Raw genomic sequence first — 72,089 nt, forward strand, 5'->3', positions numbered from 1 at the left:
ACACCACTAACCTAGCCTGGGATATCAATATGCTACTTAATCTATGGATGGCTCTAAGAGTCTGAGAGCTAGCCTCTATAATGATATCAGGATGCTGCAGTCAAGGAGGGGGGCAGACATTAGTAGGGACAAAAGTGCCAACTTTCTTCCACTGGAAAAAGGGTCTACCCTAAGGAGCCCCTCCTCCTACACCCATGTTTGGCTTCATGCTCCAATAGTTCACCTTGAGGCCCAACACAAATTTAGCATCAATTTTCTAAAGAAATAAAATGACACCTCTAAATTGTTGTGTGGAGGGATGTCAAAAACCATCCACTAATGATTCCAAAAGTTTGCATGCATAGCTTCGTTTGTGCACCATTTAATTGATAGATTGGACTTTGTGCATTCTACTTGTTTACTAGTTTATGGGTCCACAAGAAGGCTAACCATACCATCTTTAGTTATATTTAGGGCCGCAACCTCATCATAGTCCAACCCATCATCACACATGACATTCATTTGGTCACACCAATGAAGAGCAAAATTTTGTTCATTCATAAGTGTTTCAATATTATGCACTATGGTGTTCAATGTGGATAACATGGGAGCCAATACGAGTATAGTGTTATATGTGGTTCACAGAATCCTCAGTTCGATGAGATTTACAAATATCAAATCTTCAATTTGAGGAGGGTTTTGAGGGGGTAGGGGATCGTTTGTTGGATGGTTTTGAGGGGGTACTGGATCATTTGGTGGAGGGTTATGAGGAACATTGTTTCTTTCCTTAGTATCATCATTTGGGTCAGCCATACCTATTAATTTGCAAAACATAATTTCTATTAAAAACAACCTAAATTTCAACAATTTCTATTTACAAAAACCTAATTTTTAACAAATTCAATTAAAAATAATTAATTTATAATAATATTCATTCAAAGCATTAAAACAAAACAAAACAAAACAAAACTTACCCATATCGTATACTCGTTCCAAAATCCAATACTCGAATGGAGGTCAACACTCAAACCAAAAAAAAATGCAATGTGAAAAGAGCTCGTTTTTAAAAAAATCTATATTACAAGTTTTAGGTATCTGATATGAAATTGGATACCCAATTACCGATTGGATACCTGAAAAGGCTTAGTCCTAACTTTTTAGCTTTGGTATCAGGATGGGTGGAAAAAAGTTAGAGTAGATTTTGAAATGCTTTTAGACATTTTCAAACTTTCTTTTTTTCACATCACCACTTTTTGGCACACCATGATCCTGCACATACCCACATCCTTAATGCCATATTCTTCATTACTATTGCAAGTCTTGAAGCTACTTTTATAATTTTATTTCCCTTTTTTTCATCCTATGACATGAATGCATTTATTTCATTCTCATCTCTACTGTTGGTCCTTTCAGATTAACTTTCTTCATTAAATGTGTCATTGTCAATGGTGTAAAAACTGTCCTCAAAAAGAAAACCTCAACTGCACCTACTTATTCCTCTTATACAATCAACACCTTCCCAATTCCTATAGTTTGTTTAGTTCTAGAAATTGGAGCTATTCATTTTTTCATCATTTTGGATATTAAGCATAAAGTCTTGAAGGCTTGTAATCAAAACTGCTAGGAAACATACAATTTTCTAATGTTTCTCAACAAATTTGATTAGAAGTCTTCAAGTATTTGAGTTGTGACAGTTCAAGGAGGGGCAATGATTGTTTGTATCAAAGGCATGCCTTTGATATAGAGACAGTTGACGTTAAAGATAAAGGCATGCTCATATTCTCTTATTGTTGATGATGTGGAAAATGAGGCTAGCAATTGTAGCAATTAAGAAACAAAGGTGCATAAAGAGAAAAGGTATTCATCCTTGATATTGTTGACTATCCTCATTTCTATATTTCTATATAGTATTCATACTATCCATTGTGAATGACATTAAAACATTTTTTTTCTTTTCCATCAAACATGTGTTCCTTTGGTCCAAAAGATATTCTTGTAAGAATTTATAGTTAAAACCATGCATGAGATTAAAAGTGACATGTGTTGCACTTGTCAATGCAATTGATCAAAATGTTGCACTTGTTAAAGAATCAAATGCATCAACCAACCATGAAATTTTTTCTAGTTGTCAAGAATGAGAATATTTGTTCAATGTATGCTTTGCATATTTTATCATTTTGGTTTCTATTATTTGGTGTGCTAGCTCTTCTAGTAGTATTAATATGAAAACATATTAATTATTTAATTCGTAGATGTTAACATAGCTCTAATAGGGTTGTAGATATCTATCACCTAATTATGTTAATGCCATGACAGAATCACATTTGTTTGTGGAATCATATCTACTTCTTATTCATCTCTAAATGAGAATAATCATATTAGTTTGTGGAATGAGTTCCATCATCCTATACTTTATCTTCCCAATGCCTCTCTTGGTATAGCAATAGAAAACTTGACAGAGGAGCAGATTACTAAGTTCAATGGTGCTTTCAATCTCTTTGATAGAGATGATGATGGTAAATATTATCTAATTTTATGTCATTAAACTATCATAATTCATGATATTAATATTCGATGAAAGGAGATTTCTATCATGAAATCTATAGTTTAGTTTATGGGATGAGATTGTGTATAATTTTTTAGCATCAGTGTCTTAGATCATATTCTATGAGGCATCATTAGAATGAGAGTGAAAGAGTGCAAACTAGTATAATTTGTTTATGAGTTTATTTGTGTATTTTGTTTGGGTATCATGGTTATGCAATTGATTATTTCATTTATTCTTGTTTTATAACATTCCTATGATGCATTATAGAATTTGATTTGAAATGTTAATGTTTAAAAGGCATACACAATCAAATTTTAAAACAAGTAATCATATATTTTATGCACAATGTATGCAAAAGTTTTCTTGTCTTAAGAGTTTTTTTGATTATTGTATGTCATTGGGTTTGTTGGGTATTGATTTTTTTGTAGTAGGTTGTATTACCACAAAGGATCAACTTGCAACAATTATCAAGTCTTTGGGGAAGAATCTCACTGAAGCATAATTGAGTGACATGATTAATGAAGTGGATGTTGATGGCAATGGAAAATGAAGGTATGTTAGCAGGGAAATGTGATTTTATGATTGTGGTATTCTAGGAAAATGAAATGAGATTTTAGTGTTGGTTAATGTTCTTTTTATATGAGATTTTTTAGAGATTGATACAAATGAGGAATTAAGAGAAGCATTCAAAAGTGTTTGATAAGGACCAAAATGGGTTCATTTCATCTTTTGAGATCAATCTCATTACATTTTATTTGGCCCCTTTGTTAATGTTTCTTTATAAGTACCATAACATCTGTCTATTTAGTATATGTTTATCTATGTTCAACTATATTTCAATTTATGTTTGAGTACCATGAAGTAAGTCTAATTATTATTTACTTATTTATGTTTAAATACCACTGTAATCTCCATTGTTAGATTCCTTTGTAATATTGGGACAATTTTCTCATGACTTCAATGTGTAAATGCATTTTTCTTATAAATATCCTTCCTCTCAATAAGTATCTTGATACTCTACACAATTGCATTGTTGTACACTAAGGGGTATTTAAAGAGGTAAGGAAAACTTGTTAGCTATAGTTATTTTATTTATAGTTTAGTCTTTTATGCTTGATAGTTAATTAGAATAATAGGGTTAATGATTAGGTACCACAATTTTGGAATAACATCAATCATATGTAAATCAACTATGCCTTATAATGATTCATCATAGATGTATTCTTAATGAAGGATGAACTGCACATCCTAAGAAAAACCAATAACAAGAGGATATTGAGAGGAATTATGTACAACACAATTTGTCTTTACGCTTATCCCTTACCTTGTTTGTCTTGGCCATAAGTTCATTATTTTTAGATAGGAACAAGATTATCTACCTAACGATACTGAGCATTGACACATGCTCTTGGATATAAAATATATCATCCATCTTTATTTGAATGGTTCTAGCAGAATGTTGAATGCTTTTAGTAAGGCCCCTTTCTAATGCTATAGTGGCAAATGTGAGTGAGTGTCTAGTCTATTCATATTATAATTAAATATTTTTTGGTATAATAGTGAGAGGATTCATGATTTGTTTTTCTTGATAAACTGTTAATGGTGCTAAATGGTTATGTTTAGTGTCACACTTCAAAATGACTAATACTAATAGTTGAAATATAATGTATAATTTAAACTTTACAAATGTGAAAAGTTAGCTATAACCAATTATTTAACACATTTGTCCAATAGAAACTTTAAAAAAATTACATTAATTGTGCGACTTCCAAGGAAATAGAATGCTACTTAGGCTAACTTAATTAAACAAGTGAAAGTTTCCTTCACAAATGGTGTTCGCAAACTTTAGTTTCGATGCAACTACACATACAAAGTTTGGTCCATAAATTATGTTCATAGAATTCTGTTTTGATGTTCTCATACATACATTTTGCTGTGAGAGAGAAATTAAACTTGATCTTAAAATTATTCCAGACATTTTTATTTTAGGAAAATCTAATCGATAGATGATACATATTTTGCTCATAATTCCGTGCAACATCTGATGGATTCCACGAAATTTTCTCTTTAGATCTTCATAGAATTACTGTAGACAGACAGGCAATACGGCCATTAAGTTCAGATCCCGGCAATGACCATCACAAAATGGGATCTTTTGCTTATAAACATCCGAAGATTAAATGGATGATACCGTACAACGCGTAAACCCTAATAAGCCTACTCCCTTGCGCAACATCTTCACGGAAACTGAGACGAATGTTCGTTCGGCCGCGTCTATTGCTTCCATTAAAAGGTCATATCGAAAAAGCATTGGAAAGCGAAGAAATATAGAAATAAACTCTGCCCTATCAAGTTTCTAATTGCAGAAAAGGATTTGTTATTTTTAGAAACCCCAGCAAATAACCACAAATCATTTAATGGACAGTACTGAAATGGAGGAGGGTTGTACAGATATTGTTCAAGGGAAATTTCAATTTTATGGACGATTGAAGAAATGTACCGGGCATCTCAATGGATGTTTTGTACAGCTCAAGATGGCAGTTGTTGGGTTGAAGGGGATGGGGGGTGCAGGCAAAACCGTTCTGCTGCTGATTCTCCGCAATGATCATCACATCAAAGGTATAATCCTTATCCTTACAAAGGTGATCATTATAGTGCCCTGTTTTGGTTTGTTTACAACTTTTAAAGCATGCTCAGGTTCTCACGTGTTTTTCCATTGATATCAGGATCCCTCGACAACAATTCGATCTTCATCACACTTTCGCAGATCTCGGACCTACAGAGAATTCCAGAGACTGTATGGGTGAGGATTGATGGAAAGAAGATGCAAAAAGTTCAGAGCTTGGAGGATTGGCACATGCTGCAGACGATTTTGATGCAACCCTACGAAACTCTCGTGATTTTGGACGATGTTTGGTCGAGAACAAATTTGGAATATTTATTATTTGAAGGACCAGGACACCAAACTTCTAAAACAAGCAGAGAAAGTTGCACTATTCTCAGAAGCGTGTCTAATCAACTGTATCCATTGTCATTCTTTTGCCGAAAGGATGCGCTGTCACTTTTCTGCTTCTGGGCTTTTCGACAGGCATCAATTCTAACCTTCGAAGATGCAAATCTATTGAAAGAGGTATTTTTTGCCCTCTTTAAGTGATTTCGTTTAGTGGCTATTATATCATAATTTGCTTTTGATTGTTCAATCGATTCTGATCCCTTTTTAAGATATATAGTAATTATTTTGGAATATATAGTGAAAACAATTTTGAGTTGGAATGGGAGAAACATGTATTAACAGGGTGAAGAGGTCATGATTGCCAAACACGTAAAATGATATGAAACTTACTTTCTCATGTGTAATTTAAAAAATATAAATATAAATGTATTTTAATAAAAATAGTAATATATTATTGTCAATATTAAGGATGAAAGTAATTGCTATGGTCAATATTAAGGATGAAATTTTTTATTCATCATTTTATTATTTTCTAAATTTTTAATAGTAAGTTTTTATATTAGTAATAAATAATGTTGTTTGGAAAAGAGATCTAAGAATATTTTCATTATTTTATAATATTAGGAAAAATATTTCAGACAACATTTAAACAACAATACAACAATAATCTAATGTCGTCTCACAAAAGGAATAGGGAAGAACAAACATGGCTAAGGTCTCATTAAATACGTAAGATCTATTTTCATAGATCTATAGGTCCGGTGAAACAAAAATAATCTTGTTACAAGATTATTTATTTAGAATCTGTTTTTAAAAAATAATTGTCTTTAATTTTCAGAATGACATATTGGGACTATAAATTTCCCAACCAGATTGGTCATTTGGTTAGCCATTTGTCAATTAGCTAATATTCTATGTGAGATCAATTCTTTTTTTTTTTATTAATATGACGTTCCTTCTTAAGATAAGAGTTGGGAGCTTAATCAAGTTTTCGAAGTATCATCTTTTAATCTGAACTGCACTACTAAATTCATGAAACCATCGGTTTAATATAATAACACCCATTGAATATATTTTTTTGGAAAACACCATGCATAATATCTTGACCTGATTGACTTGGAACGATAATATATCTGTTAATTTTAATTTTATGTAACTCGAAGCTGAATCTCTTTGGAAAATTCTATATGCTTTACCAACGAGACTCGGTTAAAACATGATATGTTTGGCAGGGTTCCCTTTATGTGTCAATAGGTTAACTTTCTAAGAATAGGATTCTTGTACATTTAGAATCTTATCAACCTAAGGATAGAATTCTATTTGATTATGAAAATTGGAAGTATGGTTGCCAACTAATATTGTGTGGAGCTCTGTACTACATCTAATAATTCTACTTGCCCTCTAACTGATCTTCTGATAAATTTTCATTATATTTATTGGATTAAAGGGGCACACAGAATATGATGTGTTGTCACTTATTCTAAATCTGAGGAGAAGCTCTTTAAATGAGGAACGTAATGTGGTACGGGAGAGGGCAAAAACCAAGATTTCAAAGGAAGAATCTCTATCAAATTTTCAGAGAAAAAACGGTTTGTTCAAGGATACATGGGGAAGTATCCCCTGTCCCCAGAACCCGTCCCTGTCATTTCCCTGCTTCGGAAAGAGGGGGACATAAAGGGAATGACCACCAACTATTTCCGTTTGTCACAAATTTTGGAAATGCAAGGAAATATCCCTAGACATGCCATCCTCAAAATGGCCAGGGGATGCTGAAATGTCCCCCCATTCATTCCTAGGACGGCTTGCTGTCTGTTACTCCTCGGGACAATTTTGGGCTTTAAAAAAGTTAAAAAAAAAAAAAAAAACACTTGCCTTTTTCATTCTCTTCCCAAATCATCAATATGGGAGCTCCACAATCACATGCATTTGTTGTAACACTAAAAAGAGATCAAAATAAAAATGTATCTCTTCTTACCTTTATGACTGATGCAATTTTTAAAGACCAGTACAACACCTTTTATTACTGATGTAACCTTCTAGAATGCTGGAACAACACCTTAAATGATTGGATGACCTTCTAATGACTGGAACAACACCTAATATAGCTAATTTAACCTTCCCAAATGCTGGAACAACACCTTGTATAACTGATATAACCTTCTGATGACTGGAAAAATGACATTTTTATACAACTGCTGTAACTTGTGATTTATTTACATATTATCTTGTTGTTATTAACTTATTGATATCCATCTCTCTTTCCCTCTTTTAAACTATTATCTTCTTGTTATTAACTTATTGACATCCATCTATCTTATTACATTCTGACAAATTCACTCACACACATACATGCATCCACACACATATACACTGCTGGCCTCTGATATCCCCTATTATTTGGCCCTTTAGGAAACGTCCTGGAGTCGCATCCCCTGTTGTCACCACTTCCCTGTCCCCAAAGCAACATGGAACATAGAGTAAGCTAGATATATAGATTTCAAAATTGATTTCTTAGACCATATTGTCAAAGGATGCACCCTAGACGTAGGCTTCTTAGTAAAGGATAGGGAAATCTGTGTGAATGCACTATTAGACATTTGGGTTTATGGTTGGAAGCAGAAGAACAATCCATTTGCCATCTTGTCAGAACTTGTAAGCAATATCCTATTAAACTTGACTATCAATCCAGGGCAGTCACACCTTTCATATATTGATATTCTTGCTATCAGTTTTAAAACATAAAGTTGATGTTGTAGCACACTAGCACGTACCAGGACCAGAGAAGAAATCTCACATGGAAATGTCTCAGAGCTATACTCTTGTCAGCCTAATGTCTTGCAAAAAATGCCCGTATCCACAATACCATGACACTGCAGTTCCAAAAGAGCATGTTTCTGATGCCCAGGAAAAGGGGTGCTTTGCCAGGAAAATGAAAGTTGCTTAATCAGAGCATTTGATACTCAATTTCTTTCAATTCACATCGACCTAGATTATTCCAAAAATCACATCAAAATATAATTCCACCCATTTTACCAAATTATCTTAGCTATAATTTTCAATTTCTGCATCATTGTTCTTGGCAACTTGGTTTCCATATATATAAAATTATTTCTAATTTACATGAAAACCTAGGAACATCCGAATATGGTGTTGATAGTCTAGTCACTTGTTTAGGGGGTAGGCTTAAAAATCTATGTTTACTATTCATAATTTTGTGAAAAATTGGATGCTCTTGTCCTACTATCTAATCAGGAGGATTATACAACAATACTGCCCTTAATCAAAATCTGTTTTTAATAATGTAACCTTGAGCACACTTGTCCGCTTGCATTTTTCCATTTTATTCATTCAATTTTAATATGATAAGAATTCAACCCAAATAATTAGCATTCAAAATCTAACATGCACGATGATCTCATTCGAATTCCTTTCTGAATTGTTCATGCAGGCCTCATGGAGGAAAAATGCTTGCTGAGATAAAAAATCATGGGGCATAGGCTCTGTTGTTCCTCTTATTGGACAGAACACTTCTTCCACCATTTCTGAACTTAATGAAGAATCTAATACTTCTCGTGATATTCAGTTATGGTACGAGAAGGGAAACAATAAAAGGTCTAGATGTCTTATCTTCACTCAATCAACTCAAGAGGGTCCGCTTAACTTAATGAAGAATCTAGTACTTCTCGTGATATTCAGTTATGGTACGAGAAGGGAAACAATAAAAGGTCTAGATGTCTTATCTTCACTCAATCAACTCAAGAGGGCCCGCTTACAGAGTTTGATTGCATCTTCTGTTCAAAATCAAAGCACAGCAAAGCAGAACTCAAGGAATGCAATTTTCATGCCTTCCCAGAAGGCCTCAATGTACATCCACATTGAACAACACGTTTTGAGATTTCAAACTGTATCACTGCAGCAAATGGGAGGAGGTACTCCTTAGTATCTATTATATGCCCTTTATTCAGATGTGGTCCATTGAGCTTGGGGATCCGGGTTCCCTAAGATTGTTAAGATTATTGACATTTTGGGTGATTGCAATTCCTGGACATTTCATTATATGCAGGGTTGAGAAACTTCAAGAGGAAATAGGTCAATTAAAGGAACTGAGAAATTTTCATACGAGAGAATGCTGAGAAGGTTGCCTGGAGCTATTTTTGGACTAAGCTCCCTTAAGTTTGTTATATGTGATCAGAGAATTGGGAGGCAATTGTTGCATGCCAGAAAGAATTCAATTTTCATGCCTACGCGAAAGGCTTCAACGTACATCCACATTGAATAACATCAAGTTTTGAGATGTTAAACTGTATCACTCCAGCAATTGGGAGGAGGTGCTCCTTAGTATCTGCTATATGCCCTCTATTCAGATGTGGTCTATTACAAACAACCACCTCATTCAGAAGTTGTCTTATGACCTTGGGAACCCGGTTTTCCTAATATTGTTAAGATTATTGGCATTTTGGGCAATTGCAATGCCTAGACATTTAGAGGAAATAGGGGAATTAAAGCAACTGAGAAAGTTTCATATGGGAGAATAATGAGAAGGTTACCTAGAGCTATTTGTGGACTGAGTTCCCTTAAGTTTTTTATCTTTGATTAGAGAATTGGGATGCAATTTTGCGGGCCAAAAACAGTTCTTCTGTGGAGCTTGGATTTGACATTGACTTATTTTGTTACCGCTCAACCTAGAGCTCATGTTACAATCAACTTGTCAAGAAAAAGTGCATACAAGTTACACTACTATTTCAGCCTATAATTAGGCAGTTAACATACTTTACTAGTATCTTATCTTCCATCCGAATCCAGCTTTTCTTTTATAAAATGGCTACAAAGTAGGTATCTATAAATGTGTTTCCGGTGTCTGGACTTGAATTATATTTGACTCCGTTGAATAGACTGTCGGCATTTCAAATAAGATTATAGTGGTAAACAAAACTTCTCAATTTTCAAATTTTTAATATAATAGGCTCGGTAGATACAAATTTGCTATGCATTGCATTTTTCCAGAAGAAGAGCGAGAAATTGTGATTAGAACCATTTAATCTATAACAAAGAAAGTGAAACGGACCCCTTTTTCCATGAATAATTGTATAATATTATTTGTTAAACAATAATATTACACATTTAAAAAAAATATAGATGCATATTACACCCAACTGTCTGCATGGGTGAAATCTGAACTGTTTAAAAGGACACAGCCTTTAAGTGGTGAAATTATACCGCTAGAAGATGACGGATATCGAGAAGTCGCTGTTATTTAGTTTGCTTGATATAGCAGGGTCCGAGTTATCGGAAACATGCCAGGAAGTATTGGTCACTCTATTTTCTTCTATTGACAAGCTGAGAGTCATGAGTAGGTGTGATAGCCAAAGCAATTCGAAGAAATTTGCTGGAATCAAAACTACTATAAAGTAAGAAATGAATATCAATAGAACAAGTAGTTACCTAGTTAGAATTACAATTAGTAGAAGCATCATCCCATGGTTGTGACGTTACATTTCTTATCTCTAAGAAATATAATGGCTAGAAATATCGTACTGGATGCAGACACCTCAACTATGCTAATAAGTTGTGAACTCCTCTATGTAACTGAAAACTCTTCTTTGGCTGCAAGGAAAGTTCATGCAGTGCTGGAAATGTTGAGAGAAACAGATCTAAGATTAGAAGCCACACTCAGGTTGGCCTTGGCTTTTGTTTGGTGCAACCCCGACTCATCCTCGTTATGATAAGTTGTGGTTTTCAACAATAGGGTTCAATCTCAGTCTCATTTGGTGATCACCTTAGGAGTGTAATGTTGAACTTATCCAAACTGGATCAAACATCATGTGGATCAAGCATCTCCTCTTTAGAAGATGTTGTAATTGTCACTCAATGGTATTTTCATCATGGCAACTATTTGATCTTCTTCTTCAATGCATTGAAGTTCTATCTACTCAACTTTGGATTTCGACTCTTTGGTGAAATCTACCATAGGGTTTATCCCTGGCATGCCCAATATTATGTTGAACTCTCCTATGACATAGAAGTTGCTGAATTTAATGCATACATCTACTATATTTTTCAAGTTGTTGTGCTCAATTGTTTATGTTGAACTCTCCTATGACATAGAAGTTGCTGAATTCAACGTATCCATCTACTATATTTTTCAGGTTGTTGTGCTCAATTGTTCTTATATGATGAGTGATTCCAACCACTTATTTGAGCTTCGTGACTATATTCTCGAGCCCCAATAAGACCCATAATGTTACCGTGGGCTAATCTTTTCAAAGTATAATATAAATCAATTGGACAATATATCATAAAATCCATGAATCACTCAGAATCTCATCAAAGATGGTGTTAGGATGGCTAAAAACTCTCCACTCTCATCAATCGACCGCCGTTTATGACTAGAAACATCAAATACAGCACAGGGTCATAATGTAAGAGCTGCAAGTATGACAGACTCCTGCAAACATTGACCATGTGATCGAAGTAGAACTGGTTGGCCACCATACATGGACACAAAACTCTCCATTAGAAGTTACATACATTTTCTTATGTCATAGAATCTTGAAAAGCCACTTGTGTGACTACTATTCTTACCAAATTTGATTCATTAAACAATGGTAGTCTTAGAAACAATCATCTTCGTAAAATTCATTAGAAAACAATCATTCATCCAGCTATTTCATAATAATTAAAACTGAACTCTTGCATCTTTAAACGTGCTACATAAGCTTCAACACTTAAAGCTAATAAATTCGATTGAATCAGTTCAGTACAGTTCGTTGGATGACAGGCATACCCGATTATGCATCAAAAATAAAATACCAAATCCTTGTGCAATTCAGATGCAGCTGTAGATATCTGTTTGCAAGACTTTATTAGATGTGTTGAAGATTGTTACCTGCAACAACTTATTCATGACTGGTACAGTGGATTTACAGTCATTCAAACCCTTCTACGTTTCTTTCCAAGGTCAAAGTAGACTTTCCCAGCGCTTGAAATCACCTTCCACCTATGGTGATGCCTTCAGAATAGAATAGACAATTGTAATAGGCCTGGTTTTGCATCCAGAACCTTCCACGACAGGGTTTTTGCCCTGAAAGTAGATTGCAGCAACAAAACAAGTTGATAAATAAAAACATGCCTCTTCCTTTCCTGCGATCATCCTATATCCTTTTTCCAGTGATCCAAAAAGACAGCCAGTTCTCATTCTAAAATGGACTTAGAATTAAAAAAGAGAACGTTTTAATTTTTTTCTCAAGTGTATCTTATCTTTGGCAACTGGATGCAATGCTGGAGAATCAATTCAATCTTTAATCAAAGTGACTGCCTTAAGTTGGGGCTACTTACAATGACCGAAATAAAGCAGTCAGTTAAGTGATTAAAGTAAACCCAGCCCCACTCACTCGTCTCCATTTATTTCATAAAATTGACCAAGAAGGGGAGACAAATCTAAAACAGACTTAGCAAAGTGATTATTGCAGTTTGGCGCTTAAATTGAGAGGGGACCTTACAATAATGTGGTTACTGATAAAGTTGATGGCATTAGTGTTAGGGCTATAAATTAGGTCCATAGCTGTTATGGGAATGTTGTTGCTATCATGAGGATGATGTTGAATAATTGTTTTCATCGATGTCAAAGGAGTGATGGTAAAAGGAGTGTCAAGACATTGTATCTAAAAGAGGATATATCACTTATCGTGTCATTTCAGATTTACATTTTGAGTTCACTATGGATTGCAGTCTTCATGGATTGAGTTGGGATGTGTCTATTACAGCATGTTGCATCCATTCATGTTTATGGAAGTGATCCGGAAGCCTACACTGGAATATTTAAGTATCCAAGCAGTTTGTATTCTCCACTTTTTATAATGTTTGGGGATAATGTCTTGCAGTTTGAAGAGAGAGTATGACTACACATTTCATAATCATCGAATGTTTCCACATGCTATGTCTAACATTCAGCAAGTTTGAATTATTACAGGAATCATGCGGCCAGTGAACTTATCTGTTTGTTGTTCCGGCTTGATACGACAATAGCTTGTGGTGTGTGCCTTCTACAGATTTCACTTGGATAACAGTTATGACCAGTTAAGATTACATTGGGATCTGTTTTTGTGTTCGATCTTCTGGCAAGACATGTGGGCTATTGGACCTAGCTTCCTACACATTTGATTTAGGGCATATGTTGGTGGCCGACTAACAGATGTAATAATCTTTATTGTGGGCTGATGATTGAATGTAACTATAACTGAAATGCATATGCATGAAACTTTAGAATTTTTCCTGGAATGTTGGAATGTAATGAATGTGTGCTTCATAGGGAATCATCCGATTAGCCAAGAAGTGCAAAGCTGTGAGTTACATTCTCTGTCATTGTAAAGGTTTATTAGGAGATTATTTTCTATGTAGGAGAGTTTACTGAAGGTTGATTAGTTCAAGTTAATGTGAAAGGCCTCAATTCATATCATACTTAATACTGAGATTGAAGTCCTGGTTACTAACTTGTTCCTCATATCTTGGCAGAAGAAATTTGATGTAATCAGTGGGTTGGTTCGCACATATACCATGTTGATGTGTCTGGTAGGTTGGCACCTATTAAATGATTGCAAGTTTTTCATTATTTTGTGAGGTTTGATTTGGGCAGTAGATCCAAAAAGCTATTCTCACCGTGGTTTTTCTCTATGTATATCTGGTGTTCATGTGTGTTTATGCAAGTTTTAGGTATTGTTTAACTATCACTTCTTGTGAGGTTTGCTAGAGCTGCATTAAGGTCCAACGGCTCATGGAGAAAGTTATTAATGTTAAGAAAAGTTGCATAACACCTCATCATCGCTCAACCTCCTTATGTTTTGTTACGATCTTCCACAAAACATCCAAATTTGAGATCATTCAATCATGCTTATGTCGTACCACTCTAACATTCATGTGATTATCTCTTTGGAATCTTCTTGTGTTTCCCCCACTCTTCCAATAGGGACATCATATCCCCTCAAATCATGATGATAATCTCTTCTCAATGGTAGTCTTACAAATGAAGTACAAGGTAATGCGGCTCTAGATGAGTCACCTTTGTACAACAACTATAATCAACAAACGATGAGTCACCTTTGGATGAGATTCTAGTCACTGCAAATTGATATTCCATTCCCCTTCCCATCACAAATCTTGGTGTTTTCTCTATGATACCTTGAAGTACAACCTTTTTGCTTTTGGTTTCCATTTTATAGCAAACCTTCCCATAGAATGCACCTAATGGGTGTTCCAGTGTTAACCATTTGTGACATGTACTTATCCCTTTAGGATTTGTGATATGCAAGTCTTTGCATATTCTTTGCTCACCTATAGTGGTAACCATTTGTTTTTCTCCCATGATGCCATAAATTTGTAGTGTCTCGTTCTTCACGAGTCCTCCAACTTGTTTGTAGCTTGATACCCAAAACGTCATACCAGACTTAGTGACAAAATCTTGAACATCAAAATGAACACCTTTTTTTACTTACCTTCATCTAGCATGAAGCATGCTGGAGTGACGATCTCCACATGACCATTACCCCATGATCTTGTCTTCAATTGTGGTACGTGACTACGAGCAATCTTTAATCAGTGAACACTGATTCTTCATAATGTGGTCAGAATGTCCAACATACCCATTGTGGTTCCTCCTAAACTTACTTCCATTTCAAATGGAAGAGATGGGGAAATAATAGTAACATCAATAGCTTTATTTGTTTTGGACCTCAAGAGTTTACTTGGATATCTTAAGGAAAAAGAATTTTGAATTTAAAACACAGAGTCCACACACCCTATACATCTAGTTTTATGCCTTTCTCTCTCACCCCTTTCGGCATGTTTTCCATGATAACGAAAGTTTTGTAGTGACATAAGAAGCAAAAAATTTGAAATAATTTCGTATGTCAGGCTGTGAACAACATACTTAACCTCTTTCACCTAAAGAGAATTTATTAGTCTCCACTTAGGGATAGCCAAAACATTCTCCTCAAATGCATACTCACCACTCAATGGTTCACCATTTGGAATTTCAAAATGTAGTGAATGATTTGATTATGATACATTTTCTTTTATTTCAAGTTCTTTGCGTCCAACAGGTGGCACCTTTTCTGCCTTCCCTTCATTGATATTTTGTTAACACATGCAATCATTACAAATCTAAGCCAGCTTCAACTTGCTTGTCCGATCCCTCTTGCTGTTGCATCATGATGTCATGTGGATTTGAATTTGATTGTTCCTCAGTTCAGATTACTTCACTAGCTTATTTTCATTTTGATTTTCATCTTTCCTTTTTCTTCTTTCTGTCCTTTACCTCTTTTCTGTCAAAACTTCAATTGTTTGCATATGTAATCTGATTTCTGATGCATTGATTAAGGCTGATGTAATCTTTCATGTAGGTATTGATGTCATATGTTGTTGGGTTTAGCTTTTATTCTTCCAGTGTTGATTCTTCTATGAAAAAACTAGCCTGGACAGATCTTGGTGCTGATCAAATCGGATCTCGATAATTATTTGTATAATTTATTGCTTCCTTCAATGATGAATTCCTGAGTAGCATCCTACATATTTAGCATCATCTGGGTGATCAGATGACACATTTTTTTTGTCTCTGAATGAAAACATCCAACTCTTCTCCTTGATCTGCTGTATTTTTTCTCTTATCTCAATCGCTCCCAAATTTTACTGTTTGGGTTGCATACAGCCATGAAAAACCTGTGGGCTAGCAGCATCTAGAGACTCTAATATCAATGTATTGGATAATACACTGATGGCTGAAAGAGATGATACAGGCTATTACATGGCTCAGAGACAAAGGGGTTTTACACTGCAAGTCTGCAAGCAGTAGCAGAGAAAATCAGAAAGAATCGACCTTGAGAACAGATCACAAAATTGCCTTTATAGATCAGGCATAACTGAAGATTTCCGCGTTACATTCACTTCTTACCTACTGGCATTAACTTCCCATCTTGAGAATCCAATCGGGGATCTAATTGAAATCCTGGCCTGCATACCGAGAAAAATTTCTTTCTGAGAGAGCCTGGAGAAGATAGAAACGGCGCCACAACATTCCCTGACATGGTAGATGGATCGACCGGATGGGTGGAGTGTCCTTATGTCCTGTATTCATTCCTGGTAGGTCGAAAATGATCGCGAAGATCAGTTCGCAAGATACATCGATCGTCTCCACATCTTGGTTCATGAATCATCCTAGCCTATCAGTCGACCCGATTTCTTATATGCCGACTAGGCCACGCGGGCCAACCATAATCCTTTGTTTTGCCACCTGGAGAGTCCTTCTGCGGTTGACCGCCTTCATCGAACTAACCGCGTCACCCTACCATCTAACCGCTGGCCGTTAGCTAATTGCCACGTCGAAAATCGGACCCGCGAGGACACGTGTCAATCGGGCGCGATGTCGCCATGGTAAAAATATTGCAGCTTCACTAAGGTGACATGGCGCCTACCGTTGATCTTTTCTCATCCGACGATCACGAAGACTCGTCTTGACCTCCCGTAACCCTCTGTTTCTATTGATTCGCTGGGCCTGCTAATACGTGGCGTCCTCCTGTTGGTTTGTCGGTCATCCCATCCTAACTGCTTCTGACGGCATGAAATGCAGCCCCGCCAGGACACGTGGCGCACGGGCGCTATGTCGCTGATGCTAAAGTCCGGGCAGTTCCCGATGGCGAGATAGCGCCAGCCGTAGATCTTTGCAGATCTGACGATCAGAGCGACATCGTACTTCACTCGCCGTCCCTTCTGAAAACTACTGGGCCCATGGTACGCCGTGTCCTGACATATACACATGGCATCATTTGATTGGTGAACCCGAGACTTGATCCATAGAATGGCCACGCGGCGGATGGGCGCTATGTCGCCATGATAACATCTGCGCATCTCTGCCATAGCGAGATGGCGCCATCCGTTGATGCAATCAAATCCGACGGTGGAGATCATAAATCTTGACTGTGCCAACCGTACTGATAGAGACTCCAGCCTGGTTACACGTGGCGGTTCCTTACTGGCCCAGCGGAACACCACCAGGCAATCTTGCGACCTGGCTTCACAGGGTGATCACGTGTCGACCAGGCGCCATGTCGCTATGGGAAAATCGAGGCTAAATTCCCATAGCGCCATAGCGCCCAACCGATGACATGTCCCTATCTGTGCGTGGTTCCTTTTGATTCGCTGCCGTGGCACCGGGCTCCGCCAACTGGACAGATGAGGTACATAATGGGGCCCAATATTTTGTCTGAAGCTCTCGCTGTTTATTTTCTCCGGCCCGCCAAACTTTACCCGACCGTCGCAACATTTTTTCGGCAACGTGATCCACCCGCCGACGTGAGCATCTCTGCCGGGCGCTATGTCGCCATGGAGATTTTCCGGTTGGCGTGCGATAGCGCCATAGCGCCTGCGGCGCCGAAAAACTTTCCCGACCGCCCTCCGTTGTAGCCCAACCGCCGGGCCCACCAAACACGTGTCAATCGGGCGCGATGTCGCTGATACTATCTCCCGTGCAACTTCCGATGACGAGATCGCGCCGACCGTCGATCCATCTAAAATCTGACGGAAGAGAAACTTTGGCGGGTCGGGGCATTAAAATAACAATTTTTTAGGCTAACCGTTGAACAAGTCGTGGATTTGAATTTGAGTCTTTGGCGGTAAAACCAGAGGTAACACTTCTGGCGACTCGCAGGGGCATGAGCTTGCTCAATGCATGACCAGTGCCTGAGAATGATCCATTGGGCTATGGAGTCGGAAAGAGGACCAGGAGGCACAAAGCTGAGAGTTGCAAGAACCCTAACCCTTAAAGAGGAAATCAAAACATTAAAAACCCTTAAGGTTCTAGCTCTGCTTCTATGATTGGAAACAAAAAAAAAAAAAAAACAGGACCTCCTCAGCAGCGTGAGACATATCAAAAATGACTCACGAAGAGAGCCATGTGCTCGTGCACTTATTGCAAAACAGAAACAAGTAGGAAGCAACTGGATTAACTATGTACATGGATTCACAACCCTTCATAAACAGGGCTTCAGATAGATCCCATTGACTGGAATGGGTAGAATTTCACCACTTGGCCTGCTTAGTTGGAATGCGTTGGCCTGTTTGCAATTGGAAATCAGATAAGGGCCACTCCATAATGGGTCAAATTTGGAGTACCTTTCCTGGTTTTGCTCTGTCTGAGTCCCACTTGAGAACTAAATCTCCCTCTCTGAAGATTCTGGCCCTTGCCTTCTTGTCAAAATTCCTCTTCATTTGTTGCTGGTGAATCTCTAGAGTTTTCATTGCTTTGTTTCTCTTTTCTTCCAACTCAATTAGTTTTGCCATTCTTACTGACATGGCATCATCTTCAACCAGTTCCAGCTGATGAGCCAACTCCAAGAATGGGAACTCCAATGAGATTGGGAGTCTAGCTTCCCTACCATATACTAGCACAAAAGGTGAATTCCCAATAGATCTCTTGGGTGTTATCCTATCAGCCCACAGAGCAGTCCTTAATTTCTTGTGCCAGGTCCTCTGATTGTCTTCTATTGTCCTCTTCATAATTTTGATCAGATTCTTGTTGGAAGATTCAGCCAAACCATTACCCTGAGGATAGTAGTTCGATGATGTGCTCAGGTAAATATTGTGATTCATGGCCCATGCACAAATTTGGGTTCCAACAAAAGACCTGGCATTATCTGAGATGATAGTAGAAGGAGCACCAAATCTAGATACAATTCCATCAAGGAATTCAACAACTGATGGCTCTGTGGCATCCTTCAAGGCAACTGCCTCTGTCCACCTAGTGAAATAATCAGTAGCAGCCAAGATCCATTTATGACTTGCACTAGATGGAGGACTAATGGGGCCTATAAAATCCAACCCCCACTGAGTGAAGGGCTGATCCACCTGAATAGGATGAAGAGGAAGAGCTACAAATCTCTGTTTGCCTGAGAAAAAAGCACATTTCTCACATTTCCTCACATACCTGTAACAATCATGGAACAGAGATGGCCAATAATATCCAGCCCTCATGATCTTCATAGCGGTTGTTCTTGCAGAGAAGAGGCCGCCATCAGGGCCATCATGGAGTTCTCTAATCACCCTTTCACCCTGATCCTCTTCAACACACCTCAACAGGGTCCCATTAAAATCCCTCCTGAATAGGATATCGTCAATCACAACATAGGGAATGGATTGTAGTCTATATTGTCTTCTTTTAGTTCTGTCCAATCCCTGAGGGTATCCATTCCCTAATAAGAAATTCTTCATGTCATTTATCCAGCTCCTTGGACCGTCAGTGTACCTTTCCTCCTGCTGCTCTGCTATCACCATGGCAACTTCTTCATTTGAGTTCTGATTTGATAACATTTCTTTACATAATCCTCTTCCTCTTACCAATTTGGTAATCTGAATGTCAACATCATATTCCATTACCCTAGTGATCCATCCAGCTCTCTTCTCACTGACATCTTTGTTTAATAGGAAGTCTTTTACACTTGCATGGGGTACCAACAAATGGATCTTATTATGGGATAAGAGGTGTCTGAACTTCTTCAAGGCTCTAATGACTGCAAGGGCTTGCTTCTCAACAAAGCTATACTTATCTTCATATTCCTTAAGCCCTTTACTAAAGAAGGCTATGGGCTGCTCCTCATTCTTGTCATTTGTTTGGGTCAAGACAGCAGAGATACTTGACTCACCACCTGAGGTGTAGAGGATGAAATCTTTCTCAAATTTTGGGTTCATGAGGGTAGGGGCCGATGCTATGGCTGCCTTGATCTTTTCAAAACTCTCCTTCCCCTCCTTGGTCCATGAGAAGACCATATCTTTCTTGAGCATGGCTGTAAGGGGTTTCACCATGGTGGCAAGATTAGGAATAAACCTCCTTACAAAATTTATCCTACCAAGGAAACTTTGTAGCCCTTTCTTGTGTTTAGGGAGAGGAAGGGCAAGTATTGCTTTTGTTCTTTCTGGATCAACGGTCAATCCATCCTTAGATACAATGTGTCCCAATAGTTTTCCCTGGTCTGTAGCAAGGACACATTTGGCTGGGTTGAGAGATACCCCAAACTCTCTACATCTTAGAAATACCTGTCTCAAATGATCAAGATGATCCTCCACATTCTTGGAATACACAGTTATATCATCAAGGTATACCAAGACAAACTTGTCAATTAATCTTTTGAAAGCTACCTCCATTGCCTTTTGGAATGTGGCACCTGCATTTGTTAATCCAAATGGCATTTTGCAATAAGCATAGGTGCCCCATTTAGTAGTAAATGCTGTCTTGTATCTATCAGACTCTTTAACCAGCACTTGGTTATAACCAGAAAACCCATCAAGAAAAGAGAATCTCCTTGACCCACTGACCTTGGATAGAATTTGCTCCATACAAGGGAGAGGATGGTGATCTTTAAGGGAAGCCTGATTGAGATCCCTAAAGTCCACACACAATCTGATTTCTCCATTCTTCTTCCTCACAGGGACAAGGTTAGCTACCCATGATGAGTGTTTGATGGGAAAAATTATGTTAGCCTCAATCAGTTTGGATAGTTCTTTCCTCATTAAAGGTTCAATCTTGGGATTCACTGGCCTCTGTTTTTGCCTTACTGGTTTGACCCTATCAACTAAATCTATGGTATGCTGAAACAAACTAGGGTCGAACCCCTTTAAATCATCATATGTCCAAGCAAATACATCACTAAATTCTTGACATAGATGAATGAAATCTTCTTGCTCAGCTTTAGAACATACCTTCCCCATGTTAAGAGATTTTCCATCAGCAATAGTAACTGGGGCATGGTCATCCTTTTCTGCAGCTAGATTCATCCCTTTGCCTCTTGTTTGATCATCAGGGTTAAAGACGCCTTCCAAGGTAATGAGACCCTTGGGCAGCTTGTTGGAACTGAGATGAATGATCTGATCACCATATTGATCTTGTAGTCTTAGCTGATTTCTCCTTGAAAATTCTGCTTCATTCTGCAAGAAGCTCACAATTTGCTCATCAGACTCGAACACTTGCCAATGAGTATTATTATTAGGAACAGCAGGCCTCACCACTACCCTTATTTGTTGTTTCTTTTCTTCCTCAAGATTCCCTGGCACATCATAAGATGCACCCACTGCTGCAAGTCTGTCAGCATGTTTATTTTCTTTCCTAGGAATGCTCTGAATGTTAAATGCATTGAAACCCTCAAGCAAATCCCAGACTCTATGTTTATAAGACTTGAGCAGGCCATTTTTGGTGATATTCTGATTTCTCACTTGGTTCACTACCAACTCGCTGTCCCCATATACTTTCAAGGCTTGAATTCCCCTCTTTTGGGCAAGTAGGAGACCTTGGATCAAGGATTCATACTCGGCCACATTATTGGTACAACTGAATTGAAACCTAAAAGAGAAGTAGTATCTTATTTGTGTAGGAGAGATCAACATAACACCAGCCCCTGATCCATTTCTATTCCTTGAGCCATCAAAGTACATACTCCATACTCCATTTATGTCGTCATTAGTCCTAACAAGGTCAGGAACTTGAACCTCTTTCTCTATTATGCAATATGTACTAAGGCCTGTCTCAAGGGTTTCCGACATAGGTTCAAACTGACATGTATTTGCCCACTCATCCAAGAAGAAATCAGGAATCTCTGCTATGGAAGTGACAGGCTCGTTTACTATGTTATTTTCGTTCACCTCTAGGATAGGGCAATTCATATTGATGAAGTTGGGAGTGTAGGGTTCAGTGTGATGAAGGGCTTGAGGTTCTGCTCTTATTGAAGCATTGGCCCCATATCTGGTCTAAATGACATGTAAGACCAATCAGCAAATATGAATCCACCAATTTGAGCAGTGAAGTCTCTTGAAAGACAGATGGCAAAATAGGGCTTAACCTCAGCAACAGATATGTCTTGAATCACAGTACAACCAGGGCATGCATGTAGGGCCATTTCCACACTTCTAAGGATGCCTACGGTTTTGACAGTACTCCCATCTAGTTGTAACACATCCCTAACAATGGGCTCATATTTCATCCCTAAAGCATCAGCAACACACCTAGGCATTACTGAGCTGCTAGCCTCCGAATCTATCATGCAATTATGGACTAATTTGCCCCCTATAATCAGAGAAACATAAAATGGAGGAGGTCTAACCTTTTTATTTGCCTCCACATCTCCTGCTGGTTGTACTAAACTAGTGGCACTCTCCATGGTAGATGACTGATCCTTGGGCTCAATCCTTTCCAATTCTTGCTGCAGCATCTTCCTCTGCATTGGTATGGTAGCAACAGCATCCCACATGGAAATGTTTACATTGGTCTTCTTCATTTGCTCTACCACACTTAATGGGGCACTAGGGATTTTGGTAGAAACTTTGGGGGCTGCACTTACAAGAGGTTGAGATGGGGCAACAAAAGGATCACTTGCGTCCTCATTTCTCGGACCTTGCTTTTGCTGTTGTGAAGTGTTTGTCTGCTCATTTGCTGTTTGTGTGTTAGGTATAACACTTGAAGTTGAGGCCTGCTTAGGAGAAGGAGGAGCAGCATGTTCCATAGCTCTCTTCTTGCTTCTTGTGTTATGAGCAACGGAGTCCTGGTTTACATTACAATGTTCCTCCATCTGGTGATTCATAAAAGAGCAATCACCCTGCCTCTGAACATATGAGGCCTCCTTGGGATGATCTTCTTTGTGTGATTGCTTTACCGTGGACTCTTGGACAGTTAGGGCCAAATAAGATTCTGCTTTCTGACATAGGCCGTAGGTATAAGAATAGTTACATGAGGGGCAAAAATCTTGGTCTTGGGCCAAGTTATTTTGAGGGACTATAGCTCTGTTCTGATTTGAGCTTGAAGCAAAAGCATGACTATTCTGCCTATTCTGATCAAAAGAGCTATTCCACTGATTAGGAGGCCTACCACCACTTGGAGCCTGATATTGCAATTGGGGAGGCTTGCCACCTTGGGCCTGCTGTCTTTCTAAGGCCACCACCTTGTTACTCATCTTTTGTATTAGAGAAAAACTATCCTCTAGTCTCTTCCCTTGGTCCTTCAACTCCCTCCCCTGCTCTTGTAATTTTTTATCCAGGGTCTTTTCTCTTTTATCTGCGTTCAGTACTAGACCTTGGAGCATTTCCTTGAGTTCATCTATTCCGTTTGAGGATGTGGAAGCTTGGGGAACTGGAGTAAGGGCTTGCGATGTAGATATTGTAGGGAGAGGGGCTATTGCTGGTTGGTGGTTGGGAACATCAGGAAAGAAAGGCATAGGAGGCTTTGGAGCCAACTTTCCTCCTTGTATTAGAATGTTCTCAGCTTTTATGGCTGTCTCATAAGCATTAGGTAATGTATCTCCTCCCAGAGTTTGGATTGTGGTGGCAATATCACTGTTAAAAGCTCTAAGGTAATGCAAAAAGGCATTATCAGGGGTAGGTTTCACTATAGTAGGTATTCTATCCCATGTCTTTTGGAATCTGTAATTAAAATCAGTCATACATTCATGGGGGGCTCTTTTTATTGTAGTCAGCTACTCTAATAGTGACAAATGGTCACTCATCCTCAAAATGTTTGCATAATCCTGCTCCTAGTCCATCCCAATCAGTTATGGAACCATGAGCTAAGCCTCTATACCACTGTAATGCTTTTCCTTTTAAAGATGAGGCTAGAAGTCTGACGGCAACATCATCTTCTGTAATACCATAAATATTGCAGACATTCGCTACCTCTTGGATATGCTCTAGGGGGGAAATAGAAGTTTCACCAGTAAAATCAGGTATGCTTTTTAGTGCAGCTACTGGTATATCATGTCTTTGGGCTAACAACAAAGGACTTCCACCATTAAAGGTGGCAAAAGGATGAACTCTTGGCTGTGCCATATAAACAAGTGTTCTATTGATGAGTGCTGATGGCAATCTAGGCTGAGTTCGGACAGTAGGAGGAGTAGAGACAGATCTCACAGGTATATTGATTGTTACTCCACCTCTAACTGGTGATAATGAAGCTCTAGCCCCCCTTCTTCTAGGACTTGAAAGTGAGAGTTCTTGATATTGAAAATTACCTCTAGAAGACGCCCTTGTTTCAGCTCTGGGCATGAATTTCTGCAACTTTGGCCTGAAACCAGATTTGTTGATGCTCAGAGTCGCCAAGTACTTGATGAATCAGCCTCTTGAAGGCTTGAATACTGAAGCCAGCACTACTTCTTCAGCATTAATCTCAGAAACTCTTTCTTCTTTTGACACCAGTAGACATGAAATCTCCTGATATTTGTCCCACCGGGCGTGCCAAAAACTGTTGTCACTTAGGTTTGCACCCTTGTCCAAGGCCTATGCCCGAGGACAACCTAGTGAAACATGGAAACAACCTCCAAGCTGTGGGACTTGAACTACGAGGTTGAGTCTCCGAAGAAGGCCGGCTTCCTCTTACTGTCAGGGCGCACCTATCTATTCTCAGAAGGGAAAGGGAGAAAGAGAGCGTTAAAGAAAATCTACCTAGTTTAATCTAAGGCGGTGATGCACCAAGACAGAGTGTTCAGACTCATTCCTGACCATATATATACTACAAAACCAGAATAACACACAAAAGTCATACACATCCAGACTTATATCGATCAATAATCACATACAGATCAGAAAAAACCAACCGAATGACACTAGGAAAAGGAGATTTCACTTATGTATTATCCAATAGGCCAAAGATAGATACAGTATGCAGATCATTGATCTCAACAATACACCAATGGGAGGCAAAGTGATGCACATTCACACTGATGGTTGAAAGAGATGATACAGGCTATTACATGGCTCAGAGACAAAGGGGTTTTACACTGCAAGTCTGCAAGCACTAGCAGAGAAAATAAAAAAGAATCGACCTTGAGAACAGATCACAAAATTGCCTTTATAGATCAGGCATAACTGAAGATTTCCGCGTTACATTCACTTCTTACCTACTGGCATTAACTTCCCATCTTGAGAATCCAATCGGGGATCTGATTGAAATCCTGGCCTGCATACCGAGAAAAATTTCTTTCTGAGAGAGCCTGGAGAAGATAGAAACGGCGCCACAACATTCCCTGACATGGTAGATGGATCGACCGGATGGGTGGAGTGTCCTTATGCCCTGTATTCATTCCTGGTAGGTCGGAAATGATCGCGAAGATCAGTTCGCAAGATACGTCGATCGTCTCCGCATCTTGGTTCATGAATCATCCTAGCCTATCAGTCGACCCGATTTCTTATATGCCGACTAGGCCACGCGGGCCAACCATAATCCTTTGTTTTGCCACCTGGAGAGTCCTTCTGCGGTTGACCGCCTTCATCGAACTAACCGTGTCACCCTACCATCTAACCGCTGGCCGTTAGCTAATTGCCACGTCGAAAATCGGACCCGCGAGGACACGTGTCAATCGGGCGAGATGTCGCCATGGTAAAAATCTTGCAGCTTCACTAAGGCGACATGACGCCTACCGTTGATCTTTTCTCATCCGACGATCACGAAGACTCGTCTTGACCTCCCGTAACCCTCTGTTTCTATTGATTCGCCGGGCCCGTTAATACGTGGCGTCCTCCTGTTGGTTTGTCGGTCATCCCATCCTAACTGCTTCTGACGGCATGAAATGCAGCCCCGCTAGGACACGTGGCGCACGGGCGCTATGTCGCTGATGCTAAAGTCCGGGCAGTTCTCGATGGCGAGATAGCGCCAGCCGTAGATCTTTGCAGATCTGACGATCAGAGCGACATCGTACTTCACTCGCCGTCCCTTCTGAAAACTACTGGGCCCATGGTACGCCGTGTCCTGACATATACACATGGCATCATTTGATTGGTGAACCCGAGACTTGATCCATAGAATGGCCACGCGGCGGATGGGCGCTATGTCGCCATGATAACATCTGCGCATCTCCGCCATAGCGAGATGGCGCCATCCGTTGATGCAATCAAATCCGACGGTGGAGATCATAAATCTTGACTGTGCCAACCGTACTGATAGAGACTCCAGCCTGGTTACACGCGGCGGTTCCTTACTGGCCCAGCGGAACACCACCAGGCAATCTTGCGACCTGGCCTCACAGGGTGACCACGTGTCGACCAGGCGCCATGTCGCTATGGGAAAATCGAGGCTAAATTCCCATAGCGCCATAGCGCCCAACCGATGACATGTCCCTATCTGTGCGTGGTTCCTTTTGATTCGTTGCCGTGGCACCGGGCTCCGCCAACTGGACAGATGAGGTACATAATGGGGCCCAATATTTTGTCTGAAGCTCTCGCTGTTTATTTTCTCCGGCCCGCCAAACTTTACTCGACCGTCGCAACATTTTTTCGGCAACGTGACCCGCCCGCCGACGTGAGCATCTCCGCCGGGCGCTATGTCGCCATGGAGATTTTCCGGTTGGCGTGCGATAGCGCCATAGCGCCTGCGGCGCCGGAAAACTTTCCCGACCGCCCTCCGTTGTAGCCCAACCGCTGGGCCCACCAAACACGTGTCAATCGGGCGCGATGTCGCTGATACTATCTCCCGTGCAACTTCCGATGACGAGATCGCGCCGACCGTCGATCCATCTAAAATCTAACGGAAGAGAAACTTTGGCGGGTCGGGGCATTAAAATAACAATTTTTTAGGCTAACCGTTGAACAAGCCGCGGATTTGAATTTGAGTCTTTGGCGGTAAAACCAGAGGTAACAGTCACCTCAACTGAAAGGTTTCAACTGTTTTCTTATCTAGTTGAAGGAGGCGACTAGGAGATTTGGATGCCTCTGCTGCTACTGGTGTAACAAAAGAAACTTCTCATATCTTTTCAGAAATTTGGCCTGCAACTCATCTGATGTTGGGTAATAGTATGATTGCTGGAACTCTCACCTCACAGGTTTGCAAACTGAATTCACACTATTGACTCCTTGTGAGTTTGAAGCACGAACCCCTCAACAATAGCAATTTAGGTTCTGACCAGGAATTTATTGTCATTGATTGCCTGGCCATAAATTCCCTTTTTCCCTCAGACGGATCTAGAATGAAATGTAGTTCTAGGTTGCTGGAATGCTCACATCTGTTGTTGGTGGTTATTAGATGTTCTTGGAGGGTGACCTACATGGCTTGTAGCCTGTAGATTGGTTTTATGATCCTCTCACCCAGATATAAGGGAGGGATCCTTGCTAGTAACTAGATGTGCGATCTGCTACTTGGTAGCAGTTGCAATCAGATCTGCTTAATTTAACAGGGCCTACAAGTGCACTTGAAGATGGATAGTTTGACAGTGCAGTCTGTATAAGGTAAATTTGACCAGTGAACTTCTGGCAGATGATAGATGTTGGAGGGGCCTATTTGTCAAGCAAGTGCCACCCAAAATTGTTAAATAAAACCATCGACCTTGTTAAGAAACCCAAATAAGGATGGTGATCTCTTATACCAGCACCCAAATTGATGAATCTACAGTATAAAGATCCGTATATCAGTTCACCCTGCAAAATGGTTGAAAATTGATCAATCTTGTGAGTGGAGGCGTTCCGTTCTCATCCCTGTTTTGAGTAAGAATTATAGTTTTTCAATTTTTTTGCATATCTCTTGTCCTATCTTCAAATTTAATTAATTTTTAATTACATTATATTAAATGTTTTCATTTATTTTTATTCTTCAATTTTATTAGTAAATCCTAGATCAGATAGGCGACGTGACACACGCATAGTGATCTAATTGGTTTCCATTCTGAATTGTTCAATTAGGCCCCATGGAGGAAAAGCACTCTCTGAGATGAATTTACCTGAGACAGGCTTTGTTGTTTCTCTGTACTTTGAGTAAATACTTTCTTCTCCCACTTTTGAAATCCATGAAGAATATAAATTCACATAAATAACCGATTATGGTACAAAATGGCTAAAAATAAAATGTCTAGATAAATTACCTTGGCTGAATCAATTCAAGAGTCAAGACTGTCTGCTAGGATAGGTTGATTGCCTCCCCTGTTCAAAGTCAAAGCAAAGCAGTGCAGTGCAGAACTTAAAAGAGTTAATTTTTATGCTTATGCCAAGCTTAACCTGGATCACGGCAGCGATTAGCTGGAAGTTGGTTTCTTTTAGATGCCCTCTGCTGAGATGTGGTCGATTACCGACTGCTGCCTGATTTAGAAGTTTGTTTTATGACCTTGGGAGTTCAAGCTCACTAAGAATGTTATGTTTATTGGCATTACCAGCCTGAAAGAATTTCCAGCATCAAGTGGAGAATTGGGGTTGTTCGAATGCTTAGACATTTCATTGCATGAGGATTTATGAAACTTCCAGAGGATATAGTGCAACTACAGAAACTGAGAGATTTTTACATGAAAGAACATTTACAAGATTACCCGCAGACATTATCATATTTGTGAACCGAGTTCCGTGAAGTTTGTTGTCTGTGATTGGAAGATTGGGAGGCAATGGTTGTGGGCCAAGAACATCTCTTCTGCAGAACTTGTATTTGTATTCATCATAAGAACAACTCTCATAATGAATGATTGGCTATATATTTTTTTGTTAAAAAAGTAGTTATGATATATTTTTAAAAGAAGAAATGGGTGGGAGAAGTCACACCCTATCTGATTTGGTCAAGTCTGAACTGTAGAAAAGACAAAACCCCTAGGTGACAATAATTATAACCCTAAGGGGCAAGCCCAGTTAGGCAATCACAGTTATTGAGTTTGTTTGATAACGTTAGCAGGGTGTTATTAGGAACATGGTCTCAAGTGGGACACTTAGGCAACTTGACTAGGTTCACTAAGTGCAGAGTTGCCCCTGCTAGAGGCTCGAGTTACTGATAACATTGTGCATGGTGTCTTTCCCTGGTGATCTAAAAGCCCTTGAAGATGCACCATTTCAAGTGCAAATTTGTTAGCTTATACTATTGAATGTACACAAGAACGTTGGAACAAGTCATATTTTTAGTATAAGTCTAAATCATAGTTCCAAGAATCACGGCGATTCATGCGATTCACGCGATTCGGCGATTCGATTCAAGCCAAACGATTTTTTGTGAATCGGTGAATCGAATCAGCGATAAAGGGTTTATGAAATAAGTTACTCACTAAATTTCAAGGGTTTTTTAAATTTTCCGATTCATGGCCGATTCGATTCCGATTCATGGCCGATTCACGATTTGATTCGGCCTTGCCGATTCCGATCTGATTCCGATTCTTGTTACTTTGGTCTAAATGGAAGTTTAGAGACTGCAAGAGGATTGCCGGAAGAGGCAAAAATTTCTGAATTTGGAAGATGAGCACATTCAGCTACAACAGATGATTTTGACCTCCCAAGAGTACTCTAATGATTCTAATTTCTGGATGATGCTTGAAGATGACGTTTGGTTCAAGAGAAACTTTGGATATTTATTATTTGAAGGGAAGAGGAAAAACTTTTATATGACTTAAGGATAGCTCCACTGTCCTTACAACCCTATCTAAATAACTGTACCAATTGCCATTATAATCATCAAGATCAACTTCTTGTTCTTGTCCACTCCTTTATATGACTCTCAGACTAATCTAGGACTTCTTGCCACAATAGTTGCAGGTTGTATTGGCATAATGATGAAGATGATTGAGTCAAAGAAGTGGTGTTGCCATTGTTGGCAACAAAGCATAGTGGAAGTGATGGATCAACCATACCAGAAGTGAATGGGATTGAATAGTTAAACTTACTAAGTGTTAAATGTATCAGTGACAGGATAGTCATTTGTAGAACAAATGATCAACGATGAAGATTTTGGTGGTTTTTGGTTATGTGGTTCATCCAAAATCATTGACAGAGTATATCAATCTCTGTCTCTAATCACATTAGGTAGTTTATTAGTATAGGAAAATATCTGAGGAACAAAACCAGATAAATCGTGTAGAACAATGTACTGATAGAGTGAGTTAGATTAAATCGATCAACCAATGGAGTAAAAGTCAAAGGATGATTTAGATTATTGTTGAATTATTTAGGGCCGGCATCAAAGACTGAAAAGGTAAGTTGGTGGGCTCACACTCAATTTAATTGTTTTGGTGGTTGACTTAATAAACCGTTTTTATGTTTTATTTTGTTTTGGGAAGATATAGATAAATGTCTATAAAAGAAGATGAAAATCATAATATTAGGCTTGTAATGCATGAATGCCATTTGAGAAGTTAGGACGAAGTCTCTGTGTGTGTTGCTTTAGTCCTTGGTTCCTTAGATTCCAGAGTTAGGCTCATATAACTTGTGGGGACTGGCTTTTCCTATGATCTAATTTTTTACACACACACACACCATTACATTTTCATCTAGCTATCACGTAATAGAAATAGCTATAATTTATAGAAAAATAGGCCCTTAGAGAAATAAATTGGTGGGTTCCAATACATGCAAATGATAAAAGTATATTGCAAACTACACAAAGTATAGACAACAAAAATAAATAGCAAGAGATGTATGATATATAGTTCCATATATTGACCATATCTTGAAACTTTGAGTGATGAAGGTTGTAGTTATTCTATCGCTTCTCCCTTCATTGTTTAGTCAAAACAAGATTAATTTTCTTTCTTATTTTAATATTTTTCACGATAAAGATAACTTGTTATGGGGCCTTGGGCAAGTACCATGATGAAAATTTGGCAAACATGTGTCATGCATTGTAACAAGCTAAAAATTTATAACAAAAGTTCACTAATTTTTGATGTACTTGTTTAAGTTAAGAGTTTTAAGCAAACGACTTTTTATTTTTATTTTATGGAAATGAAAAGAACATATCATAGTAATTGTAAGACTTGATCTATACTTAACAAGAATAAGTATTTTAAACAAACTAACATTTATCAATTTACTTCTTTAAAAGAAAGGAATTAAATGAATTGCTATATAAGAGACAAAATACCACCTTTTCAATTAAATACTTTTCCTCTAACATTCTCAAAATAATTTGAAGCAAACATAAATAAAATACTCACTTTTTTTTTGGATTAGGTTGAATTGATAGAAATGATTTTGCAAGATCAATGTGTCCAAATATTTGCTTGTGTCACGATCATGGGGAAAAGGTATCACAGGGGCATTTAACCACCCAATCATGGATTGTATTCAATCCCTCAAGGTTGCTTCAAATTCCAAAGCAGACCCAACCCTCTGCGAGGGATGGTGGATGATCAAGTCAAGACTCCTTGGAATTTGGTGTAGTGTCACCTACAACATGATCGATCAAACCCTATAACCTTCTGCTACTTTGGTTTAACTCCTGCCATGAATGTATGTAGTGACCATTGTGACTTCCAATAACTCATACCTTGGCCATGGATTTCCTTTATTTGAAGTCATCATCTCACCTTCTCTCTTGATTCTAGGTAAAGTTCAGTTTCTAAGTGTTTTGGCCTGATGAGTCAATTGAGAAATCTGTTGTTTAATAAGGTCTTCACTAGGTTGGTATAATCTTAGGTGCTCGGTGTGTTAGCCCGCCCCAACCTTGGGCCTAACACATTCGCCTTCTTTATATGGGCCTTCAAGTATCATGCAATTGTTGGAACAACTAGAGGCAATTCCCTTGTCATTTAGGGTTCCACACGAGAAGCAAATTATTCATGTAATTCGTCATATTGGGAGCTTCCACTTCCTTATTTGGAAGTTGTAAGTTTCGATGTCATAATCAAACATGTTTAAAATGTTCCTCAAAAAGCTATTTAGAAGAATGCTAGTTGAGCACAAGAAAGACGGACTTCCAGAATGTAGGTGTCTAATTGCTCTGTTTTAAGTTAACTGATTTGTGAGGTGGTATGTTAGATTGAACTCTTTTAAACTTGACTTGCTTTCTTTCTCTTGGTTAAACAAACATACTTTCTTCCCAACCTTCTAGTCTCTATTTCGAAGTTATTCTATTGTGAATAATTGTAGCTGATGGATTTGACTTGATGACAAGATTATAGTCACTATTCTTATTAGAGTATCTTTGTCTGACTTTTAGGGTTATTTTGGGTTCACGTGCTTTATTCGGTAATTCATAAGCGATATTGGCTTCATTTGAATGTGTTGTTTGCATTAGATTTTTTTTAGAGTTAAGGGTCGAGTTGACTTGACAATGAACACTCTTTTCTCATGGTCAAAGAACAAGGTCGAGTTCTTGATATCAGGAAGGTATTCTATAATTTTTGTGACCACATCAAGGAGAATAATGATTTTGATATAGTCTCCGTTGGGAACTGGGAACAATTTGGTCATTCTTTATTAGCAATACTACTCTAGAAAGGAAGACTAGTTGTAATTTGAACTTGGCTTATGGTATAAAGGTCCGTCTCTCTTCAAAGATGATATATGACTATTGCAACTCCTAATTCTTTGCATTGTTTAAGCATCACAGGCAAACACGCTAAGAAGTTAAAGTATGTATTATCCTAGGAAATACCAATCTTATTGAAAAATATAAATTAAAAAAGAAGATAAAAGAATACAACATTGAGTTTCTTTTATTAAGAGATAAGTGAGCAAGAATAGAGCAGTAATATCCTACAACATGAAGATTGCATAAGAAATAATCTTTAAGCCTTTTTACAGAAAAATATTTTCTTTCTTGAACAGTAAGATCATTAAGCATCATTGCAATGTGAAAAAGATGATTGAATAATACAAGAGACAATATTAGTTGCAGAGAAGGAATGATTCATGCTTGTTTAGTTTTAAGGTTAGTTAATGGTTGTGTGATATCTCCTCAACCTTGTTACTTCCTATGGATATCTCCTAGTCTTGCTTGCGGTCCCTCTTTTGCTGAGCACCCCTGAAGGTGATACTTCTATTTCTTGATTTTTTGCTACATATTCTTTCCCTACAATAACCTCCACAACCAAGACATAACTCCACCATTATTTCTCATTCACCTAGATGAGATGGCACACTATGTGTTCCCCTCATCATGAAAAGGAAGACACACATTTTTGTTCAGCCAATCTTGCAAAGCTAATACTTACCTATTTTTAAACACAACTTTGGTTGTTGGAATATGATTTAGGAATTGAAATTTGAAATTCTTGATTTTGGATTTTGGAACTTAAAAATATTTGATATTCAGAATTTGTTATTCCAAGCCCATTTGGTTCAAACTACGAATATATGGTTCAAAAAATGAGTATAAAAGTTACAGTGAGAAAGGCAATTTGTATCTCCAATTTTTCCAAGGACCTATTCATGGTGCTTCCAACTTTACGCATGCCAAAAATTGTTGAAGAAAGAGATTTTTGAGAATAGATTGATACAAGTATGATCAATATGTTTCAATCATTGTTTTGTCACTGATGTCAAATTTGCTATTTGCTAGTAAGACAATTGCTTACAAGATTTAAGTACTATCACTTATTTGATTGATGAAGAAGATTTGATCAAAAGATGTAACAATAGCACCTGGAGGAAAGGTTGAGTTATGATATGTAAAAGAGTACAAAAATCAGTTAAGACAGTGATAACATGATGTATTGATAATTTACTTAAGGTTACAAAGGCTGGTTACACTAAGTAAGTATAGAAGAACAAGTTAAACAATCTTTGTCTGTCAAGCTTGATCGAATGGATAGTAGGTGCCAATCAAAGTTAGTGCAAGACAAGTAGAAAATTAGTTGGAGCTGAGTAAAAGTCTATTCTAGTGTATGCTGAGAAAAACAGAGGATACCGAGTAAGGTTTAGTTGATGCGAAGCACCAATTCACTTTAGTTCATGCCGAGTGATTTTATAGAGGATGTCAAGCAATGCAGTATGTGTTGAGCATCAAAAGTACATTAATGTCGAGTAGCTGCATTATTTGAAAGATCTTGAATTTGATGGATTTGAGCTAACAAGTTATTTGTCTTGGATTGTGTGAACCAGATGGAAGATAAAATTGATGAGCTAGTGGCATAGGATTCAAGATAAACTATTTTGAGGCGAATTCAAAGAGGATTGAAGGAGAAGTTTCTAGAAAAGATATGAAATATGGGGTAGATTCATTGTATACTACCTAATCTATCCTAACCCTAAATTGGATGATGGAGAATGAGTGACAAAAGATCTTAATTTCCTATTTATAGGAATGGTTGGTCAGAAGCAAAGGTTTTCATGTGCGAAAACCTAAGGAAGACAAGGAGTTAAGGGTTTTACTTCTTCAAGTGACCTAGGAGAAGAGTTTGCATTGGTATGTTAAGCAAGAAGGGTTAAGGGTATGAATGCTTGAAGGGTGAACAAGCTAGCAGAGCTAAAATGTGTAAAGGCCAAGTAGAATGAAGGACTGAAATAAATATATGTAATCTGCAAATGAAGTTGCAAGTTTTTATCAAATCAAGCCTTACTATTACTCTTTAATAATTGTATGAGTCTAGGGTAAATAATTTGGATTAAGGTTGACCTAATAGTCATTTGTAAATCCTTTAGCCGGGTGACATTCTAAGTGAATGGTCTAAAGTCCTTTAACAAGAATCACTCCTAAAAGGGTGATTGAAAATCTTTAACAGGGTCACATTTAACAGTGTGTATTGTAACCTTTAACATGGTTGGCCTTTCACATGACATCACTTCAGAAGAGTGAAAAATGGTAACATGTTATTGGTGGTTTTTTCCAAATTGGGTTTCCACGTAAATCATTGTGTCAATTGTGTTGTTGAATCTGTTATGTTTTATGTTTATATTTTTGCAAATTGATTTGATAGTAACCTACAAGTTTTAAGTGATTACATAATTTTATGGATGCATGCATGATAATAAATGTTTTATGGGTTCACTAAGCTATGAAATTTTTTATTTATAGGGTACGTGCAAGAAGTTGGGTCTCACTTTTGGGCAAAAAGTGAAAGTGTTTTTCCTATTTTTGAAATTTTTTGTCAATTAATATCAAAATTTGACGCATTTAGAAATTGAATATAAAAAATTTCAGAAATAATTTTTTTTCTTTTTAGAATCTAGTTTTTGAATATGTAATTTATTTGTATACCCATATTATAGATTTTGTTTTTGGTCTGGATATTTAAAAACCACTTTTTCAAAATGCTTGTTTCAAGACCATACCACACTCATGTACAGACACCATAATTTGACACAAATAAATGATTTTTCATAAATCCTTTTAAAGGGAGTTACCTAATACACTTAAGATTGATGACAATATTTTTCTTTAATTTTTTATTGAATAATTTTATTATTATTAATTATTAGTTGTCTATAAAGGTAAATTTTAAAACCTCTCGTGTACGGATACCATAATTTGACCAAAATTTCACTTTTTTCAATTTTTTTTTTTTTAAAACCTCAAAAGAATTATATGTAGATTGATGACATATAAATTAATTTAAGAAAAATTATAAAATGAAAAAGTTATTAAAGTTTTAGTGAACTACACTATTTTACATTTAGGTACCACCTCTCATTAAAAAATAATGCAAAAATAGTAAATAAAATTATAGCACTATAAAATTTATAGTTATGAAATTAGGATAGTGAGAGCTCTAATGGGTTTTTGTTTCATAAAAAAATTTGATCGGGAAGACCCTCTAAAAATATGGCAAGGCATAAATTTGTTAGTGTAATGCCTTGCCAAATCTTGATAGGTCAAAGCATATCCCGAACCAAAATACGAGGTAGGAGAAAAAAATCCCATCCAATGTTGTGAGAAATGGGTACCCGTTTTGAAAAAGTCAAATCGACATATAAAATCCACCCCCCCCTCCCAAAAAAAAAAAACAAAATTTTAAATTTTTAGAAATGGGTACTCGATTTTTCAAAAAATGGGTGCCCATTTTTTAAATTTTGGATCAGGTGCCGGAGCCTAAAACGGGTACCCATTATTTCCAAACGGGTACCTGTTTCTAAAAGAGCACGATCTCAATCTGCAGACTTCCATGGAATTGAGACCCAACTCCTTGCTTCTACCCTATACATCTGGACCTTAGATAATTGATTCACCCCCTTCTTAATTATTTTAAAGTATTCCAACAATTGGTATCAAAGCCATCTACTTAAGAGGACTAGTTTGAAGGTGCTAGAAGTACAAAGATCAAGATGTTAAAAAGAGAAGTACCCAAACTTAATGGAGATAACTTTCCTGCATGACAAAGTTTGATGAAGCTACACCTTGGAGGACTTGGAGATCATGAACAATCTACCATTACTACTGAGCATGTTGATCCTGCTAGAGCCCCAACTGGCGAAGATATGAAAAAGAAGAAAGAACATAACCAGGCAATGTTGGAGATTGCCTCTACCTAAGCTATGCCGAATTTGATGATATCAAATAATGTGGGATGCCTTAACCACCATCGATGGAGGAGACACTAATGTTCTAAGAGCCAAAATTGAAAGTCTCAAAGGTAAGTTTGATGATATGAGAATAAAATAAGGTGAAAATATTGCTCAATATGTCGCAAGGATAAAAGAAGTTGTTAATGCAATAAGAAGAGCTATTAGCACAATAGATGATGATATTGTGCTAAGAAAAGTTTTAAGAACACTACTACCTAGATATGCTATTAGAGTTTTTGTAATTCAATAACTAAAATGTATACTGGGGAATAATCTATCACTCAAAGGTCTGGTAGGTAGGCTCACTGTTTTTGAGCTATCTAACTTTGATAATTACAAACATGAAAATATTGAATCCACTTTCAAAGCTAAGCTGTCATTGAAGGAACCTGATGATAAGAAGAAGAAGAAGAAAAATATAAAGTATGTGTCCAGTGACAGTGATATAAATGAGGAGGATGTAGAACAACTTGAAGCACTATTGGCAAAAAGATTCCACAAAGCTAAATACAAGTTCAAAGGAAAATTACCTATCATTTGTTTCAATTTCGATGAGGTTAGTCATATTATTGCTAGATGTCCAGAGAAGAAGAACTATAGAGGTGGTGACAAGTACAAAAGTAGAAGAGATGAAGACAACAAGAACTATGAAGATAAAGACAAGAAGTCTTGCTACATTGTTGAAGAGAAAACAAAAGATGATTATGATGAACATGATGATGAAGTGGTGTATGTTGCAATGAAGGACGAAGCTGATGAAGATGAGGCAACCACACTTGTGACTTGTGTGAATAAGAATGACAAATGGATCATTGACAATAAGTGTTCACATCACATGACTGGAGGCAAAAGTAAGTCCATTACCCTGAATTGTTATGATGGAAATAGTGTAAGATTTGGTAATAATACATCATGTTTGATAAAAGAAAAACGTTTTATCAAACTCATAAATAATATTTTATGTGACAATGCTTACTATGTTGAAGGACTTACCTATAATCTCTTGAGTGTGTCACAACTAAATAATTCAAGATGTAAGGTTAAGTTTGAAAATAAGATTGTTAAAATATATGACACAAATGGAAAATTGATTGGAAAGGGTGATCACACTAGGAGTAATCTATTCAATCTTGACATAGAGGATGCTACTTGTCTAGTTGTAAAATTTGATAATGTATGGCTATGGCACAAAAGGTTATGTCATGTTAATTTTGATAACTTGATTAGTATTAGTAACATGAAAAAAGTTAGAGGTTTGGCTAAGTTGAAGAAGTCTAATAATATAATGTGCAAACAATGTCAGTTAGGTAAAATGACAAAGTTAAGTTTTAAAAGTAAAGCGTATACCTCTAAAGGAAAACTAGAGATTGTTCATACTGACTCATGCAGACCAATTGAAGTGCAAAGCTACAAAGGAGATAAGTACATTATGTTGCTTATTGGTGATTATTCTAGAATAATGATAGTTATGTTTCTAAAATAGAAATCTAATGCTTTCCAAATGTTTAAATGGTACTTAACAATAGTTGAGAAGGAAACAAACAAAAGTCTGAAATGTTTGAGATCTTATAGAGGAGGAAAATTTACATCACATGAGTTCAAGATGTTCTGTAATGACAAAGGAATCAAAAGATAGACATCTGCCCCTAGAACCCCTCCACAAAATGGAATAACTGAAAGGAGGAACATATCTATAATGGACTATGCTAAAACACTCATGATGGAGAAAAATGTTTCTTTGAAATACGAGAGAGAAGCTATAAATATAGCTGTCTATACCTTGAACTGTGTACAAGTCAAGAAAGGTACTTATTCAACACCTTTTGAACTATGGTATGGATACTCACCCAATGTAAAATATTTTAAGGTATTTGGAAGCAAATGTTATATTCTCAAAAACTTTAAGAATGGTAAACTAGATGCAAAAAATGAAGGTGGTATATTCGTAGGATATTCCAAAAGTATTAAAGCTTATAAGTGTTTAAATACTAATACTAACAAAGTTGTGAAAACTGCAAATGTAAATTTTGATGAATATACATAATTATAGAGGCTAAACCTATGAAAGAACTATAAAAATACAAATCATTTTTATAGTTTTATAAAGGTGTGCTTGCTGAAGAAGATGCTACAACTCAAGCTACAAACCAACAATAAGTTTCAGTGACTGCTGAGTTACATACTATGAATGCAAAGTTGCATTTAGGAATCGAGGTACATTCAGATGTTGAGTTACATAATAAAGTCGATGCACATTCTAATTCTGAGATTAGTAGATATGCTGAGCTACCTGATAGAGATTGCACAGTGACTCTGAAGTTGAAAGACAAAATGAAGAAACTAGAGCTGAACCAAGATTGTCCAAATATGTCAAAGAGACATCATCTTGTTGCACAAATTATTGGAGATAGAGATGCTAGATCAGTGACAAGAAACAGATTGAGAAATGATACATATTTACTCAACATGAAAGAACCTAAATCAGTGAGAGATGCCTTAGAAGATGTGGATTGGAGTAAAGCCATGGAAGAAGAGATTGAACAAATTGAGAAAAACAAAACATGGACTCTAGTTCCTAGACTAGAAGACAAAAATGTGATTAACACCAAGTGGGTATTTAGAAACAAGCTAGATGAAAATGGTGAAGTTACAAGGAACAAGGAAAGATTAGTTTGCAAAGGATATGCACAAGAAGAAGGAATTGACTATAGAGAGACATTTGCTTCTATTGCTAGATTGGAAGGAGTAAGAACTTTACTTGTTTATTCTGCATACAAAGGTTTCAAAGTTTATCAAATGGATGTTAAATCTGCATTTCTGAATAACATATTAGAGGAAAAAGTTTACATAGAACAACCAGAAGGTTTTGTTGATGTTAACAATAAGAACATGGTATATAGATTACACAAAGCTCTATATGGTTTGAAACAAGCACCAAGAGCATGGTATGAGAGTTTTCATAATTATCTTATGAAGATTGGATTTGAAAGGACTAATAATAACAACAATCTATACATGAAGATAGAAAAAGACAAAGTTATTTTATTATCTAAAATTTTTGTTGATGATTTCATATTTGAAGGTCAAGATGCTTTATGTAAGGCTTTTGCAAATGAAATGAAACAAGAATTTGAGATGCCTATGTTTGGAGAGATCAAGTTCTTTGTGGGTTTGCAAGTATATTAGATGAAATATGGTATATACATCACTTAGTCAAAATATGTCAAAAAAATATTAATTTTTTTGGATTGGAGGATTGCAAACTAGTAAGTACACTTATGATGATAGGACATAAGTTGTCAAAGAATGATGATTTAGCTAAGGTGAATCAAATATTGTATAGGTCTATGATTGGAAGATTACAATATGTAGCACATAGTAGACCTAACATTGCATTATCTGTAGGGGTAGTTGCAAGATTCTCTACTAATCCTAGGGAGAATCATTTGATGGTTGTAGAGAGAATAATGAGATATCTGAAAGGAATAGAGTATGGTCTATACTATAAGAAAAATGAGAAATTTGAATGAAGAGGCTATACTGATGCTGAATGGGCTAGAAACATTGATGACAGAAAGAGCACTAGTAGAGGAGCATTTTTTTAAGGCAAGAATCTAGTTACATGGACTAGCAAGAAACAAGACTACACTTCACAATCTACTGCTGAAGCTGAATATGTTGCCGCTACTGTAAATTGTACAAATATTGTATGGATCAAATAGTTTCTCAAAGATATGAATGAAGAGATCATAGAACTAGTGACACTTTATTGTGATAATAGAAGTGCTATAAATATATCAAAGAATCCTATGATGCACACAAAAACAAAGCACAGTGTAATCAAGTATCATTACTTGAGAGAATTAGTTCAAGACAAAGATGTGAAGATGAAAAATGTTAACACAAAAGAAAAATTGTTGATATCTTCACAAAAGCATTACCTAATGATGCTCATGAGTATCTAAGAGATAAACTAGGGGTGTTACCCCTATCAAAGGCTATCTAAGTAATAAAAAGAGTGTTTTGCATCAAACAAGTTGATTTTCATATGTTATAAATTGATGTAGAGGATCTTACTTTAGGAGCTGCCTAAAGTGATCAAAGAACTAACACTACAAATCAGTCACAAGCAAGTTTGCAAAGGAAGAAATTGAAGAAGTTTATAGCTACATGTTAAGATGACAAGTCTTTGGCATTATTGTCAAAGAGGGAGATAGTTATTGATCAAGGGAAATACAAGAAAGAGGGAGATAGTTATTGATCAAGAGATATACAAGAGATTGGAGATTTAACAAAGAGAGAGAAATCCTAATATCTACCTATTAAGAGGGAGGTATAAGAAGAATTCAGAGGGAGTTACAAGGATCACAAAGGAGTTTTATAACCTATTGAGAAGATGAAAGTTGCTGATAGAGAGAGAGATTTCAGTACAATGAATTATTTTCTTTTTGGTATTTTATTGGTCTTACTATTTTCGCCTAGTTCGTTTGGTTGATCAATTTGGTTTGCTATCAATGCCAAAGAGGGAGATTGTTGAAGAAAGAGATTGTTGAGAACAGATCAATACAAGTATGATCAATATGTTTCAATCATTATTTTGTCACTGATGTCGAACTTGCTATTTTCTCATAAGATAACTGCTTGCAAGATTTAAGTACTATCACTTATTTGATTGATGAAGAGGATTTGATCAAAAGATGTAACAATAGCACCTAGAGGAAAGGTTGAGTTATGATATGTAAAGGAGTACAAGAATAAGTTAAGATAGTGATAAAATGATGTATTAATAATCTACTTAAGGTTACAAAGGCTGGTTACACTAAGCAAGTATAGAAGAATAAGTTTAAAAAAGTTTGTCTGTTAAGCTTAACCGAGTGGATAGTAGGTGCCGAGCAAAATCAGTGCAAGCTGAGCAGAAAATCAGTTGGAGCCAAGTAAAAGTCTATTCTAGTGTATGCCGAGCAAAATAGTGGATGTTGAGTAAAGTTTAGTTTATGTTGAGTAACAATAAACTTTAGTTCGTGCTGAGTGATTTTACAGAGGATGATGAGCAACATAGTATGTGTCGAGCATTAGAAGCAAGTTAATGCCAAGTGGTTGCATTATTTGAAAGATCGTGAATTTGATGGATCTGAGCTAACAAGTTCATTTTTTGGGAATGTGTGAACTAGGTGGAAGATAAGATTGATGAGCTGGTGGCACATAATTCAAGGTAAACTATTTTGAGGCAAATTCAAAGAGGATTGAAGGAGAAGTTTTTAGAAGAGATATAAAAGATGGGGTAGATTCATTCTATACCACATAATTTATCCTAATCCTAAATTAGATGATGAAGAATGAGTGGAAAAAGATCTTAATTTCCTATTTATAGGAATGGTTGGTCAGAAGCAAGGGTTGTCATGTGCGAGAACCTAAGGAAGACAAGGAGTCAAGGGTTTTGCTTCATCAAGTGACCTAAGAGAAGAGTCTACATTGATATGTTAAGCAAGAAGGCTTAAGGGTATGGATGCTTGAAGGATGAACAAGTTATCAGAGCTTAAATGTGTGAAGGCCAAGTAGAATGGAGGACTAAAGTAGAGATCTATAATCTAGAAATGGAGTTGTAAGTTGTTATCAGATCAAATCTTGTTGTTATACTCTAATAATTGTATCAGTCTAGGGTAAATTCTTTTGATTAAGGTTGACCTAATAGTCATTTGTAAATCCTTTAACCAGGTGACATTCCAAGTGAATGGTCTAAAGTCCTCTAACAATGCTCACTCCTAACAGGGTGATTGAAATCCTTTAATAGAGTCACATTTAATAGTGCGTATTGTAACCTTTAACAAGGTTGGCCTTTCACAGAACATCACTTCAGAAGAGTGAAAAAGGGTAGCATGTTATTGGTGTTTTTTCTCAAATTGGGTTTTCACAAAAATCATTGTGTTAAATGTGTTGCTAAATCTATTATGTGCCATTTAAAAAAATTAAATTTCAAAAATTTGTGCAAAAATAGTTGCCCCCAAATGGGCATTTGGATGTCAAACCCAATTAAATTTTACTTTAGTTGAAATTCTCATTTTAAAAAGGATTTAAAATGGGAATTAAAATGAGAATTCCAATAACAAGTATTTTGAAGGAATTTGGATTGTTTTGGGGGTCAAATGGGGATACTCGTTTCTACTTTTTCTCAATTCCAATTCCAATCATGTAGACCCAAATGATGGATTAGAATTTTTTTAGAGTTTTGAATTCCAATTCCATTCTAATTCTAGCTACCAAATGAGCCCTTAATACATTTCCCTAGGTTGAGTTATAATTGATATCTCAGGAACATTCCCTAGGTAAAGGAAGGTTATGCAAAATGGTGGCTAGGTGAACACATGATGAGGATGCCACATTTACAATGAGGTTACCGAAGTAATGTTTCCTTACTATTTTCATTGATTTAGACATAGGTTCTCATTTCAAATTTACTATAATTTTGGAAAAGATTCACCAAACTAATCATAGTTGATCCTTATCATATATATAAGCATGTCATGTTAAAAATCAAAGGATTGCGAGACAACTTAATGGGTTAGGTTTATTCCCGATCATCATGAGGCTAAACATGCAAGACAAATTGTTCAAGGTGATGAATAATCATTTACTAGGAATATGTATCGATGTAATTCTGGAACAAGTCACATTGGTCATCCAAGTACCGTTATGTTGTGAGATCTTTCCACAAGAAGTTTTATACTTGACCATACACCATCCTCTTTCTCGGTGATACATTTTCCCCCTTTGGGTTTGATTTGTGATCTTCTTGCATCCATTTAGAACGAGTGGTTAAACATTGGAAAATAATTTAAGTAAACAAGATCATCTATATATAATTATATCATCATGTCTATGAACATATTGCTATTAAAATTAAGCCGATCAATATAAATAATCAATAATTTGATCACAATTAAGTCATAACCAAGAAAAATAATTAAGAATTTTAAGTTTGCAATACCCTAAATTTTGAAACTACAATCTGCTTAGGGCACAATCTGCCCAAACCAAGGTTAGTCTATATAAACCACTTTAGGGAACAAAATTTATGCCACTCTATCATAATAATCAATACCATTTAGGCAAAAAGATCAGTATTTATGTTTTGATTAGGTCTTTTCCTACTTAGGGCACATTCACAAAACCATTATTGAAATAGAAAAATTCATCTAGGGCATCAAATAGTAACAATACGAGCATAGAAGTATCAAATTAAAGGGGTGTGACATATTTTCCACATTATGAGTCATCATCCTTGATGATTAGAAAACCAAAATATAATAGTATTTACAACATATAAAAGTTCCTTCTGAACTCTCAATTAAAAATATTGTAAAAATGCAGAAATTATTGATGAATCTTGTTGTAGTCTTCCCACATAGCACTATCTTTTGAATATTGGTCTTACTAGACCTTACATTGTTTAACCTCTTTGTTATGCAGGTGTAACCTATGTGCCTCTAGCACCCTAACAGACTCAACAATGACCACCCTAGGGTCTTAGGTCTGCAAAGAGTTCCACTCAATCATGTGTGAGAAATTAGAAATATACTTTTTAAGATAGGAAATGTGAAACACATTGTGCATTCTAGATAATGCTAGTAGTAGAGAAATCCTTTATGCTACTGGGATGACCACTTCCAAGAGGAGAAAGTTTCAAAGACTTTCCAAATGTTATAACACTTTTGTAGGTTTTTACCCTTATACTGATTGTGATATGACAAGGTGTTCATTTGGCATCAAGGTAACTTTTCTATTGATTGGTAGCTTCTGCCAACATTTGTTTGATCAATTTGACCTGCCCTACTATCTCTAACAATGTCTCTTGGCCTAATACAATCTTATCTTCTAGCCTTTACTAGCTTATAGGAGCTCTGCACTTTCTAACACATGGTGCGTTGAAGGGGACCATTTTTATTAATGATTGGTAGGTATTGTTAAATGAAAATTCTACCAATGGAAAATAATCTTCCCATTTGTATTGTTGATCCATGTAATACATTCTAAGTAAATCTTTTAGGATTTGACTCACCCTCTTTATCTGCCCATTTGTCTTGTGATGATATGTTGAGCTTATGTTTAGTTGTGTTCCCAATGTTGAGAATAGACTTAGCCCAAATCTAGAAGTTATACAAGCATCTCTATCATAGATTATTTTCTTGAGAACTCCATGGAGCCATAAAATTTCTTGCACAAACTTGTGCACAATTACTAGAGCTCCATCTGTAAGGTTACTTAGAATACAATGGGCTACCTTGGTAAGTCTATCCATGAATAAAAATATCGTGTTGAGCTTATTGCGTGATATGGGTATTCCTTTGACAATGTCCATACTAATAATCTACCACTTCCATTCTAGAATATCATGTGGGTGGAGTAATGTAGCTGAGTGGTGGTGCTCAGCTTTAACCCACTAACACTTGAGGCAACTAGCTACAAACTTAGATGCATTTCTCTTCATCCCTTTCCAAAAGTATAAGGTTCTAATATCTACTAAGAGTTTTGTGAGTGTAGGATGTCCTAAGTATGGTGTTGAATGAATCTCCCTAAAGACTAAATTCCTTAGTTCTAGGGAGTCTTGAATGTATATACACCCTTAGAATTTGAGTATTCCCTCTGGTTCAAAATGAAACCAATCATATCGATGGTATTAAGGGTTTACTTGTAGCACCTTTTTAACTTGATGGTAGTATTTATCATTTCCATAACTTGATAGAATTTATTGTTTGAAGTTTGATTGAATGGATGTTATGACACATACATGTAGTCTTTAGCTCAAGGTGCCAACTACTCTATTTTCCTTTTCTATAATATTAATGATTTCAAAATCATTATTGAAAATTAGTTCTAGCCACCACCTTTGTTGTGCATTCAAGTTAGGTTTTGTAATAAATACTTCAAACCTTGGTGATCAGATCCCAATTTGAATATTTTTCTGATTAGATAATGCCTCAATTTCTATTATGTGTGCACTATGGTAGCTAACTCCAAATCATGAGGCACATAATTTACCTCATAATTCTTGAGTTTTTGTGACTCATATGCTATAACATGCCCATCTTGCATAAGTATTGCTCTAAGCCCTTTTCCAAATGCATTTGTTACCACAAGGAATTGTCTTTTTGGATCCAACACTTCAAGATTAGTGTAGTGGTTAGTTTTTCTTTGAGTAAATTGAAAGCTTGCTTACACTTAGTTGTCCATTAGAATCTCTTACCCTTCCATAGTAGGGAGGTAATAGGAAAGGAGATTTGTGAGAAATTGAGGATGAATATTCTATAGTAACCAACTAGGCCTATAATTTTTTTGACCTCTTAGACATTTCTAGGTGCCGACCATTCTTCTTTAGCTTTTATCTTTGTAGGATTCACAACTATTCCATCTTTAGAAATTATATGGCCTAGATATTGGGTTTCTTGTTGGAAGAATACACATTTTGATAACTTTTCATACAACTTATATGTCTAAAGATGCTAAAGGATGAAGTGAAGGTGATGTAAGTGCTCTTCCTCATCCTTCAAATATATAAGTATGTCATCAAGAAAGACTAGGATGAATATGTTCAAGCAATCATGAAAAAAAATTGTTCATCAAGTTCATAAATGCAACAAGTGCATTAGTCACTCCAAAGTGGAGGATGATGAACTCATAACATTCATAACATGTTATGAAGGCTATTTTCAATCTCAGTTGGCGGTATCCTAATCGTAAGTCTATTTTAGAGAAGATGGTGGCTCCTCGCATTTGATAGAAGAGATCATCAATACAAGTTAAGGGGTACCTATTTCTTATCGAGACCTTATTCATCATCCAATAGTCAATGTAGAGCCTTAATATTCCATCCTTTTTCTTAAAGAAAATTATTGGTGCTCCTTAGGGTAAAATGTTGGGCTTGATCATACCTTTGTCTAACAATTCCTGTAATTGATCCTTAAGCTCCAACCATTCCACTATGGTCATTATATATGGTGCTTTTGATATTGGTTTGACTCTGGGAATTAGTTCAATGAAGAAGTCAAATAGCCACTTCAGGGGCCGCTCTGGTAAATCTTCATGAAAAACATTTTTAAAATCCCCCAAGCAAGGGCACTTCTTTTTGAATGATCATATTGGTTATTCTATTGAATTTCCCAGATAAAAAGTTAGGTACTCATTTGAATGAGTACCTTTAGTGGTTTTTAGAGTCTCCTCCATCTTAACCATGAACAACTAACATCCTTTCTTCTCACTTCATCTAAGTTGGGTTGTGGAGAGATGTAACAGTTTCAAATCTTGTTTAACTCCTTGGATCGTTACAAGGTTACCTAATTCATTAATACACTCGACCCTTTTTGCAAAGCATTCCACCTGGGCTTTATGTTGCCACAACCATTTGATTCCTAAAATAATATCATAGGTCTCTAGGGATGCAACATACAAGTTGACTTTAGAAGAAAACCCTGGAAGTTCTAATTTGGCTTCAAACAGACATTGCTCTACCCGAGCTTTGGATCAATTTTCATATTCTATGGTCCATGGGTTTCCCATGAACTCAATTCGTTTTAGAAAGTGACTTAAGATTTTAGGGTTAATACAATTTTTTGTAGCCCTAGTGTCTATGAGAGTGGAAATTGAGTTTCCATAGAGTGTACCTGTCACCTCTATAGGTGCCATCTGAAAGTCTACTTGCCGATCATTTACCTCTATGTGAATTCTTTGCTGACAGGCATTCTATTGGCTAGGTAGTGGGGTTTTTGGTGATGGGACATTTTGGGTCTTGGTGGAACATTGAGTAGCCTAATATGTGCCTCCACATGTTAAGCATTCACTGGGAGGTCTCTTTCTCTCCTGCCTTGACTACTAGTTCAACATTCTTTCAATGTCCCACCTGTTCCTTCTTGGCACTTTAGTTTTCATAAATGTTACCCTTGACCTTTTTATCAGTTTAGGATTCATTTACTTGCTTCTCTATTTTCCATTTATTGATTTGATAATATTTTCCTCGATTCTTATCTCTGATGGAGTCATCTCTTTTTTAGATTTAATTCTTGTCGAACTACTTTTCCATATGCCTCTATCGTGGTAGTTGGACATAGTACATCTATGGGTCCTCCAATTCAGTTGTTGAGTCTCATAATGTACTTTCTAAGCCTATACATTTTATTGTCCTATAATTCTAAAATGTACTTCAAAAACTTGTCGAACGTTTAGGTGTAATCATGCATCAATTTATCGCCTTGTCTAAGTTATTGAAACTTGACCAACTTTTGCTCATAAAACAATTGTAGAAGCCACCTTTACCTGAATAGCTAGACAAATTTTGTCCATGTGACTAATGTCTTGGTTATCCTTAATTCTGTCTTCTTGCTTTCCCAGCAATCGATGACCACCCTTGTCAGTTGGAACAAACTGCAAATGAATTTCTGCAATTTAGTGTAATCTTAGATCTCTACGTATTTTTCCATGCATGTCAACCAAGCCTTTGCTATGTCTCCTAATGCAGCTCCATCAAACTAAGGCAGTTTGACATTTTTCATGTCATCAGTCATAATTCCTGAACCTTGGTTAGCTTCTGTACTAAGGACGTCATGGGCAAAATGCTCTTCCCTATGGAAGTTAGTGTGGTGAATGTGTCCTGTTCCTTGTCCTATTTTGATGGAGTGGGTGTGGTGAGTGTGTTCTAGTCTACTCTGGGATCCAAAAGCTGATCCTTCAGTTTTTGACCCCTCTATGGTTTTGAATTTGTCCTGAAGAGTGTACAGTTTGTCTTGGGTTTGCATCATCATAGATAGAAACTAATCTAGTTTTTGAGATGACAAGTTAAGCAACTAGTGTTGGTTTATCTCCTATTCTAATCTGTAGGAAACAAAGTCACTAAATTACTTTATTTTGTTTATTTATAATTTTTATCAAGATTCATTGTAAAAAGATAGACAAAGACAAAAGTATCTCACAAATAGTCATACATAACAAGTTTAATTTTTTCCATTTAATCATAGCATTCGGAAGCTTTCATTTACATAATCCCATTAAGCATCTAGCCAAAATTTTATTTACAATACCCCACAAAAGAGCACATTTTTTTTAATATAATAGCTCCTTATTAGAGTAATTCTCTACTTTGGGTGTCTTTATTGGGTACACCACATGCATTGTTCTTCACCATCACTATCTATGAAGGGCTCAATGTGGTCCAAGAAGTTTGAGGGTATTAGTCGAAATCCTAGCCGTGGGGTAGTAGGAGTAATATATATCATGGCACTTTGAGTCAAATTGTCTTGTTTCATTTCTTTAATGAGCATTTGGGTTGGGGAAACTTGTTGGTTTATGCTTGATGTTTTTGGTACTAGATCTAGTTTTCCTTATGCAAGTAATGCAATCTTGACCTCTACTCTCACTTGAGGAGTCTACTTGTCTTTGACACCTAATGCTCTTGAGGGCATTGGCTATAGTTTTGTGGCTAGACAAGGGATCTACTCATGAGTAGTTGAAATCTCTGTTGAGGGCATTATCTATCTGCACCAGGCTTGGATCTTGTGGTCTCTTATGTTTGGTATGGATTATGATAGGCATCTTGGAAAACATCCCAAAATGCCTATGTCTATTTTTTACTAGTTTTTGGATGAGCCTAGGTCTAGTCTTGAACCTGGTGCTCTAATACCATATGTAACAAGCTAAAAATTTATAACAAAAGTTCCCTAATTTCTGATGTACTTGTTTAAGTTAAGCGTCGTAAGAGAACGACAATATTTTTTTTTTGAAATTAAAAGAACATGACATGGTAATTGTAACACTTAATCTGTACTTAACAGGAATAAGTATTTGAAACACACTAACATTTATAAATTTTACTTATTTAGAAGGAAAGGAATTACATGAACTTCTATATAAGAGTAAGAGACATAATATCACTTTTCAATTAAATACTTTTCCAACATTCTCAAAATAACTTGCAACAAAACTAAATAAAATGCTCACTTTTTTTTGGAAGAGGTTTAGTTGATAGAAAGGATTCTACAAGATCACTACATCCAAATCTTTGCTTGCGTCATGATCATGGGGGAAATGTATCTCTGGTGCATTTAACTATCCAATCGTGGATATTATTCGATCCCCCTAGGTTGCTTCAAGATTTGAAGTAGGCTTGACCCTCCATGAGGCATTGTGGGTAGTCAAGTCAAGACTCCTCAGAATCTGGTGGAGTCACCTACAACGCTATCGGTCGAATCCTATAGCCTTCTGCTACCCTGGTTCACCTTTTGTCATATATGTATCTGGTGACCCCATTGTGACTTCCAATAACTTGGGTCTTGGTCAAGAATTTCCTTTATCTGGAGCCATCATCTCAGCTTCCTACTTGACTCTAGGTCAAGGTAAGTTTCTGTGTGTTTTGGCTTGATGAGTCAATTGAGAAATTTGTTGTTTGATAAGGTCTTAACTAGGCTGGTATAATTTAGGTGTTGGGTGAATTATCCTACCCCAACCTTGAGTTTAACATGTCCACCTTCTTTATATGGGCCTTTATTTGTACTAGAGGCAATTCCCTTGCCATTTAGACTTCCACATGAGAAGTAAATTATTTGTGTAATTCCTCATATGGGGAGCTACCACTTCGTTATCCAGAAGTCATACGTTTTGATGTCATAACCAACCATATTTAAAATGTTAGTCCTTAATGACCTATTTATACACATGTTGGTTGAGCACAAGAAAGACGTACTTCTAGGTGTCTAATTTCTCCATTTTATGTTAACTGGTTTGTGAAGTGATATGTTAGATTGAACTCTTCTAAAGTCTACTTGGTTTCTTTCTCTTGGTTAAATAACCATACTTTCTTCCCAACCTTCTAGTCTTTGTTTTGAAGTTCTTCTATTGTGAATATTTACAATGGATGGGACTTGATTTGTTGACAAAATTATGGTTGTAATTCTTATTAGAGTATCTTTGACTGACTTTTAAGTTTATTCTGGGTTCACATGCTTTATTAGGTAATTCATAAGCAATACTGGCTTCATTTGAATGCATTGTCTGCATTATATTTTTTTAAGAGTTAAGGGCCCATTTGGCTGCAGGCATAGGAATGGAGAATAGGCATGTAATATTGGGAATAGGAATGGCTAGTCCAATAAGAGCTATTTTTTGGAATGGGAATAAGCTCATTTTAGAGGCAAAATGGGAATACGTATTCCTATTCCCTATTCCAAGTGACGAACCAAATAGAAAATAGAATACGTATTCCAACTTTTCTATTCCTATTCCAGCAACCAAACAGGCCCTAAGAGTCAAGTTGACTTTAAAATGAACACTCTTTTTGCATGGAGAAAGAACAAGGTTCAGTTCTTGATATCAAGAAGGTATTCTGTGATTTTCTTGACCACATTGATGAGAATAATGATTCTGATGTAGTGTTCGTTGGGAACAATTGGTCATTCTTTATCAGCAATGCCACTCTAGAAAAGGAAGACTAGTTGTTATCTAAACTCAGCTTATGGCATAGAGGTCCATCTCACTTCCAAGATGATATACAACTATTGTGATTTCCTAATTCTTTGCATTGTTTAAGCATCACAGACAAACAAGCTAAGAAGTTAACCTATGTATTATCTCAGGAATTACTATTGTTGTTGAAAAACATAAAAAAAGATAGAAGAATACAACAACCTAGTTTCTGTAACAGGCCCAAAGAATGTGAAACTTAAAAATAAAAGGAAAGAGCAAAAATAAAATGCTGAAATTATTGATTCAGATCATTCGGATACACACAGACTTGATACTTAAAAAATGACATTGAAACGATACTGAATAATATACTGGGATGATATGAATAATGATATGAATAATACTTATTCATTACATTGATGTCTGGGCATCTTTATATAGTTTTATTTTCCCTTACAGCAACTACTTCCCTTACAACAACTACTTACGGGAATAACTTCCACAACTATACACTAAATTAATTTTATTTATCTAATCTAAACACAAAAACTAACCTAATTAATGTAATAAACCTAACATTCCCCCCTTATTGCATTAATTCAACAATCATTCTCGCTTATTAGAAACTAACATAATTAATGTAATAAGTCCAACATTCCTAACCTGATTAATGTAATAAGTCCAACATCTCCCCCCTTATTACATTAATCCAATAAAATTGAAAAACCTTTACCAATATTATAAACCTTGATGAAGCTCCTTCACCAAACTTTGAAAGTAGTCTACAACTTCAAATTGCAAATCCTAATCCTGAAGTTGAGCTCCTTCACCAATCTTTGAAAGTAGTCTGCAACTTTAGATTGCAAATCCTAATCCTGAAGTTGAACTCTTTCACCAATCTCTGAAAATAGTCTTGCAACTTTAGATTTCAAATCTTAATCCTGAAGTTGCCCTCATATCCCTACTTCAGATTGCAAACCCTGAAGTTGGCCTCATAAAAACATTGTTTCTACCTCTTTTACACAAGGAAACATAGTTCCTCCATAATTTCACATCTCCATGGAGTGTGCCTGATGACTCCTTTGGTGCTACACATGAGACGCCTTTCCTTCGGAAGTCCACATCTTCTCCGAGCGTGTCTAACGCCTCCTCAAGTGCCATAGAAACAATCACCACTAATATGTCTGGACGTATTTCTTCTGAAAGTTGACATCTCCTCCAAGTGTCTCAAATGCCATTCCTGAAATCCTGCCCCCCCTCACACAATAGAAAGACAATCACGTAGTCAAGCCCCCTCTTTTCTTCAGGGACACAAATCTATCAATTCCCCTCTTATCTTCAAGGAGGAATTGGCCAAGCCCCAACTTTACAGGGACACAAATAGTGGCTTCTCATGCAATAATCATCTCCAAGCGAGAAGCTAGCTTGAGATGATAAAAATCCTCCAACCTCCATTTCCTCCAGCCTCCTATTTTATTCACAATAAATAGGGTCTGGTCATCTAAAATCTATTAAAAGCACTCTTCTCCCCATTGATTAACCCGCTCTGATACCACTGTAACAAGCCCAAAGAATGTGAAATTGAAAAAATAAAATGAACGAGCAAAAATAAAATGCTGAAATTATTGATTCAGATCATTCGAATACACACAGACTTGATACTTCAAAAATGACATTGAAACGATACTGAATAATATACTAGAATGATATGAATAATACTTATTCATTACGTTGATGTCTGGGCATCTTTATATAGTTTTATTTTTCCTTACAGCAACTACTTGGGAATAACTTCCACAACTATATACCGAACTAATTTTATTTATCTAATTTAAAAACAAAAGCTAACCTAATTAATGTAATAAACCTAACAGTTTATTCTATTAAGAGATAAGTAAGCAAGAATAGAACAATAATATGCTACGACATGAAGATTGCATAAGAAAGATTCTACAAGCCTTTATACGTAAAAAGAGTTGGTTTGAACAGTAAAAATATTAAACATCACTGTAATGTGAAAAAGATGATTGAATAATTCAGGAGACGGTATTATTTGCAGAGAAGGAATGATTATTGTCTGTTCAGTTTTAAGGTGAGTGATTGTGTTAAAGTACCCCTTCAATGTTCGTAGTCTTTCATAGCCGAAACCTCCTGTCCTCAACCTTGTTACTTCCTCTGGATATCTCCCAGTTTTGCCTGCATTGCCTTCTCCGCCGATCATCCCTAAAGATGATACTTCCATTTCTTGACTTGCTACTACATATTCTTTCCCTATGATAACCTCCCCGACCAAGACATAACTCCACCGTTCTTTCCCGTTCACCAAGATGACATGGCACGTTATTCGTGTTCCCACCATTGTGAAAAGGAAGACATGGAATTCTGTTGTTCAACCAGTCTTGCAAAGCTAAAATTTACCTAGTTTTAAACCCAACCCGATAATGATTTCCTTTAATACATTTCCTTAGGTTGAGTTATAACTGATATCTCGGGAACGTTCAACTACAAAAGTTGTTCGACTCATATTATACCAAGAGCTTGGTTTCGCAAGGTAAAGGAAGGTTATGCGGTAAGGTGGCTAGGTTAACATATGATGAGGATGCCACATTTTCAATGAGGTCGCCGAAGTAACATTTCCTTACTAGTTTCGTTGACTTAGACGTATAGGTTCTCATTCCAAATTCGCTACAAATTTTGAAAAGATCGAAGGGTTAGTAGACAACTCTAACAACTAAATGAGTCAGGTTTATTCCCGATAATCATGACGCTAGATAGGCAAGAGAAATGTTCAAAGTGACAGATAATCATTTGCTAGGAATGTTTAGTGATGTAATTCCAAAATAAGTCACCTTGGTCATCTTGGCCCATTATGTTGTTAGATCTTGCCACCTTAGGAAGTCTTATAATGGACCATACATCATCCCCTCTTCTAGTAATACCTTTTTTTTACTTTAGGTTTGATTCATGATCTTTTTACATTCATTCAAAATGAGTGGTTAAATATTGAAAAACAATTGAAGTAAACAAGATCTTCATCATGTCTGTGAACATATTGCTATTAAGATTAAGTCGATCCATATGGATAATCAATAATTTGATCACAATTAAGGCATAACGAATAAAACTAATTAAGAATTTTTATTTTGTGATACCTTGAATTCCAAAACCAAAATTAGGGCACAATTTCTGAAAACTAGGGTTAGTCCATATAAACCACTTTAGGGCACAAAATTTATACCATTGTATCATAATAATCAATACCATTTAGGGCAACAAAAATACTATTTTTATTAGATCTTTTCCCGATTGTGGAACATTTACAAAATCATTATTGAAATAGTGAAATTCATCTATGACATCAAATAGAAAAGATATGAGTATAGAAGTATCAAATAAAAGGGGTGTGACATGCATATTCCTCCACCATCCAACCTTTGATCTTGACAATATTGAGATATTAATGACCACTGGCCATCTTATTAATTAGCTTATCCTATAGTGATTTTGCTTATCCCAAAAGATTCACTCATAGCCCCCATAATGAGCTTCATCCTAATTTTTTATCCTATCATTATCCTATCCAATTGACTCCATGGTCTTGATCACAAAAAATAAAAAATAAAAACACTCTTCTAAGAAGTCTCTTGACATTCCCACCCTTTTGGACTATATGCTTTCATGACATCAAGTCATTATCCTATATGTTATCTTGCTTATTGGCTTTCATTTCTTATCCAAAACCTTTTCCTAGCTTGGGTGATATTGAAGAAACAATCCTTGAGGATTTTATTATGCTCCATGCATCATTACCTATCCATCTTTTCTAAGTGTTGAAAACCTAGAAACATGCACTACTTGATGTCACAACCCTTTCTTTTGATACTTCTATGCATATCCCTTTGCTATTTGATACCCTAGATGAATCTTTCTATTTCACTATTGATTTTGTCACTATGCCCTAAGTAATAAAACATCATATCAAAACAATGGGTTTTTTTTGTTCCCTAAATGGTATTGAATATTACGATATAATGGTATAACTTTTTGTGCCCTAAGAGGTATATGTGGACTAACCATAGTTATGTAGATTTTTACTTGTGCCTTAATTGTAATTGAGATTATTAATTAGTTATATGGATCAAACTTATTCTAAATAGCAATATGTTCATAAACATGCCAATGTAACTAAATGGTGAAGAACTTGTTTATTTAAATTGATTCATCAATGTTTAACCATTTGTTCTAATTGGATGCATGGAGAACATAAATGAAACCTGAAAGGGGAAAAGGTATCATGGGGGAAGGGGATGTTGGATGATCGATCTAAAGACAACATGAGGTGGTAAGATCTAACAATATGGTACCTAGGTAGCCAAGGTGAATTAAACTCTAGGGATTCACCTTTACATTTTCCCTATGAAGTTCATAACTCATTATCTAAATTTCCCCCTTGACTAATTATAATTTCATAATTTGGTTGTCTCCATGCCTAAATTTATTCCAATAATTAAGAAGCTGAAATGTTATTGAGAGTAAATACTTAAAAATAAAAATAAAAATTATAATCAACAAATTTTATTTAAACCTTTTTTAGAATCCTTCTAGGTTTATATAGATATTAGCTCCACATAAATTAATTATTAGGCCATTTTATATTGCTTCTAATATTATCGAGTCTTACTCCACATGTTTTTTTGTCACCTAAAGTTCTCTCATTATCAAAAATATAAAGTAGTCCCTTATACCCTTGAAGGCTAAAACAATATTAATCTTTTCATTGGTTCAAATTATTAAATTTGATTATGCCTTTCAAAAGGGTATTTAATGCTAACTTCATACTTTAATCTCTTAAGCTTAAAATATTTTGGGGACACCACATTCAAAGATTTAGATGACTTTGCAAACCTTGGGAAATTGTGAGGCCTCGCCCCCGACTCATCGTAGCATAGTGATACATTACTCTTTTGTTATTCGCGACTCGAGATATCAAGACATTATCTGATGCTTAGAACATATTTTATTATTTCATGTTGTGTGATGTTATTTCCAGATATATTTGATGATTGTCATTTAATGTTCATGTATATCTATGTTGACGAAATCAGTAGATGTAGGATTGAGATTTGATTTAAGATATTTCAAATGGTTAAGAATTATGAAGGATGAAGAAACTTTATTGATGTATGTTTTAAATTATGAAAATTTCTAATACGTATACATATATGTACATGTGATTTTACGGGACTACTGATGTGTGCAATGAGTGTGCAGATATTTAGCCGAGAAACCCTACGGAGGAACAAAACTGATCTCCATGTGCTAAAATTTGGAAACCCTGTTGTTCATAATTATGTTCTTTCAGTGTCGCTTGACACTCGTAAAATGTTATGTGCTTCGGTATGCTAGTTAGGGTTAATTGTTTAACCTTTGGATTCAAGTTAGTTTCAATTTTCTATTAGATTCTTAATGAGGGTTAGTCATCCCTAATTCGATTTTGTGCTTAATTTGCAAGTTAGAGTTGTTAGATAGACCTATTTTATCTCTAGATTTTATTTGACTCTAACCTCTTCCCTAAGGCTTTAAAACATGTTTTTTTTTCTAACTAAAGGGTATGGGTATGGGTTAGGGGTCTTTTCCAACCCCTAAGCCCCTTTTTTTGACTTTTGAGGTCACTCAAAAGTCCCCTTTTTGCCTTTGTGCAAAAATTGCAAGTGGTTTTCATGAGTTGTCTTACCCCACCTCCTTTTAAGGTTTAACCTTGGTGTAGGTTGAGTTAGGAGTTCTAGTGTGGCTAGTGGGTGGAGATAGTTATTGCTCCTTTTTGGGTGGTTGAGTTGGAGGCTTATTTAGAGGCCTTCCTTGGTCTAGTGGTTTTGGTTACCCAATCTCTACATTTAGAGAAGATTTCTTGAAGCTTGAAAGAAGGAGGGATACTCTACTCAAACTGGTTCATTGCCATTACCTCTTGTGAAGGTAGGAAACTCCCATCTCCCTTATTCAGTTCTTATGTTTTGTTTCATGTTCTTGTTACCTTGTTGTTGTTTTACTGTTGTATGGTTGTGGGTATGTTGGGAAGATTTGTAAACCATGTCTTTTTGGTTGTTTTCCTTTCTTGTTTATGTTTGAAATTTTGAGTTTTCCTTGCATGGGTGTTTTGGTATTACTCACCCTAGGAGAGGGCAGAAGTGACCAATTTTGGGAGAGGTCTGTTTAGTTGGACTCCAACCTGTGTAGAGTCTCTTCACAGGATGAGAAGAGGGATAAAGGGTAGGGTTTTATGGGCCCCTACCCGTCAGCACAAACCTGGTATGAGTATGGCAAGTTAAATGGAAGAACAAAAGTTCTTGGTTATTAGCCCCGATTGGGCATCTGAATTTGGTGTTGTGCTTGACTTCTCCAGTTGGAAGAATCCACCTCTCCCTAGTCTTGATTCATTGTGAATCTTATTGTGTAAACCATGTGTGATTTTGCATGCTTGATGTTCTTTTGGTTCTGATTGGTTGTCACCATATCAGTTATTGGTATCCTCCATGGTTCTAGAAGTGAGATGCAGAAAACATTACAAACTCCTTGATTTTGATCATGAAGAAAATTTGATTAAATAATTGGAAATTGGGATTGAGATCCTATTGTAAATTGTATTTTTTAAACCTTCTTGTATATGGCAACGAAGCTGAGTTTTCTTCCTGATTCTTTCCCGGCTGAGCCTTTGAATCAGGTTAGCCAATAAAGTAATGGATGAGTGTATTTGGTTCTCATAATATTTGTTCATAATGTTCAGTTGTATGAGTGCTCATCAAAATAGAATAAATAAATTTGTATATATATAGATGGGAGAATAGAATCATAGATAATGTCTTGATTTATGAATGTTCAAGTTTTAATTACGATAATGAAGAGTTGAATTGATATAGTGAGCTTCAATTATGATGTATAAGTATTATGATGAGATCAATCAAGAGCAAACCATATATTACGAAATCAAAGATAATTCATTTCTTGGTAAGTTTCATGGTGGTTATAATCAAATTTGAATGAGAATAATCCACCACCTTTTCTTTTATTATGTGTATAGTATCATTCACCTTCTATGTTCTTCAAATATGATCAATTGGACTGAGAGGTTGTATTCTTGAAATCAACAATAATAGTAATCAGAACTTAGAACTCTTACCATGTCCTTGAAGAACCAATATAAAACATACATGTTTAAACTAGAGATGGAGAGACTATTCGTAATATACCCCTTTGCATTGGAATACTTGTAATAAGGAAGAATGTTAATAGTAGAATTATTCAAACCCTTAGTAACATAAATGAAATGCATAAATACCATGACCATGCCTTGTTAAAATTATGCTTCAAAAAAAAATATATGCACTCCCAGGAGTAAAAACTCTTTGGAAAATACATGGAGAGAAAATTCATTGCTTCCAAAACCACAAAGCATATTCTTGCTCAGATTCCTTCCTAAATGAATAAAGAAACAAAATAAATATTATGTAAATCTCATGGGTGCATAATTTTGAATATATAAATATGTATATTTTTAAATATAGTCAATATCTAATATCTTTTCTTCACCTATAAAACTTTATGAACTTATTGCTCTCCTTGGCCTTGCACGTCAGTTTAAGCTTGCCTTAAAAAGGTCTTTAGTGTCTGCCTCATGTCATAGTGGATGGGATGGGTGGGTGACGTCATCCTGCCACCTTGTCCCATCCCCATCTCTCTTCTTTCCTAGCGGCCAGTTTGGGAGAGGGTGGCATTAATGTTGAGAAAGGAAATTTACATGGTCACCTTCATTTCCTTAACCCTCCTTTGCTCTCCTCTGTTCATGTGCCACCTCTTGGGCTGCGTTTTCCTTACCTTGGGTTGCGTGGCAAGTGGGGTGGAGAAAGCTATGTAATGATATGACATTGTAATTGGACGTTGGTTTAGTTTGGGATGGTTTTGTTGTTAAAAAGTTTTTGCTTGTTTTAAAACTTTAGTCTTTGTTTCCCCCTACGTACCTTCTCTTGGATGTGCAGGTTTGGGATTGTGTGGGGCCTAGGGAGGGGAGTAGGGAGGGGTCACATCCACTTGACTTGTCGCCAAGTGGATGTTAGGGGCTAGGGTGTAGGTAAGATCTTAGGGCAGGAGGGTTAGTGGTTAGATGCTAGTAAATAGGTAGGCTTAGTTAGTAGTGTATGATTTAATTTTTTTTTTTCAGTTTAAATGTAGTTAGAATTTAGAATATAATTTAGTATTAATTTAGATAGTTTAGTATTTTTTTAGATGGTTGTTTAATTATGTTGTTTTAGTTTAAATTTGTTTAAGAGTAAATTTGTTTAACCAAATCAAGTCTTAAGTTAGTATTACGTGTGAAGTTGACTTATAACCAATTAGTTATATAGTTAGTTTAAAATGAAACCTTAAATCGTTATAGTATAATTAGTTGATTTAATAAAGTTTAAAGATATTTTATGCTTTGCTTAAGGACTTTTGTTGTAATTGTTAATAATTTTTAGTTACTTAGTTAGGAGTTAATTTTATAAATACTAATTTAATTAGTTTTAATTTAAATAAACTCTAACTGCCTTAACCATGGAATAGTTTAAATTTATCGATTAATTGGCTATTTAAATAAGTTTTAATGTAGGTTTGATTGATTCATTAAAGCAAGTAATTTTAATTCCGAACTCAAGTACATTGTTATTTAAGTAATTTTGATTGCATATCATTGTAAATTAATGTAATATCATAAGTTATCGATATCAATCTTGTAACAAAAGTTTTCAAAATCTTAAGGATGTAACCATCCTCTTGTTTATAATCTTAAGACGTAATATAGAGAAACTGACTTAAACTGTAATCACAATCATTTTCAACTTAGAGTAATTTTATCGTTATTTAAAAATAAATAAATAAATAAATAAAATAAAATAAAATTTGTTGTGTTCTTGCCCTCATAGTTTGGGCATGACAGAAATAATGAAGATAAATTCTTGAGCTTGAACATAATAATATATAAGAAGCTAACGTATATGAAGGGCCACCTCATCATTTCAATGATAGAGATGTAAGGATTCTTCACCAGTGAGAGGAGTAGGAAAGATTTAGGTTGTGAAATGTATTCAAAATGGATATTTTTCTCTTTTGTGAAAAGTTTCCATCTTACATTGGGAAATAGAAGTCGAACCGATGGTTCTTAAAGCTCATGCAAGTGTAAATAAGCACACTAATTATTGACATAAGTTCTAGACCAAGATGCTTAGGAACAAGGAGACAATAACCAACACATTACCTCCATTTAAAAGACTCACACTTAACACCAAACATGTAAATTTTGAAGCCAATAATTTATTGTCAAGGTTGGATAACAATGGAATTCTTTCTTTCTTTATGAAAAAGAATAATTAAATCTTAGCTTTTCCATTTACTCTCATAGTGAACTAATCTACTCTTTCTGTCTAGAAAAGCATAGGCAAACCTTGTTTTTCTAGTAGTATTTTTAATAAGAAGTCTATTTTTGCACATTTGGAATAGAAAATGGGATCATATTTCTAGTGTCAATAATCATAGTTTGCAAAGAATCTATTTTCTTCATATTCTATAAAGGTAGTGATATTAGATTCTTGAATTGGCTAACTATAGCTATGCAAGTGAGAAAGAAAAAATCCTAAATACAATATAGAATGACATACTCCTCAATTTAATGTGATTAAGATTAGTAAACCTAGGAGCATCGTCATTATTGTGAGTTAAAATTGTTCTTTCTTGAAGAATCTTGATTTTCTATACTTGAACATACAGATGCTAGTCAATTACCATCTAATCACTTTCTTGATAGCCAACCAAAATTGAGCCAAAATAAGAATAATGAGCTTGGTTTACGCATGGCTGGATATTAGAGGAACTAAAATAAAACAAAAGGACTTAGATAAAATATAAGAAGATTAGAAGAATCCCTTCTGGGAAGACTTACACACCCCATCATATCCAGACTTGATAAGTATCAATCTAGTGTAATTGAACATGGCATATAGGTGTTATTCCTTCTAATCATCATTAATAGTAAATTTCTAAGGTAGAGTTGAAATTCTCTACTATAGGAGAATTAAAAAAAATGTGAATAAAATCTATGATTACCATGTATAATTTCACTAAAATCATGTCTAACTCAACCATAACTAGACTTCACTTGTTAGGTTTTAGATCCAAATGATTTATGAACAAAAAGAATCAGAGCAATCAACCAATGCATTAAACGGTTGAGCCAAACTATAATCTATTTAAACATCCTTATGATCTGATGGTAAAAGGAAATAACAAATGACATATGATATTAGTGCAAATTGACTATTGACCTATGTAACATTATCATCTTTCCCTCTTGGGCCTCAGAGAGGTAATCATTCCATATATTGTAACTAGTGAGTGCTAACCAAATCTGATAAGGGACTAGATTACCATGAGATCATGTCATGATTCCTAGAGATGATTATTTTAGGAGGGACTACTGTAACCTAGGGTCAAGCGGGAAGGTGAGACGATGAATCTAGATTAATAAAGAAAATCCTTGGCCAAGGTAAGATTAATAGAAGTTTGAATGGAGTCACTAGATACATTATGGTAGATGTCATACCAGAGTAACAAAAGGCTACATGGTGCGATCAATCATTTTATAAGTGGCTTTACAAAAAGTTTCTAGGAGACTTGAATTTTCCATCCACCATCTTTTAAGAGGGTCAAGACTACTTTAAGTCATGAAGGAGACTAGGGAGACCAAATATGATCTATGGATGGGTGATTAAATGACCCAATGACACCCCTTCCACTAATTGAGACACAAGCCAAAGATTTGGATACTATGACCATGCATGAACCTCTCTATCAAACTTAACCTCTTTCCAAATTTTATGAGTATTCTATTTTAGTTTCGCTACAAATTTATATTTAAAATTTAATTGAAAATCTATACTTCCGTCTCTTAAAAGTAGTTCATCTTATTTCTTTTCTTTTTAAGAAGTAATTGGAATTGTTAGTTTGGTCTCAAATAATTTTACTGTACATGTTAGAATCAAATAAGTGTTTAAAATTATTATGCTTTTCTTAGGAATAGAATTTTGCTAATACCTAGGATGTCACATATGGTATTAGAGCACCGGGTTCAACACTAGACCTAGGCTAATCCTCAAACTATTAGGAAACTAACACATGCATTTTGGATGTTCTCCAAGATGCCCATCATAATCCATACCAAACGAAAGAGGCCACACAACCCAATCCAAGTGAGGATAGCTAATGCCCTTAGGAGACACTTTGACTAATCTCAAGTAGAGCCCTTGTTAGATGAAAAAACCATAGCCAATCCTCTCAAGAGGATTAAGCATCAGAGATGTAAGTGGACTCCTCAAGTGATGAGATAACTCAAGACTGCATTACTCTCCAAAGGGAAACCATATCAAGTACCAAAAGCATCAAGCATAAACTATCAAGGCATCCTTAACTTAACATTCACTAAGGAAAATAAACAAGATGGTTCGACTTGAAATGCCATCATAATGACTACTTCTATTATCCTATGGCCTAGATTTTATTTTATACCATCAAGCTTTGTGGACTAGGAAGAGTTGATCATAAATAACGAGGGTGAGGAACAATGCATGGGTGTACCCAATAGGGACTCCCATAGAAGAGAAAGACTCCAATAAGAAGTTACGTAATTTTTTTTTTGTTGTGACCTTTTTGGGGTAATGTAAATGAAAATTTGTTGCGATCCTTTTGGGGGTAATCTAAATGAAAAATGTCAAAAAAATGCATAAATGGAAAACCCAATTTTATTGTGCACAACCTTCTGCTTCTATCTTCATCTATCCTTTTTGAATGAATCTTAGTAAATGAAAAGAGAAAGTAACAATAACCTTTTTGCCTACAGATAGAATGGGAGACAACCAAGATGGGATGCCTAACTCACCATTACAAAAGATAGATCAACTACTATCCATGATGATGGAAAATCAAGATAGACTAAACACCCTTGAGGACAAACTCAAGACCATTAAAGGGTCAAGAAATGAAGGATCAAATCTTAGATCCTACAGTAGAACAAAACATACTCACAACACCCACTTCCACAAGGAAGAACATATAACATAACACACTCACCACGCCCACGTCCATGGGGAAGAACAAAGAATGGGACATAGATCTCACTAGATCAATTACCATAGGGAAGAGAAATATGAACATGAAGTGCATAGTGCAGAGGGCAACCCAAAATTAGGAATAATGATAGATGATATTAAAAAATTCAAACCACCCCAATTTGATGGAGTTGTGTTTGGAGATGCAACAAAGGCCCATTTGAAAAACATAGAAAAATACTTTGAGATTCAACATTACATGGAGGTTCAGAAAGATGGAAGCCATCAATTGGTGGGAAAGAAAGAAGGAAGAATTGAGGCTAACTAGTACATCTCTTACATGGACAAGGTTTGTCTAGATTTTTTGCTAGAGGTGGCAACCACAACTATTCTATGAACATAAGCTTGCCAAGTTTTAGGAGCGTAGACAAGGAGATAAATCAGTGCATGAATACATTGAGAGGACCAACAAGCTATTTAATTACATTTTCGAGTTACAAGACAATGAAATGTATACTCAAAGAGTACACTATGGGTCTTGAAACAATTGAATTGGGGGACCCGTGGATGTATTGTGCCCAACTACCACAATAGAAGCATACAAAAAAGTAGTTATGAAAGAATTGAAACTAAAGAGGGATGACTCCATTCTTAAGATTAACCTTAGACAAAAACAATAGTTAGATGCAAATATAACCAATATCAAAAGATAATAAATCACATAGAAGAGAACACAAGACACAAAGATTTAATGTGGTTCACCCAATCCTTAGGCTACATCCACCAACATCGAGTCCAATATTATTATTATCTAGTGATTACAATCCATAAAATTTTACAACTCAATACTGCCATAAGAAGCTACAATATCACCATACATTATGAAATCCCTAACCCTAAGCCATTTTATACAAGCTTTTGCTACTTACAAAATTAGGGCTAGAATAAGTCATCTAATAGAAAAATAGTAGCCAATGCCTTTTACAATATAAGGTCTTTTTTGGGTTTGGGGGCACTGCCCCTGAAAACCCCCATTGCGGCATTGCCCCTCGACCTCACCCTATAATACAATGGGGACTGCACTTGGGGTATTTCTCTAGGACGTCGCAAGGGGTGTGCCTCTTGACCTCATCTTAGGGGCGTTGCCCCCAAACACTTGTAGAAATAATCTAGGGAGAGACCATGTCAAATAAACCTATGAGTCTGATTAGGCTCCACATCACAACATCCATTAGAGACAAGAATTGAGGAAAAGTGATGCTAGAATAATCAAATCAATAAATGAAAAGTAGAGAAGGAAGGAAATAAGCCCCAAAATGATAAAAAGGTCAAGGATCATAGTTTTGAAAACCAAAGTAATAAGAAAGATCAGGTTGCAAATTGAAGTAACATTGAGCCAATAGCTAAGGCAGAGTAGAAGAAAAGACCTCCTAGTGAATGCATTACACTAACCAATGTCCCTCCAAGACCTAGAATTTACCATCGCCAAAAAATCCACTGCCTAGCTAGGAAAATGCCTTCTAGCAAATAATTCCCACAATAGTGAATGATCAACAAGGAAACTTTCAAGTGACACCTATAGAGGCATCATGTATGCTTTATAGCAAATTAGTAACCATTCTCATTGACATAGGGGCTACAATTTTTTTTATTAACCCTAAAATCCTTATCCATTTTCCAAAATGGATTGGGTTCATGCGAAACCCATGAACCATATAATATGCAAATTGGTCCAAAGCTTAGGTAGAGCAATGCCTGTTCTAAGCCAGGTTAGAACTTCCAAGGTTTTCTAGTAAATTCAACTTGTGTGTTGCACCCCTAGGGATGTATTATATTATTCTAGGAATAAGGTGGCTATGGAAACATAAAGCCCATGTGGATTATTTTGAAAAAAGGGTTGAGTGTCTCAATGACTTGGCTAACCCTATAACTATCAAAGGAGTTAAACAAAATATGAAATTAACTATTCTTGGCATCTCATTTTAGGTGAAGTGAGAAGAAGGGATGTTAGCTATACATGGTTAAAATGGAGGAGATTCTAGAAACTATATAAGATATCCATTCAAATAAGTACCAAATTTTTGATATGGAAAAATCAATAGATCAGGAACTAGAAGATCTATTTGAAGAAAAGTGTCCTTATCTATAAGATATCAAGGATTTTTTCTTGAGCATTTACCAAGGCTGCACCAAAGTGAGTGTTTAATTTCTCTATTGATCTAATCCCTAGAGCTGAACCAATATCAAAATAACCATACTAAATGACCAAAGTGGAGTTGATGGAGCTTAAGGCTCAATTGCAAGAATTGTTAGACTAAGGTCTAATTAGGGACAATGTTTCACCCTTGGGATCACAAGTGATTTTTGTTAAGAAATAGGATGGAATATTAAGGATTTACATTGACTATAAGAAATAAGTATCCCTTACCTCACATCAATGATCTTTTTGATCAAATGCATAGAGCCACAATCTTCTCTAAGACTGATTTACAATCAAGATATCATCAGTTGAGATTAAAAGATTGAGACATTCATAAAAAAATTTAGAAACTCGTTACAAACATTAGGAGTTCACAATCCTCCCGTTTGGATTGACTAATGCACCCACTTCTTTTATGAACTTAAGAGCTTTATTTTTCATGATTGCTTGGACAAATTCATCCTAGTATTTCTCAATGATATACTTATCTATTCAAAGGAAGAGGAAGAGAACTTACAAAACCTTCACTCCATACTTTAACATCTTAGAGAACATAAGTTGAATGGAATGTTATCATGTTCCTTCTTCCAACAAGAAACCCAATATCTAGGTTGTATGATTTGTAGAGATGAAATAGCTATGGATCCCTCAAAGATAAAAGCTATAATAGAATGGTCGACACCTAAAAATGTCCAAGAGGTTAGAAGTTTTATGGGCCTAATAGGTTATTATAGAAAATTCATCCTTAATTTCTCATGAATCTCCTTTCCTATTACGTCCCTGCAGTGCAAAGGTAAGAGATTCAAATGGAAAACTCTTGGGAATTTTTCAATTACTCAAGGAAGAACTAACCACTACATTGATTTGAAAGCACACAATCCAGAAGGATAGTTTTATGTGGTAACAAATGCATCTAGTAAAGGGCTTGGAGTAGTGTTTATGCAAGATAGACATATTTTTTGGAATTATGATATATTTGTCATTAGTCACAATATTTATTCGATTCTAAATGCTTATGAAGCTCATCACCTAGTCTACAGTTCACATCGAGCATTCAGTGGTTACCTTATAAATTCTGCAGGTAAACAGTTGATATTGAGCATTCCTTTGGAAATCGAGCATATGGGCAGTTTAGCAGTATTTACCAAGTTCACAGTGGTTACCGAGCAAAACAGTGTTCTCCAAGTAGTTAGTGGTTACCGAGCAGAATAGTGTTCCCAAGCAGTCAGTGCTCACCGAGTCATCAGAAGAACTTAGTGTTTACCGAGTGATCAAGGTAAACAAAGAACTTAGTGTTTACCAAGTAATCAAGGTAAACAAAGAAGTTAGTGTTTACCGAGTGATCAAGGTAAACAAAGAACTTAGTTTTTACCGAGTGACCAAGGTAAACAAAGGAATCAGTGATTACCGAGTAAACAAGGTAAATGAAGGAATCAGTGTTTACCAAGTGAAGAAGGTTATCAATGGATTCAGTTTTTATCGAGTGACACAATATTCACCGAGTCACCAATGGTTACCGAGTTCCAAGCTACTTAGAATAATTAGTATGGACCGTGCCTCTACTCTTACCAAGTGCATGATGATGTAGTGTATTGTAGTGGATACCAAGTATTAGAAGGTCACCGAGTCAGTTTGTGGAACTTGAGTTTTTTACCACCTAGCCGACTCAGTAATGCTTGTTCACTTGTGTTTGGCCGACCTTGCTAGTGTAAATATTGAAATGGTATATATCATTTGAAATGATGAGATGTTGAATCTCGTTGGTTGTGTTATGCTGCAATAATTTGAGAAGAGGGAAAGTGAATCATTAGCAGAACAAAGGAATATAGCAAGGTCAACATTGATGCAGAAAAGATATATCCATCACACCAGGTGATCAGAGCACAAAGGATCTTATCAGCAATCAGTTGTAATCAAATCCACTTCTTCATCCTAACAGGTGAATCAGTTTACTAAATCCTTTAACAAGGTAGACTTGATAGTCTTTTGTAAATCTCCTAACAGAGTGCATACTTCATTGTATGTTTGTAAATCTTTTAAACAAGGTGGAATTAGCAATCCTACTTGCTCCTAACAGGGCAGATCATTAGAAGTAATCATTATAAGCCTTAACTAGCCAACTTTATACTGCAGTATTGAAGTTTTGTGGGTATCATCCCCACCCTAGTTTTACTTTCTAATTGGAAGGTTTCTGGGTCACCAAATCTATGTGTTCATATGTTACAAATGTTTATCTTTTCATGCATACAGTAGATTAGATGGATGAATGGTAAACATATTATTATGCAAAATTGAATTAAAGTTTTAGAGTTACTGATTCACCCCTCCCCTCTTAGTAACCTTGTTAGTCTTGATTATTTCCAACAATTGGTATTAGAGCCTTCTAGTTCTCAGGGTAAAGTTTGACAACTTGAGCAAAGATCAAGGACAATGGAGATATTCAGACTTGACAAATCTATTGAGAATGAAAAACTAGATTTAGAAATGGCCATGACTCAACTCAAAGAAGCAAAGGAGCATCTTTCTCAATCTCTGAAAAGAAGGAAGGTGTTAGGATAAACCACAGACAGAAATAAAAACTACATGCAAATATAACCAATAACAAAAAATAATAGAACACACAAAAATGAACATAAGGCACCAAGATTTAACGTGGTTCACCCAATCCCTGGGCTACGTCCACCAAATAGCAAGTCCGATCTTATTACAATCCAGTGACTACAACCTGATTACAATCCGTAATCCCTTATAGCTCAATACCGCCGCAAGAACCAATTTCGTATCACCACACACATAAAATACCCAACCCTAAGCCCTTTTTATACAAGTATTAAACTGCTTTAGGGTTATAACATGTCAGCCATATGTCGGCCATAATATGTCGGCTACCATGTCGGCTACTTCCAATTTTTTTTTTTTTCGGGGCGATGCCCCGAACCCCACTATTTATGAAGTATGTACAGTACTTTCCTGATCAGTCACCACAATCTAACAGAAGGAACTTGCAAGAAAAATGAATGATCATCAGTATATTGAAGAAAGGATTGAAGACCTTTTACCATCAAGCAGTTCAAATGAAGCTAATGAAGCAATCAAGGAACTCTTAGCAAAGAATGGTTCTCTGCAGGAAGAAGTAAGAAAGCTCAAAAGAGAACAAGAAATCCAATCCATCAGGTTATGTGAAGTTTTGGAAAAGAGAAACAAGGAAAATGAAGACTTAGAGGTAAGAAATAATCTATCCCTTCAGCATGAAGATCTCATAGGACAACTATCTAATGCAAATGAAGAAATTATGAATCTAAGATCTACGAATGAAAGTTTGAGAAATGATTTAATCACTGAAAGACAAATCAATGCAAGCTTACAAAGTGATATGAGATCTGAAAGACAAATCAATGAAAGTTTGGAAAATGACTTAAATGTTGAAAAAAAAGTCAATGAAATGATGATAAAATCTCAAGTAGATATGGATCAATTGAATCTGCAAAATGAGCAGAATCTTCATAGACAAAAAGATAAAATAGGCCTTGGATACAATGAAGAAGGTGAATCTTCCAAACAGGGTACTCAAAAGAATCAAAAACCCACTTGCAATCACTGTGGTAAGTTAGGTCATACATCTAATAGATGTTGGAGCAATGGTAAAGGAAAATTCAATGGTAAATGCTACAATTGCAATCAGCATGGTCACAAAGCAAATGAATGCAAAGAAAAACCAAAGTTTGAAGGAAAATGTCACAAATGCAAAAGACAAGGTCACAAGGCATCTGAATGTAGATCTAAATCATTCAATCTAGTAGAAAAAATTGTCAATGCATTATTTGGTTGGGACTACAATACTTGGTGCAGATGTCACTATTGTGGAGAATATGGACACATTGGAATAAACTGTGCAAGGCATCACCTAAGAAAAAAAGATACTACTATAAGATGTTATACATGTACCGAACTTGGTCATATATCCAAGAATTGCATGAATATAGAAAGAATTGAAGATGAAAAGAAAGCCAGAGCTGACAACATTCGAAAATAGATGAGGCAACAGTGGATTCCAAAATCTACCGAGCCAGAAAATTCAAATAATGGCTATGTCACTCAAGAAATGGGTGACTCCACCATTTCTAATTAGACTCATCAAGTAGGACTAGGGATTGCATCTTCAAGCAATATCCTAAAAGCAATTCCAAAATGAAGAAATGCAAATGACAAATCAATATTTCAGATACAAGACATAGTTCACTGAGGTGCATCTACTGAGCAAGGTTGGTTTCAAACTTAACCGAGCTAGGTCGGTAATGTGAAAGGTTTTGTTTGTTCACCGAGTTGCAAGGTTTACCAAGTAAGTCCATAACCATCTAAAAACTCTAGGACATCTTAGCTACCTTCTTACCCAAGCATTAATGGCAGATTTTTCATCAAAAAGGCAGAGTTTGATATCATTTTTCACTGCGAATTTAGAATATATAGAGCGAAGAATTTTCAAGAGTGCGAAAGTTAGTTCAAGCGATTTGAAGTGATTTTCCAGTGAAGAATTTGTCTAACAAAATCATTCACTCACCAAGAAGCAATGGCATTTGCAAGCACCAGCAGCAAAAAGGCAAAAAGAGGCTCTAAAATGCTTGTGAAGGGAGTAGAATGGAAAGCACCTAGTTTCAATCTTGTTCCCGCCATAGCTGAATCGCTCGACCCACATGGAGCCCAATCAAAAATTCCACCAAAGGTACTCCTTATAAATGACTTTCGTACTCATTTCAAATGCACTGTTCAAGAAATAGGGACACTAGATATGGATAATGCCCTAGCCGAGTTGTGTGTGGATGGAACCCTCAAACCCGAGTTCAAACATCTGGAAATCGAAGGTTTGACCCATATCCCACACCTGCCAAGGAACTTTCAAATGAAATGGATAAGATATCTTTTAAGCCATGTGCATAATGGTCAGTTGTGGTTAGAGAAACCCATCCTGATAATGAAGAAAATGATTCATAAGATCACGAGTTTGCCAATGTTAAGCAAATAAAAAACCACCAAAACCCTAAGTCGGGATGAACTCTAGAAGTTAACCCTAGCTGAGTGGGATGGCAAAGGATTAAAACCTAACAATGTATCTGATGTAGAGTTAAGATTCAAAATCTATTTAATTGCATATAAGATGTATAGTTCCAGCAGATTGAATAGCATGCCCTGTGAGGCTATAGATTTAGCCTTTAAGGTTGTGAAGAAAAACATGGAGTTTGACCTAGCAGATGTGCTACTGAAACAACTTAATAAAAACATGGACAGTATAAGGACCTCAAAAACCAACTCTTGTAAATTTGGTTCTTTGTTAGTTTGTTTATTTTTCTATGTACACAATTTTTTCCCTTCAAAAGGTACAATTGTATGGAGAAAAGATATTCCAGTTTTGTATCAAATAAATGAGTTTGTAGCAGAGATGGGTGAAAATTTTGATAGTATTATGGATAATTATTTTGAAGACTTCAAAGAAAGGATGAATAACAGATTCAGAATCCCTCCTAAGCTTGTTGAGGACTACAAAGATGATGTGTGCTTCATGGTTGACTGTGACAAGGTATACATTCAGGCAGTTAGACCCCGAGTTGCATGGGTAAAACCTCTTCCTTATGAAGTAAATATTGATGAAGCCAGAGACATTATAGAAGCACTGGTAAATGAGCTAGTAGACCCTAGGCAACAAATTTTTGGAACCTATGAAGAAGCTAAGGCCAGAATTGAGCTTGAAATCAAGCTACCACAGGCCATAAGTAAGGGTAAGAGGAAAATAGCCAAATTGAAAACTTCTACTGGTCCTCTTATGCTCACCGAGGGAAAAGGTGAAGATGAAGAGGGTGAAGAAGAAGAAGGAGGAGAAGAAGAAGAAGGTGAAGAAGAAGGAGAAGAAGAAACTGCAGAAGAACAGCCAAAGAAGAAAGGTAAGGTAATCATTACCAAACCCAAGAAGAAGCCTACTGCAGTATTCACCAGAAGAACCAAGAAAGGTAAGCAGGAACCTATACTAGTTAGGCCTGCACCCACATTCGAGCAAAGGCTCAAACAATTGGAAGAAGGAGCTGGCATCACAAATTTCAAAGCATTAAAATTTGAAACTATAACTGATGCTGAGAAAATGTAGATTGAGGAACTGTTACTTAGCAAGATGGGTAAATGGAAATACTCCCCAGACCAGATTGCCCCTCAAATCTCAAAAAAACTACTGGAGAGATTGCAACCGAGATGGGAGTTAGCCACCCAAACGGTAAAAGATATTTATGAGCACTCCCTGAAGAATCTCCGACCAAGTCTCACTGGAGCAGAAGTAAAAGCTGAAATGAAAAACCATGAAGGTAAAATGATGATCAGATTCTACACTTGTTTGATTTTGATTAAAGACATTGAACATGTTGTAAATGATGCTACAGACGTGTGGAAAAACATCTATAATCTACATAAGCCTAGTGTAGACCCAGTAGAAATCAAAGATGATGACAACAACAGTGATGATGAGCTTGATAGCACTCCATCCATCACAGTCTCACCAGGAGAGCTGCATGCACTGATGGAAGATAAAGAGGAAGAAGACAAGGAGGAAGAAGCTGGAGAGGTAGATGATCCGGTGAAAATTGTAGCAGTAGTTTTTGCATCCCTTCCTCA

The 72,089-nt window shown here is 36.2% G+C and overlaps 1 protein-coding gene across 3 annotated transcripts; it reads left to right on the forward strand.

The window, feature by feature from the left end:
* Window positions 1-4,422: 4,422 nt before the first annotated feature.
* LOC149560743 (putative disease resistance protein At4g33300) lies at window positions 4,423-35,041 on the forward strand. Of its 3 annotated transcripts, none has more exons than XM_089824777.1 (3): window positions 4,423-5,146; window positions 5,254-5,657; window positions 8,929-10,392. In XM_089824777.1, the coding sequence occupies exons 1-3, from the start codon at window positions 4,945-4,947 to the stop codon at window positions 8,953-8,955; spliced, it is 633 nt and encodes a 210-aa protein (XP_089680903.1). In that variant the 5' UTR covers window positions 4,423-4,944; the 3' UTR covers window positions 8,956-10,392. The 3 variants fall into 3 exon arrangements, with proteins under 3 accessions (XP_089680903.1, XP_089680902.1, XP_089680904.1); XM_089824776.1 differs by lacking the exon at window positions 8,929-10,392 and adding an exon at window positions 34,269-35,041 and having other exon boundaries at window positions 4,441-5,146; XM_089824778.1 differs by lacking the exon at window positions 8,929-10,392 and adding an exon at window positions 13,450-13,969 and having other exon boundaries at window positions 4,561-5,146.
* The last annotated feature ends 37,048 nt before the right edge of the window (window positions 35,042-72,089 follow it).

Source organism: Cupressus sempervirens, chromosome 4, assembly GCF_028749045.1.
Source record: "Cupressus sempervirens isolate cs-2001-9-10 chromosome 4, ASM2874904v1, whole genome shotgun sequence".
Taxonomy (NCBI): Eukaryota; Viridiplantae; Streptophyta; class Pinopsida; order Cupressales; family Cupressaceae; genus Cupressus; species Cupressus sempervirens.

Excerpts from the sequence above, each read along its gene's own strand:
- LOC149560743 (XM_089824776.1), top strand. The coding sequence starts at position 4,945 with ATGGACAGTACTGAAATGGAGGAGGGTTGTACAGATATTGTTCAAGGG. Across the intron at positions 5,147-5,253 it reads CAATGATCATCACATCAAAG|GATCCCTCGACAACAATTCG; the intron begins GTATAATCCTTA and ends CATTGATATCAG. Across the intron at positions 5,658-34,268 it reads ATGCAAATCTATTGAAAGAG|ATGGAAGATAAAATTGATGA; the intron begins GTATTTTTTGCC and ends TGTGTGAACCAG.